General features: G+C 32.9%; 5 protein-coding genes and 2 long non-coding RNA genes across 9 annotated transcripts; 4 read left to right on the top strand and 3 right to left on the bottom strand.

Annotated features, from left to right (window-relative positions):
• Positions 1 to 5,059: 5,059 nt before the first annotated feature.
• Positions 5,060 to 7,917, top strand: LOC146952578 (uncharacterized). The gene is made up of 8 exons (XR_015025014.1): positions 5,060 to 5,173; positions 5,379 to 5,850; positions 5,948 to 5,988; positions 6,193 to 6,350; positions 6,467 to 6,594; positions 6,779 to 6,835; positions 7,144 to 7,236; positions 7,704 to 7,917. It is a non-coding gene; the product is annotated as an uncharacterized LOC146952578 (long non-coding RNA).
• Positions 7,918 to 10,408: 2,491 nt separating this feature from the next.
• Positions 10,409 to 14,342, top strand: LOC146952577 (uncharacterized). Of its 3 annotated transcripts, none has more exons than XR_015006828.1 (6): positions 10,409 to 11,153; positions 11,404 to 11,564; positions 12,011 to 12,093; positions 13,230 to 13,406; positions 13,523 to 13,657; positions 13,751 to 14,342. It is a non-coding gene; the product is annotated as an uncharacterized LOC146952577 (long non-coding RNA). The 3 variants fall into 3 exon arrangements; XR_015006826.1 differs by having other exon boundaries at positions 13,225 to 13,406; XR_015006823.1 differs by having other exon boundaries at positions 11,404 to 11,888; positions 13,225 to 13,406.
• A 1,204-nt stretch (positions 14,343 to 15,546) lies between these two features.
• On the bottom strand, positions 15,547 to 19,032 carry LOC146952576 (putative histone H2A variant 3). The gene is made up of 2 exons (XM_085703396.1): positions 18,843 to 19,032; positions 15,547 to 16,147 (listed from the first exon to the last, which is right to left on the bottom strand). The coding sequence occupies exons 1-2, from the start codon at positions 18,948 to 18,950 to the stop codon at positions 15,851 to 15,853; spliced, it is 405 nt and encodes a 134-aa protein (XP_085559522.1). The 5' UTR covers positions 18,951 to 19,032; the 3' UTR covers positions 15,547 to 15,850.
• A 2,895-nt stretch (positions 19,033 to 21,927) lies between these two features.
• On the bottom strand, positions 21,928 to 25,007 carry LOC146952575 (putative histone H2A variant 3). The gene is made up of 2 exons (XM_085703386.1): positions 24,814 to 25,007; positions 21,928 to 22,467 (listed from the first exon to the last, which is right to left on the bottom strand). Exons 1-2 carry the CDS (start codon positions 24,919 to 24,921, stop codon positions 22,171 to 22,173), a joined length of 405 nt encoding a protein of 134 aa, XP_085559512.1. The 5' UTR covers positions 24,922 to 25,007; the 3' UTR covers positions 21,928 to 22,170.
• A 6,740-nt stretch (positions 25,008 to 31,747) lies between these two features.
• LOC146952574 (putative boron transporter 7) lies at positions 31,748 to 37,411 on the top strand. Its single transcript, XM_085703374.1, has 13 exons — positions 31,748 to 32,249; positions 32,974 to 33,150; positions 33,400 to 33,592; positions 33,797 to 33,935; positions 34,037 to 34,202; positions 34,418 to 34,584; positions 34,662 to 34,835; positions 34,920 to 35,015; positions 35,334 to 35,450; positions 35,532 to 35,839; positions 36,011 to 36,281; positions 36,464 to 36,649; positions 36,836 to 37,411. The coding sequence occupies exons 2-13, from the start codon at positions 32,976 to 32,978 to the stop codon at positions 36,863 to 36,865; spliced, it is 2,022 nt and encodes a 673-aa protein (XP_085559500.1). The 5' UTR covers positions 31,748 to 32,249; positions 32,974 to 32,975; the 3' UTR covers positions 36,866 to 37,411.
• Positions 37,412 to 38,645: 1,234 nt separating this feature from the next.
• LOC146952573 (potassium channel AKT1-like) lies at positions 38,646 to 44,559 on the bottom strand. The gene is made up of 12 exons (XM_085703364.1): positions 44,106 to 44,559; positions 43,136 to 43,501; positions 42,631 to 42,688; positions 42,116 to 42,430; positions 41,753 to 41,998; positions 41,373 to 41,471; positions 41,240 to 41,272; positions 40,967 to 41,152; positions 40,676 to 40,873; positions 40,504 to 40,579; positions 39,319 to 39,909; positions 38,646 to 39,026 (listed from the first exon to the last, which is right to left on the bottom strand). Exons 1-12 carry the CDS (start codon positions 44,288 to 44,290, stop codon positions 38,788 to 38,790), a joined length of 2,592 nt encoding a protein of 863 aa, XP_085559490.1. The 5' UTR covers positions 44,291 to 44,559; the 3' UTR covers positions 38,646 to 38,787.
• Positions 44,560 to 46,790: 2,231 nt separating this feature from the next.
• Positions 46,791 to 50,681, top strand: LOC146952572 (cytochrome b-c1 complex subunit 7-2, mitochondrial-like). The gene is made up of 4 exons (XM_085703353.1): positions 46,791 to 46,973; positions 47,061 to 47,218; positions 48,294 to 48,341; positions 50,383 to 50,681. Exons 1-4 carry the CDS (start codon positions 46,880 to 46,882, stop codon positions 50,449 to 50,451), a joined length of 369 nt encoding a protein of 122 aa, XP_085559479.1. The 5' UTR covers positions 46,791 to 46,879; the 3' UTR covers positions 50,452 to 50,681.
• The last annotated feature ends 10,267 nt before the right edge of the window (positions 50,682 to 60,948 follow it).

Raw genomic sequence — 60,948 nt, 5'->3', positions numbered from 1 at the left:
CTAGCAAGCTCCAACTGCCTGTCATCACCACTAGCAATAGCAGACCAAACAACTTCAGCTGCAAGAAATCAACTTAACACAATTTAAGCAGCAATAGCAGAGTGAAAACAAAATAGCATTGAAAAAAACTATAAGTAACATGTAACAGAATAGCAGGAAGAAAAAAAAACGAATCATAACAACAATAATGTGATAACAGAAAGATGAGGAAGTTATAAATATAAGAAGCTGAATGGCATTCTAACAGATTGGCAAAATAAACACAGAAGAAGACAAATTATAATAGCAGTAGCACAATAATAAATAGATGAAGAACTAATAACAATATATTATATTAAGGTTCCTTTTATCAGGTAAAATGAAGAACTTGATTTGGACACAAAAACCATTGAAATTGTAATGCCGAAATAGATTGTTATTTTCAAATAAAGCTAAAGAACCATAAAAACCATTAAAACACGACAGAAGAATAACATGGTACAGAATGATGAGTATCAGTATATAGAAAGCACACAACTTTCATCAGAAAATACCAACATAGAAGAAAAGAAAGGCACAAAATAATCTCGAACAATCTGAATGAAACCCTAACCTTTCCAACTATCCAAGGCCCTGGAGGTAGATGAAACAATATCAAAGGCCATGATAAGAAAAACCACAAAACAACAACTCTGTGTTGTTGAATTCCTCTTTATAAAACATGAGGGAATAAGAAAATACAATGGGAGGTGAAGAGGTAAATCTCCTAGGAAAAGAAGAACGTGCAATTAAGATCACGTAACACAACATGGAAGCTGAATGGTTGTCGCTATTCACAGAGAGTTTACATTGGAAATCAGTAAGGCTATTAATTAGGTTCAGAGTTACACATGGCAGGTATTGATTGGGAGCAGTTAAGAAAGTATTGTCCCCCATTAATCTAGGAGGGTTGGCGTTTAAATAGGGTTTTAGTTGGGAGATTTGAATTTCAAAATCAGCATTAAATGAGGTTAGGTTGCAAAAATCCCACCAAAAGCATTAGGGTTTTGGAAAATAGGGTTTGCATTGTGAACCTTAGGAGTAGATATTAAGATAAGATAGTTAGGTTAGTGTCTAGGTCACCGACTCTCTTCAACAGTTACTACTCGTTAATTAATGTCTTAGGTGAGCCCATCCTTTCCTTTATCTTATTTACTAAAGCTTAACCCGTAAAGCTAACCCTAAACCTAATTTTTTCCCCCCCATTTTTTCCTCCACTTTTCTAAGCCATTGGATCTTGCGCATTTAGGCGCCATTCAATTTTAGCCATTGATCATATTATATTTATCTCTTCTATTTTCCGAAACAACTATTTCGTATTTATCTCTTCTATTTTCCGAAACAACTATTTCATATTTATCTCTAATTATAATTTTGGCCATATCCAAAATTTGTTATCAATTCACTTAAATCCGAAATTTGTTTTGCTATAGTTTTGGCCAGCCGAATCCTTATTTATAATTTTGGCCATATCCAAAATTTGTTATCTTATTTACTAAAGCTTAACCCGTAAAGCTAACCCTAATCCTAATTTTTTTTCCCCCATTTTTTCCTCCACTTTTCTAAGCCATTGGATCTTGCGCATTTAGGCGCCCTTCAATTTTAGCTATTGATCATATTATATTTATCTCTTCTATTTTCCGAAACAACTGTTTCGTATTTATCTCTTCTATTTTCCAAAACAACTATTTCATATTTATCTCTAATTATAATTTTGGTCATATCCGAGATTTGTTATCAATTCACTTAAATCCGAAATTTGTTTTACTATAGTTTTGGCCAGCCGAATCCTTATTTATAATTTTGGCCATATCCAAAATTTGTTATCTTATTAACTAAAGCTTAACCCGTAAAGCTAACCCTAAACCTAATTTTTTCCCCCCCATTTTTTCCTCCACTTTTCTAAGTCATTGGATCTTGCGCATTTAGGTGCCATTCAATTTTAGTCATTGATCATATTATATTTATCTCTTCTATTTTCCGAAACAACTATTTCGTATTTATCTCTTCTATTTTCCGAAACAACTATTTCATATTTATCTCTAATTATAATTTTGGCCATATCCAAAATTTGTTATCAATTCACTTAAATCCGAAATTTGTTTTGCTATAGTTTTGGCCAGCCGAATCCTTATTTATAATTTTGGCCATATCCAAAATTTGTTATCAATTCACTTAAATTCGAAATTTGTTTTGCTATAGTTTTGGCCAGCCGAATCCTTATTTATAATTTTGGCCATATCCAAAATTTGTTATCAATTCACTTAAATCCGAAATTTGTTTTGCTATAGTTTTGGCCAGCCGAATCCTTATTTATAATTTTGGCCATATCCGAAATTTGTAATCAATCTTAATTACTAAAGCTTAACCCCTCAAGCTATTGTTGCCCTAATATTTTCCCCCCATTTTTCCCTCCACTTTTCTGAGTCATTGGATCTTGCACATTTAGGCGCCATTCAATTTTAGCCATTGATCATCTTACTTAATGCCAGTTGAATTTTGTTATCAAGTTTGCTATAATTTTGGCCAGTCGAATCCTTATTTTTTATCCTAACAAATTTCATTCCTATCCTCCTTTTTTTTCAATCAAATATTTTCTACACTTTTAGGTTTGCAATTATTTAACATAACAAATTCCATCTAAAAAAATGCATCGCACCAATTTTATTCCTATTCTCTTGCCTTTTTTTTATGAAGAAAATATTTTCTACCCTAACTTACTAAAGTTTAACCCCTCAAGCTATTGTTGCCCTAATATTTTCCCCCCATTTTTCCCTCCACTTTTCTGAGCCATTGGATCTTGCACATTTAGGCGCCATTCGATTTTAGCCATTGATCATCTTACTTAATGCCAGCCGAATTTTTTTATCAAGTTTGCTATAATTTTGGCCAGCCGAATCCTTATTTTTTAACCTAACAAATTTCATTCCTATCCTCCTTTTTTTTTTTTTGAATCAAATATTTTCTACACTTTTAGGTTTGCATTTATTTAACATAACAAATTCCATCTAAAAAATGCATCGCACCAATTTCATGCCCACCAATTTCATGCCTTTTTTATCCTTATTTATTAATTTTATTAGGTCTGCAGCAACTTAACCTAATAATTTCCCTCTAAAATTCTGCATTAGATTAGCAGCAATTTAACTTAACAAATTCCATCTAAAATGCAGCGCACCAATTTAAACTAACAAATTCCTTCTAAAATGCAGCAATCCCTAATATTTCTCCTCGCTGATAAGCTTTTTATTCATATCCTGTTGTGTCATCGTTTGTATATATCTATTGGTTTTGTAGACTTTTTTTTTGACAAGTTGTTGTGCACTTATTAATGATATTTTTTTTTTACAATTATCGCTGATAAGCTTTTTATTCATATCCTGTTGTGTCATCGTTTGTATATATCTATTGTTTTTGTAGACTTTTTTTTTGACAAGTTGTTGTGCACTTATTAATGATTTTTTTTTTTACAATTATTAATGATATATTTGTACTATATTTATAAACAATAGAGGATTTTAGGCCGACTTTTGTTATTCAAACTATACCTTAAACAATTTTGTTTGTTACATTTGAAATTCATAAATATTTATGCCTATAATTTTAATCTATATAAACTTTTTTTTATATAAAATATCGTTCATAATCTATATGTGTTAGCGTAATAAAAAAAAATGAAAAGACGGCTATGTGAATTCCCGTCTTTCCACACGTTGACATAATGTAAATCAATATTTTTCTAAATTAAAAATAAATCAAATTATTACGTGGTATATCCCGTGAAAATAAAACTATCACATACCTCCCTAAAAACAAAAGAAACAAAAAACTATCACATTCCTTAAAAAAAATAAAAAAACTATCACATGTTTGAAAAATTCTATAAAAATCCTAACGAATCTTTTTCATTTTTATAAAGGAACGAATATCTTAATATATATATATATATATATATATATATATATATATATATCTTATTTACTAAAGCTTAACCCGTAAAGCTAACCCTAAACCTAATTTTTTTTCCCCCCATTTTTTCATCCACTTTTTTAAGCCATTGGATCTTGCGCATTTAGGTGCCATTCAATTTTAGCCATTGATCATATTATATTTATCTCTTCTATTTTCCGAAACAACTATTTCGTATTTATCTCTTCTATTTTCCGAAACAACTATTTCATATTTATCTCTAATTATAATTTTGGTCATATCCGAAATTTGTTATCAATTCACTTAAATCCGAAATTTGTTTTCCTATATTTTTGGCCATCCGAATCCTTATTTATTAATTAACCTAACAAATTTCCCTTTCAAAAAAAAATAAAAAATTAACCTAACAAATTTCATTCGTATCCTCCTTTTTTTTTTGAAACAAATATTTTCTACACTTTTACGATTGCAATTTAACATAACAAATTTCATCTAAAAAAATGCATCGCACAAATTTTATTCTTATCCTCTTGCCTTTTTTTTATGAAGCAAATATTTTGGTTATATATACGAAGCCCTAAACCTGTTTCTCTCAATCTTATATCTATCTATATATAAAAGTTAACCCATGCCAATTTTGAAGCCCTAACCCTAATGACTAAAATTCCTGTTTTACCCTAACCAAAACCTAAATTATGAAACAGCCGTAACAAAAGAAGAGAAAAAAAAAGCACGGGTTAACTTTTATCATCTTCTTCTTCCTCTTATCATCATCACCATCGCCAACCCTCTCCCCCATCCAAAACTGCCTCCTTCACCGCCTTCTCTTCATCCGAAACCTTCACCTGAAACAAATTAGCCCTATTTTGTTCTCTTATTCTGCACCACGCGATGCGTAAATCGAAGAAACTGAAACCTTCAAATGCCGTAGAATCTGTAGAGCGTGGAAATTGGGAAAAAAATATTCAGCACTTTGGTTCAGATGATGAAGAATCAGGAAAAGCTACTTCAATCATTCGCCGATCAACAGAACTTTCTACAAGATCGCTTAAAATTGCAGAATCAATGTTGGGCTTTTGATATTAAACGTTATAAGGATCAAATTTCTCAGGTAAATTGATTAATTTGATTTTTGAAGAGAAGAAACGGTTGCTTGAGGAAGCTAAGGCTGATTTGATGATGGGTTCTAAGCATAGAAAATCTTCTATTTTGAAATGGGTTTTGGGTATGTTCCTTTTTCTTTCATGTTTTTGATTAATTGGTTGGTTTTTAATTAGGTTGTTTTTTGATCGGTCTCTTTGATTTTGGGTACTAAAAAAGAAAGTTTGTGTTTTTATGTTTTTAAGATGAAATTGTTTTGTTGTTTTTGTTCTTGATGTTAGATTCTTAATTTGATGTTATGTTCCTTATTGGTTTGAATATTTGTATAGAAAGTTAGGAAAACATTTTGAAGCAGCGGAAAACCGGTCGGAATGTATTGTTCGTAGCCCAATTATCAGAACCCTAGCTACCTATCTCACACTCTCACATTCTCATTCACCGCCGCATCGTCGTCTTCAGATCTATCTCCGCTCTCACCTAACCACAGGTATCAATCTCAATTTGTGTTTCCTACGTATTTTGCGATTTTAGCCTCTACAATTGATTTTCTAGGGTTTTCTATTCCCTCTCTTCCGCTCACCCTAAATTTGGCCGACCCAGAAGTTGATTTTTGGAATTTGATATTGTCATTGTTGTTTGATAATCTCAGATTGGGGTTTTTATGTTTGTGTTGGTTGCGGTAGTGATATACTATTCATTTATATAAGTACCTCCCGTTGTGAATCAAAAATCAAGTTTACCCTTCCCACTATCTCCTCTCCGATGCGAAATCGAATGCCTCTTCAACGGTGTCACCTACTGGTTTAACATTTATACCTACTTTCTCCAATTGGTAATTGTGACACGTTTGTTTTGTTCTTTCTTTAACCATTTCTAATTTTTAATTCTAATTTTGCAGGTGTTGGGAGAAGCTCAGAAAAAATGGTTATATCCTTAATAGTATGTCATAAACCAACACCCCCTTCTCAGTTTTAGTTTTTATTTGATTTTGTTGAATTTTTTAAGAAACAATTATAGAGTTGTAATGATATCTGATTATTCACTGTGAAATTGATCTTAATTCAACTGTTAATTTTATTTGGTTTTGACATTGGAAAGTTATCTCATATAAATGTTGATTTCGTAGTTTGATTGTTTGTTTAGGTGTTGTTTGACCGAAGTGAAAGAGAGTATCTGCGAGGGGATGAGATTGCGCCTTATGCAATTTAATAAACCAACCTGCCATTGTTTTCACCCCCTTTGCCTCTACTTCAATCCTTGACAACAACTCCAACCTGATATGTATTCTCTTTGGGCAAACGGTAAGAATCAATTTTGTATTATTTATTGCTTTTGAGTTTTTGAAAAAAATTAATATATTAGGAAAATTTGATTGAAATTTTAATTGTTGCTTTGTTTCATTGTTCCTAATTTGCAGCTTTGATTGAAGGTAATAGATAGTGTTTAATAGATAGCGTTCTGCAAGGTTTGAAATGTCGCAAATGAATTCTTTCATCATGGCAAGAAACAATTGGAAGGTTGCATCTGATTTACTTAGCTTAAAAGGTTGGTTCATTATTGTTTTTACTTTACCATAATATTAACTTTCGCATCTTAATTGTCTTTGTAGTAGCATTGGGATATAGTATATAGTAAAAAAACGTAACTTGAATATTTCAAACAGAATTTTAAATAGTATAGTCGTACTGTGATGTGAATGATTCATTTCGTTGTTCCCGTATTTGTGCAGGTGTGAATTCAGTTTGTATACAATTCTAGAAATTGAAATAACGGTAAATGGACATAGGTAAATGCTAAACTCAAATTCAAGAGAATTTTATATAGTATAGACGAACTGTGCTGTGACGATTCATTTGGTTGGTCCCGTATTTGTGCAGTTGAAACGTAAACATCTTAAAAAATCATTGGGATATAGTATATCGTAAAAAATGTAACTTGAATATTTCAAACAGAATTTTAAATAGTATAGTTTATATTATGTTTTGTTTTGTTTCCATATTCATATCCTAACTCCATCTATTTTTCTGTTATTGGTGTTATTATTACTGCATGTACTCATTAAAAATAATTTTGTTGCTCATCTTATACTACCAGTTCAGGATAACTCTAATGGGACTGTGTGCAAGGTTTTGTTCGAAGTGATCTGATGAAATTGAGAACATTCCACATGGAATTTGACGTGGCACTGTAAGTCTATTTCCAGCATCCAAATTTATGTCTTGAGAAATTGGAAGACTATTCTTTCTTGATATGAAGACTAGACTTTTGAGGCATTTTCATTTGATATTTTGATATGAAATTGAGAACATTCTTTTTTGTTTAGATCATGAATCATTTGTGAGCAACTGTACTTCATTAATATGCAACTATTTTATTTTAAAACAGTTCATACATAACACACTGTTAGCGTGCATCACTATTCTTTTATTACTTGGTAGCATTCATCGCTATTAGCGTGTGAGTAAACACACTGTTAGCGTGCATCACTATTCTTTTATTACTTGGTAGCATTAATCGCTATTAGCGTGTGAGTAAATTGATGATTTTCAAGACTGTTAATTGTACAATAGAGTTTCTGGTGTTACATTACTGCAGCGATATCATAGATGTGTTTATTCTTTTCCTGGGTTCTAATCCTTCTCCACGTGATCCAGTTGCAGCATAGTGGCTGTTAAGAAGAGTGAGAAGAGAGGAGATGGAAGAGAGAGTGGTAAGTGAAATTACTTAAATGCGGGGTCAATGAAACATTACTCCTATTTAAATGAACAATGGTTGCAACAAGTTCCTTTAAAGTCATGCGTTTTCCTTAGCTATGTTAGCCTTTTTCTCTGTTTTGAGTTATTTTATTATAAGCTTTTGTTTCACAAGATAAGGATCGAGATGTCAAGTTTGGACAACTTTGTTATGTTTGCAAAAGATCAAGATGATGCTGACGCACTAATCCACTTAAAAGGTTAGTTTATATGTGCAAGGTTTTGTTCGAAGTGATTTGATGAAATTGAGAACATTCCACATGGAATTTGACGTGGCACTGTAAGTCTATTTCCTGCATCCAAATTTATGTCTTGAGAAATTGGAACACTATTCTGTCTTGAGAAATTGGAACACTAAAATGTCTTCTTTTAATTTTTGCAAAACTGTTAGCATCGAAATTGGAACACTTATTTGAACTGCTTTTTTTTTTTATTCCGTAACTCATTTTTTAATTATGACCATACACTCACTCATTATATATACAACCATTAATATGATCTCAATATTTTTAGTTTCTACATTGAAAACATTGTGTATAAATATGTGATTTTGTGCATCATATTTTGGGTTTTGTTCATCATCACTTTCAAGTAACAATTGGATAGTTTATCTTCAATTTTGTATTGTTGTTTTTCCACTCACTTTTACTCTTCATCTTTTGATTATCAAAGTCTAAAACAAGAGTGTTCTATTTGTGGATTGCAGTTTGCAATAGGACAAGCTTTAGGTGGCTACATGAGGAGACATAGAGCTTCAAATATGAAAGGAAATAACAATATTAAAAATTCTAATAATACTATGTGGTGGCAGTAGTCTTGATTCACTGCAAAAGATGAAAGCTAGAAACCAGTGAGTTTTGGTGTTGGATTTGGATTTGAATCCATTTTTCAATATTTCTTGGTATTAATTATATGACGATTTATTAGTCATATAATTAGTCTATTTTTCGAACTTTCTTTTATATATTTTTTTATTCCTTAATGTGTATGTGGATTTTTTATTTTTTTTTGTGAATTAGGATAAATGATGCTTCTATTTTTTATTTTGTTGCATCATTGATGGTGAGGAAGAAGCTTATTAAAAATGGTTGTTTATCGTCACTTTCTCCATGAAACTATTGGATGATTCCTCTTCAATTTGGTGTTATAGTTTTTCTTCTCTTTTTTACTCTTTATTTTTTGGCTATTAATTAATACAAATTGGTAATATAAATAAGGATATATTTATAAATAATACTGTTTTTTTATAAAGGTGAAGACAAGTGTCTACCATTTTTTCGTATAAAAATAATAATAAACATATTACTCCAAGTATAATGATAGAGATAAACATTGTGTATGTGTAATTAAGATAAAGATAGATAAAATTGAGATGAATAAAGAATAGTGCCTCTAAAAACAATATATAGAGAAGGTTAAAGGATATGATCCAAGTTACACATCTATCTCTCTATCTTCTATATATTTATATATCTTTGAATTTGTACATCTAAAAAAAATTTACACTATTAATTAACAACTTGACTTTCCAATTATCTTTGAAGAATTAAAGAATTAATTAATTATCAAATTGAATAGTTTCCTCCACTATTGAAAAAAAAAGGAACTTCCCATTCTGCATGTCACACAAAATGAAAGGAGAAAACAAAGACTTACTTGACAGTTAGTACTATATACCTCAAAGAAAAATATGTATGCTACAATTATTAAATAATTAAATCCACATGTCCACATAAAATAAATAAAAAAACGTATACACTAATCAAATTGTCAGAAAATTTAGGAAAAGTCAGTCCTAACATGATAAGAAGATTAAAATGATTATGATATCCAAAAAAAGTTTCATTCATTAGATTGGAAACTCTAAAAATGAACGTTTTAATTTTTTCAATAAAATCTTGCCCCAACTTATCTTATATATGCATGATTGCCCAACTCTACTACCATGATCATTTATGCTTTTCTGCTTTGTTAAGGTGATGTGGTTCTCCTTTTACTTTCCTTTCCTTATTTTTTGTGTTTGGGTATACATTTTCGGTCCATAAATTGGTTTTTTTTAAGGAAGGTCTGTAAATTGGTTGATATGTTTTCTCAAAAAGAAGTTCATATATCCCACACATATAGCATATAAGATTATACATAGAGAACACATTATTTTCTTAGACTAATACAGTTTTATTTTCATATTTTATCCATAACAACAGAGAGAGGTGTGATCACTAAGATGTACTTTCAAGGTTTGATACTTACTATTAAAATTTGCTTTTAGGATTTACATATATGCAATTTGTATGACCCGTGCGGCAGCACGGGTGCAAGGACTAGTTATATCTAATCCTAGCAAACATGCAAACCCTAATTGCATAACCTTAAACCTAAAAATTTGGCTCCAAAACAGTGCTGACCGTTGGATCTCTATCTTTGGGCACAACTATCATATCAACCTTTGATCTTATCTGAATGCTAGCTTGCACATCACAACAATCAGTTCAAATTTGAAATTTGAATCCCACATTGGAAAACCTTGACAATTATTATCACACTGCTCAATATATGAATTATTATACACATTTGATCGATAATTTGTACATGAACTTTCTCTTCCCACATTGGAAAACCTCTCTTTCTCTTCCCTGAAATCCATCACTCTGACCTAAGCCCTCTCTCTCCCTTTTCTCACTTCACCCATATCTCTTTTCTCTATTTCTCAAAAATCAGAAATTGGCCACAACAATCTCACCATCTCCTCTTCACACTCCACCCAAACAAACTCCCTTATCACCATCTTTCCTCTCATTCCTCTCAACAATGGCGACTCATTCACCGCCTCTGTATTGTCTGCTGCTATTTACTTCATGGATATCTTCCAATGTTACTTTCACGGCTGAACAAGGTTAACCAAGAGAGAGAAACGGCCAGGAAAAAGAAAAGAAAACAAAAGCTATCTGATATTAAAGAGAAAAGACGTCGTCGGCGATTTTGCCGGAGCCATCACCGTGAGCGACGGCGATAATGAAAGCCAGGAAAAAGAAAAGAAAACAAACGCGATCTGGTGTTAAAGAGAAAAAGAAAAGACTTGGTCGGCGATTTCGCCCGAACCATCACCGTGAGCGACGGGAAGTTTCTTCTGTTCTCTTTCTTCTTCTTCTGCAGTTTCTTTCTTTCTTCTATTATTAATGTTTATTATCATTCATTATTAGAGTTTATCATCATATGTTTCATTTACTTGGGGTTTCAATTTGCAGAAGCATATATTTACCATGGGTAAAGAAACATTAGCATGAGAAAAACAATCAGCACAACAAAAAGATAGGCACATGAGTAAAACTTTACATCTGGAAGAGCAAAGAGGCAAGAATTAAAAATCTCTTTTCTTTGCTTTGATTATCACCCACTCTGTTTTAATTTCAAACTCTATTATTTTGTTCAGAAGCCAATTTTTCTGTGAAAGATTGTCCCTGTTTATAGGGTAAATTTAACCAAAAAAAAAAAAAATTGAAATGAATGTCCACTCTTTCACACTAAAGATTGTGCAACTGTAATGTGAATCTTATGTTTCCAATTAGCCTTATCTTTAGAACCATTTTTCTTTGTAGTGCAGGGCTAGAAAACTCCATATTTCAAACTAGAGGAACTGTTTGTCAGTGTAGTGCTAGGCTAACAATTCAAAGTTTTCGAAGACAAAATGGCCACTTGCAAGAAGTTTGTGTGAATGGGTTTGAATTGAGGAGCATTTGTTACTATTCACTTCTGATTTTTTCGGTGCTTCTCTTCTCTTTTTCAACCTCTGCAAAGTATAGTGTCTACAAAGTGTCTAAAGAATTACAGTATCATTTTTGTTATTGGTGCAAGTATAGTGTCATAGTGGATCTCATGATATATGTGCAGAGTGTCTAAAGAAGTATGTGTTAGTACTAATAGGTCCTGTTTTCTATTCACATTGTAGTGATATCACTGAATAGTTTGTCAAATTATTCTGAAAATTTTCTGTTTGCTCTCATAGATAAGTACCTCGATACCAATCAATTTGACAAACTAAACACACCGAGCAATATCTATGAGAGCTTCAAATTTACTAGATGATGGGTATGTCTTTAGCATTCAGAATTATTATTGTTAACTTTTTAACAATCTATTACTCCTAATTAATTTTAATTTGTCCTTCTTTGAATTTAATTTAAAGCATTATCATCTTCTCTTTGTACCAGGTACATGAATTTTTTTGGTTATCTCCTTTTAATCGACATTGACAGGTGTATACATCGAGCAATTGAGTTTTGGAGTAGTGCAGGTTATTTTTTATATACACAACATATGTATCCTTACTTAGTTGAACTGCAATGTATATTTGATATATAGATGGAGGCTATCGTAACATGATTGTGTAACATGATTGTTCAATTTCTTATATGTGGCCTAATCTTTGGGTATCAGTAACATGTATATTTGATTAACAACCAATGTCTCTTTCTTTTTAGTGTTTCATCTTATTAAAAAAAAATTATGTTCAAAATGCTAATGGCCTGATCTTTCTTTATGGCAGTTACAAGGATGATTGCCTAACCTTTCTTCTTTACTTCACACTCCATCTTTCACATGTTAATTACCTAATTTTTATTAATTTCATCCAAATGAGTGCTTTGTTTCAAGGTTTATGTTTGTTTTGAAATTTTAAAGCAATACAAGCACCTCATGTATTTCAGGATTGTGAATTTTCTCAGAGAACAATAGATATGTACCTTTTTATAAACATTAGGTTTTTTTTTTTTAGTTTGTGATAAAGATCTTATATTTAACGGGAACCAAGATGTGCTCGAAAGTTTTCCAGATGGTTCTAATTAATTAGTTTCAAATCAAAATTTATATGGTTCTAAATACATTGAGCGCAAAAAGATCGGGTTGAATGTCTTCATGTCAAGTTTAGAGACTTAAAAACAAATGATAAATTTGTTATTATTTGATCTATAATGGCTCATACTGGGGTGTGCTCCTGCACTACTCAGGAATATTAGCTACTAATTAATGTGCAAAGCAAAACTAAAAGAAAGTTTAATTCACAGATTTTAGTTTGTTAATAGTTTTGCTTCATCCAAGTTTAGGGAAATTGAGTTATTGTCAGGGTTCACCTTTTCATTTTGGTTGTAATAGACTGCAGGTTGGGTTTGTGCTTACAGGGTTAATTATATGTTTCCTAAACTGGTGTTTTTTCTTGGATAGCTATGGATTTATGAACTATTAACTCTTATAATTCTTTGTTCTTTTATTTTATATATCAAGGTAATTCTGTAGTATAACCTGAAGAGGATTCTTGATGCTCTTATCAATGTCGTTCTCTTTTTGTTTGTTGGCTATAACAAAATAATAGATCTCTCTGTTATTATTCTTACCTTGATGCTAAACCTTGCAACTTTTGGTTCTTAAGGGCAGGCCGGTTCACAAATTTTTGGCAATGGGATGAGATGAATTATGAGGTTGTGGCTGCCATGGTACTTTATATACCTAGATTGTCATTGAGTCCTTCTGATACAAGGATTCCATTCAAGTTTCAACGTAGACAGTTCCCTATTTCTGTGTCGTTTGCAATGACCATAAACAAAAGCTAAGGTCAGTCCCTACAAAAAGTTGGTATATACCTACCTCAACCGGAGTTTCGTGCGGTCAATTGTACGCTGCACTATCAAGAGTAACCTCACAAATCTGTCTGAAAATTCTATTGACAGATGAAGACAACAATTGCATCAAAACTACATCAAACGTGGTATATAAAGAAGTTTTCCGCAATTTGTGAATTTTTCAATCCCGAAGTGATATAGGTGTTGTTGTTTGGCTGATAAGTTCATCTGGCATCGATACAAGTATGTACTGTTTTGCTATTCATCATAAATTAATTTATCCTTAATGGTGCTGAAACGTAAATGATCATTTAAGTTGTTGATTTGTTTTTGCAGCGTAATACAATATATACGTGTTCCATTTGGCAATATATACACCGTTTTAAATCATTGATATTGTATACTCGCTGCTAAATCCTTCTGTAAATATCAAGGACATGATATATATTTGGTATGTTCAATTAAATTAAATTGTGCACATTTCAGTTCCTGCCATGTTAAAATTATTTTATATTAATGACATCATACACTGGTGCCTCTATATTTTGCTGCCTTTTTTTATTCTTGGCAGGTTAATTGGAAGAAAACATTGCATCTTGACAAACCATTATCATTATTGTATGGTCTTAATTGTGTGATCCTAATTGTGTGATGCATTATTGTATGGTCCAGTTTAGACTGCTGATGACTAACATTACTGTGACCATCTTCAATTGAGACTATTCATGACTGATATTGTTACGGAAATCACCACCAAGTTGTATTTTGGTTGTGTTTGATGACATTGTTGATGCATTAGTTTATGCTCCATTATTGATTGCGTATGTGTACTATTGCCAAGTGCATTGTTAACGTCTTCCAATCCATTCGACTTTTATAAGAGATTATAAATAACCTAATCATAGTGCTTTATCGTTAAATTTATGTATATTATATAAATCATTGAATTAAGACGATCTAGTAATCCTTGAATGTTTAAGAACACCAAAGTAAGTAACAATTATCATTAGTTTTTGTCTGAATCTAATCAATAATTGAATGGTTAAAATAAATTAGGCCAACAAAGTTTGGGTTAATAATCATCGTGACCCAAATCAATTTATGAACATTTTGTAAACACATAAAAAACATGAACAATATTAACCGAATAAAATAGCATAGTAATCGATAGAAATTCATAGAATCATTTAAAGTTACATAATCAAACAATTACATTTTTTAAAGATATACAATTAAATATGAATAAGAAAGCATTAGAAAAGGATCACCGGTTGATGATGATTCTTTGGCTCCCGAATGGCTTCGGTCGCACCAATTCTTTTGAAATTGAGTTTCTGCCTTTGTCTGCTCGTCAAAAGATGTTTTCTACTGACCTAGGGGTTCAAAATTTATAAGCGTACATTTCCTAAGTTGTAGGAAACATTGGCTCGCAATACGAGCCTATTCCTCGCGATGCAAAGCTAACAGAACCGATCCTTTTGGCATGACGTTCTATTCTTGCGATGCAGGACTCCTACTCCTAGCACGCAATGCAAGATATACAGTAGCTATTCCTTGGTTTCTTCACCCCTTGCTCCATTTCTTCTAACTAAAACATCCATATAGACTATGCCCCAAGAACCATCCGTGATAAACTTGAAAAAACATAGCACATTCACAAAGTTGTGTCGTTCAGATGGATTTTCATAACCTCAAGACTTTCACTCATTTTTTGTCCTTTTCTCACGTTTTGAACGATTTCTTTACAAAACTCGACTAGAACAAACACAAACTACCTACTTTCACTCTAAAATGACGCTAAAAATGACTAAAAACCTTGATTGTACTATCAAGTAATATTTAGTCCCTGCATTGTTTTTGCTGAGCAAATAAATCACTTATTTTCCCCTCTTTAGCAAATTCAAAGTCTCCTGTATTTAGTGCAGGTATGGCATAATTTTTACATCATGACCTATGTAGCACCAACATAGATCACATAAAAACGCATGTCCGAAGTCCAACACTTGTCAATGTCCAACCTCGACATGATTCCTACCTACACATGTGATTTCATTCAATTATTTCCTTTCCTCAAGTCAATTATTTTATTCTTCGTTTACTCTTTACTTGTAGTCAAATATCACACAGTAAGAAACCGGCAGCAAAAGACTTTCCATTACTCCATTGCCAAGCAGTTCAAAACAGACATAGTTTAACAAGATAAAAAACCAACATAAATCCTAGACATGCAGGTACCATACCACAAAAGTGAAGATGTTAGTTAATACAATCCATATCAAAAGAGAAGAAAAATTCAGATAATCTAAAGAAGGATGGCTCAATCAATCAAACCAACGCAAGGAGCGAATTATCCACAAATAAAGTTGTTATCACCGAAATTACATTAAAATCCTTTTTTTTTTTTTCCCTGCGTTAATTAGAGAGAATTATGAACATTCATTCTTTTGAGGACTTGTTGATAAGAGACTTGTGGATATGAGGAATAACACCACCACCAGCTATTGTTCCTTTGATGAGAGTGTCAAGTTCTTCGTCTCCACGGATAGCAAGCTGTAGATGTCTCGGTGTAATACGCTTCACCTTCAGATCCTTGCTTGCATTGCCAGCCAACTCCAACACCTCTGCAGTTAAATACTCTAGGATAGCGGCAGAATAAACTGCAGCCGTAGCCCCAACTCTTCCATGTGCCATTGTCCTTGACTTCAGAAGACGATGGATACGTCCGACAGGGAACTGTATGTAGAAAGATGTTCATGATGGAAAACCAGATGATGATGTGGGATAAATTTAAACAATACCAACAAATGCAACATGATTTACAGCCAGACAACATTTTAGCATGCTTAAAATCTAAGAAACTAATTCCAAGAATCAAAGAAATACAATAATTAACCACTTGCAAAAAATTCTAGTGGCAAAAAGACAAAATCATCACACGGCATCCAAAGATACGTCACTCACATGGCTGTAGCCGTAACACATGTGGATGAAGCAAAAACAGAAAACCTATGACTTACCAGAAGCTGCGGCCTTTAATGTCAGGCTGCACTTTTTGGAATTCACCACATTAGTAATCCAAAAACGAGAAGGTATATGGATTACATAAAACACAGAGGTAATGCATAGCCGCACAGAATAAGTAATGCAGAACAAAAATGCTGTGTTCAATTAGACATGGTTGACTACATTCTTTAAAAACAGATTTTCACATATACATAGGTTAGCACATTGCTCACCTTATCAGTGGCAGAGCTTGGATGGTTTTTCAGAGGGGGCCAAACAGTTATAAAATAATACTATAATTTAAATACACAGAATTTCTTAGTGATTCACGGTAAGAGTTGCATGTTTTAACTGTCAAGACCAAGGTTCGACTCACATCAACATATTTTTTGTTTATGCGAAAAAATACAAACAAAATGTAAAAGTAAGACTCGAGCTTCTATCCTCATAGGAACCAAAAAAGCAGATTACCACTGGACCACAAAAGATTATGTGATAACTACAGAACGTATAATATATATACAAATATATTCATGCTAATATATATGGAAAATGCTTATGTGCATGACAAAGTTTCATGTGAATCCCACAAATGATGCTGCACACACCATTCAATACTTGTTCTACATTGAATTGCCAATATAGCCTCCTATAACTAACATAACATTGAACGACCTCTCTTAGAACCTCACCCGTAACCTGTTTTAAAAATTTGTCATGAAGGTTGACGACTTATAATGGAGTTTTTCAGCAAGCTGTCGAACACTCTCTCACAAGACATGCAAGTATTCGATAACTAACTGAAACATAACAAAAGTAGAAAACAAAGCTAGAGAACAAGACCCACACTAATCCACCCCATTCACATATGATTCTATAACGCCTACTTAAAACAAACAAAAAAACAATCAATCCATTGGTTTGAGAGTGAAGCATCCAATTACTAATCTTGACTGCAATGTAAAAGATGGATTCGATTTCTTCCCCCACCCAACCACTTCGATATTGATTAATTAATGGACAACATGATTTCAATCCAATGATCATTGGTTATGACAGTGTGTGCTATCAAGGGATGGTAGTTAAAGCTTGTACAGTGTAAGCGGCGAGTTGTTGATAACGGTGGCAGCTATAGCTACATTATTTTTTTTAGCTGCCTATTAGCTAACTATGCGGTGTGGAAAATGAAAAGATAATTTGGTGTAAGGGGTATTCACAGACTAAAAAAATTATTCATCAAATATTATTATAAAATATTATTATAAAAGATAGTCCATTCGGTTTAGCGCATTCGTGGGGGTAATTTGTCGCGCCATTTAGCATTACTGAATATATACACCTATTAAGAAGGGAAATAATAGTTCCGGGAGGGCTATGGCCACCCTATATCCCTTCTAATATCCACCAAGGCCACTTGCGCATTTTCTTTTTTCGGGAAAAAAGGAAAACAATAAACATGATGAAGAGAACAGAATTAAGAATATGAAAATTAAGATCTTTGTTTGAAAAGCTTAGACAAGGCCCATGACCACAGAGAACATATGCAAAATAAGGGATTTGTCTCCTCAAAAGTGAGCAATTCATTTTACAACTTAAGGATGAACAAATCAACCATTGATATTACAAATCATAAATTAGTTGATTACTTTTAAACTGAGAATTCAATGCAAAAGAAGAAATCAAATCATGGCCTAGTCTCTGTTAGAAGTCCAAAGAAATAAAATGAACATCCATAAATAATGTAGCACCAACACTTTAGATTAAAGACGTCTTCGGTGTAAAACATGTGATGTTACGTCAGTATACACAACACCAACCCTGACACAACACCGACACATGTGACCATATTCAACTATTCAATTCTCTCAAACTATTACTTATCAGTATCGATATTTCAGTGTCCGCGTATCATTCGCCATGAAACAAAACAAGGTAATTACACTATAAACAAAAAGAATAGTAAAAAACGGTGGATTAAACCCCTTCCAAAGACACCATCAATGTGACACAATAAATCAGTTAAGCAAATTGTAAATGGGTCAGTGAAAAACTAATAACATGGGAATGAAAATCACTATACAGAAAACAACAGCGATGCAATATCAAAATAAAGTACACCCAAATTTCAATCTTGGTAAAAAAAAACAACCTTTCTACCCCATACTTCATCTTAGATAAAAACCCAAATCTCAAACTACAATTTTTCTCTACAAAAAGTAAAACCCATTATCCTTTTAACAAAAAAATACATAAAAATGTAAAAATTAAATAAAAATCAACACTTTAGCGATGTAACATAAGGTAAACGTGATGAACTATGTAGATCCAAAACAAAAGAGTGAAAAAGGTTAAATTTGAGGCATTTTGATAACAAAGAAACAAGAAAACGATGAAGAGAAAGGGTAAGAGGGAGAAGAAGAAGAACCTGAAGACCAGCTCTTGAGGAACGAGATGTGGGTTTCTTCTTGTCCTTGTCTTTGAGGTTTGCTGGTGTTTTACCGGTTGTCAAACCCTTCGCTCCTTTCCCCGACATGTTTTCGCACTTCAAACACTTCTAGAGAGAGAGAGAGAGAGAGAGAGAGAGAGATATTTGGCTTTTGAGGTTGTTCGGTTCTTCTTCTATGTTCCCCCTCACGACCCTTTATATATTATTCTCAAAAATCTAAAATATTTAATTAAATTACACTTTATGTCCACTAAATATCTAAAATACTAAATTTAGTTTTATCTCCTCGTTTTCTAAGGAAAAATGGTTGTATTCGAAAAATTAAAAGATCTGATCAATGATTATGAGTTGTCTGATGAGGATTATAGAGAGAATGGTGGTTTACGGTGCTCCGGTGTGACGGAGGTTGGGTGTTTACAGTAGAGGAGAAAGATCTTTGCACGCTTAAATCAGTATTTGAGAGAAAGTGGTTATATGCAAAAGTGATGAAAAGTGACTTGTAACTTGAGGATGACGATGAGTCACCCTTATAATTGGAGAGGCGGGTGTTGGTTTTTGAGATTTCTTTCTGATACGAGTGAGAACTCACGCCCTGAATTGGAGGTGAAGACATGCATTGGTTTTTCTTACGGCGGGATTGTGATAAAGAATCTTGTTGAAGTTACTAACTTTGAGTGTGACGAACTCTATCAGTCCATCAACAGAGCCTTAGAGATGCAATTTAGGAATCCTCCCTTCCATAGAGAGATCATATGGTGGTTGAAGAAGAGTTCCATATGTCATGCTCATGGTTCTTATTTTCATTTTATGGACTGAGACGAAGAGATGTCGAAGAGGCGGATCTGGAACGCCTTCCCAACGCTGTAAAGTACGGTTGGGTGAGCGATGATGGTTTAGGTGTCCCTTCTTATTTTGAGGATTTTGAACGGTTGGATGAGATCTCATGGATCAATAATTTCATAGGCCGCTGGCAAGTTAAGACGCCAGGAGAACGGATGAAGGTATGCAACAAATTGAAAGGTTGTTGTTTCATCAGTTGTGACATTCGGTTCTGAGAGCTCCATATCATGTTCCCATTCGATGCCTTCGTAGCAGGTGTTCTAAATCATTTGCAGCTTGCCCTTCACAACTACGTCTCTTGGTTTAGAGTTTAGACATTGGTCAAGGTTTTCCAATATTTGTGTGAGTATCAAGTGAGTTTTCCCACCCTTCATCTTTTCTTTGCCGTGAACCAGGTACAACACAAAAAGTATGCATGAAATCCACAAGGTTGAGTGTTTTTCCAACAAAGGACTAAACTTTTTGAAAATTATTTTGATTCCTTAAAATCCTAGAATGATAGGTATGTGGTGATCCTCCCTCTTAGTCGGAATGCCCATGAGTGTATATGCACTGTTCCCTTGGGAAACGAGAAACAATGTTATGATTCTGAAGGTGTGGAGGTGAGAGACTCTGAGTCTACTGACTATGATGAGTGCATAGCCAAGTTTTTGAGGGCAAAGTCTTCCGCGACTGCTGCGGGATGTGTTGGCGCCTCCGCTTACGATGAGGGTGTTGCCGAATAAATTGAACACAAATCCTTGTCTTATCACTTCTGAACGGAGGAGCATTTCGCTTCTCCTAACAGCTCATATATTTTCAAGGAAGACATTATTGACAAGGAGGAGTGCGAGGTCAAGTTCTCTCTTGAGCAATTCGTCGACATTTTTGAGTTGGAGCTTGTTCCCGACCCTAAGTTCCCTAATGACCCAACAAAAATGAAGAAGGAGGCGAGGTTTGTTAACACAAAATTGGTCTTCGCGGCTCCAGATGCCACTGGTCGTAAAAGAATCTTTAGTGATGAGTGGTTTTAGATTTGCGCCCTTCTATGTGGTTTACTTTATTTGTGGTTCAAAACTTTTTCTTCTTTTTGGAGATTCCACGATGATCATCGACGCCCTCCTATAGAAAGAAAAAAAATAGGAGTTCGGATCTCCCTCTTCTGTTGTGGAGATGCCACTGTCTTCGGGGGGTAGCTGTTGGAATTGTCCAAGCTGAAGGCGTGGGTACTTCTGACGTCGTTCAAATATTCGAGGTGGCGGCTCAGGATCCCCTTTCCCGTTCATGGCAGACTTCTTTTGACACTTCATCCCACGGAAACTGAAAGGGTTCTTCTCATGTTGTCAGGGGAAAGAAGCATGATCACGAGAAGTGTTGTAAAAAGCAAAGGGGTAACATTAATGTAGAGAAGATCAATATGGGTGGGAGAAATATCCCCCATAATCCAAGGATTCCCTCTGTTGTCGGGTATGTTGATGTGACTGGTTTAAAGCATCCCTTCAAGCTTCCCAACCTTTTCGTGGGTAATCTTCCTAGTTCTTTTCTTTAGAGAGGTGTGTCACATATTTGAATTTTGATTGCACTCGTCTGAAGACGAAGAACCAAAAGTTTGCTAACAGGGTCGCTCGACTCGAAGGAGAGATAAAGTCGTGAGACAAAAAGTGTAAGACCTTCTACAACAAAATTGACCCTCTACCACATAGGTCATTTAAATCATAATTTGTAGTGACATAAGAAAATGTCATAAATGATTACATTGTATTTATCAGCTTTCCTTCTAATTTCATTAATTTCTTTAAACTCATTCATATTTATAAATTTGAAGAACGTACTTCTTCAAAGACGTTCTTCGAATTCCTTTATCCTTTTTTTCATTTTTTCTTTCCAACATTGTTTATGACTATGGGTTTTGAAACTTGTGTATTTTAATATTAAATAGTTAACTTTTTAATAAATAATTGTTGTTTTTTAATAAAAAAGTTACTACTTTTGGTTGTTTTAATACATTACTGCATGTAAGCCAAGTATCTAATCTAGTCTATATAACTTTTTAGTTCTCAAGTATCACAACTGTGTAATTTTAGTCCCGGCGTTGTTTTTTTTTCCTCTTTTGTGGTGTAATTTTTAGATCATGACCAATGCAGCATTGACCAACTTCGGCATGATACCTACATACACATGTAATTGCATTCACTTATTTCCTTTCCTCAAATCAGTTCAAACAGTTCAAAACAAACAAAGACAGTTTAACAAGATAAAAGCCAACATTAATCCTAGACATATGCAGTACCATACAACAAAAGTGAGAATGTTAGTTAATACAATCCATATCAAAAGAGAAAAAAGTTTCAGATAATCTAAAGAAGGATGGCTCAAATCAATCAAACCAACGCAAGGAGCAAATTATCCACAAATAAAGTTGTTATCACCGAAATTACATTAAAATCCATCTTTTTTTCCTGCGTTAATTAGAACGAATTATGAACATTCATTCCTTCGAGGACTTGTTGATAAGAGACTTGTGGATATGAGGAATAACACCACCACCAGCTATTGTTCCTTTGATGAGAGTGTCAAGTTCTTCGTCTCCACGGATAGCAAGCTGTAGATGTCTCGGTGTAATACGCTTCACCTTCAGATCCTTGCTTGCATTGCCAGCCAACTCCAACACCTCTGCAGTTAAATATTCCAGGATAGCGGCAGAATAAACTGCAGCTGTAGCCCCAACTCTTCCATGTGCCATTGTCCTTGACTTCAGAAGACGATGGATACGTCCGACAGGGAACTGTATGTAGAAAGATGTTCATGATGGAAAACCGGATGATGATGTGGGATAAATTTAAACAATACCAACAAATGCAACATAATTTACAGCCAGACAACAAATTTTAGCATGCTTAAAATGTGGAAGAAAAAAAATAGTTTCAAGAATCAAAGAGATACAATAATTAACCGCTTGCAAAAGGAAATAATCAACACACAGCATCCAAAGATACTAGTCACTCACAGCAATATCATTGTTATAGATGAACCTGCTGTAGCCATGACACATGTGGCTGAAGCAAAAACAAAAAACCTTTGACTTACCAGGCAGCCTTTTATGTCAGGCTGCTACTTTGCGGAATTCATCACATTAGTAATCCAAAAGCGAGAAGGAAAATGTATATTACATAAAACACAGATATATGCATAGCAGCACAGAATAAGCAATGAGAACAAAAATGCTATCTTCAATTAGACATAGTTAACTAGATTGTTTGAAAATAGATTTTCACATATGCACAAGTTAACACGCCGCTCACCTTATCAGCGACAGAGCTTGAATGGTTTTTTGTAGGGGGCCAAACAGTTATAAAATAATACTATAATTTTTCCTCATAAGACTTCTTATCAAGTGCCCTTAGGGCACTTGTTAAGAAGACAAAAATAGAAATAATTGATGAGTTTCATGAAGCAAAAGTCAATTTTTAAAGTTTCAATGTAATGAATGCACAATTTCCAAGATAATTTTTCCACACAAGACTTGTTAGCATTTTCCTAAAATACTATAACTTAAAAACACAGAATTTCTTAGTGATTCATTGGTAAGAGTCCCATGTTTTATTTGTCAAGACCAAGGTTCGAATCACATCTCCAAAATATTTTTTATGTTTATGCGAAAGAATACAAACAAAAGGTTAAAAGTAAGACTCGAGCTTCTATCCTCATAGGAGCCAAAAAAGCGGATTACCACTGCACCACCAAAGATTAAGTGATAACTACAGAACGTATAATATATATACAAGAGGAATGCTAGGAAAACTCACTTTTCAACACTCTCTAGCACTCACTCTTTTGGATGAAATCAATGTATGTCCCACCACTTTGTGTGGGTTCAATTTTCAAAGTGTAGACGCACAATGATTTAAACCAATAAGAGAGTGAGTATTAGAGAATGTGTTCAAAGGAGAGTGTTGCTAGCCTTACTCACATATACAAACATATTCATGCTAATACATATACACCTATTAAGAAGGGAAATAATAATTTTAGGAGGGCCATGGCCACCCTCTATCCCTTCTACCATCCGCCACAGCCATTCATGCATCATCTCTTTTCGAAAAAAGAAAAGGAAGACAATAAACTAAAGGAGACTTCAAATCAAGGCCTAGTCTCTATTAAAAGTCCAAAGAAATAAAATAAACAGCCATAAACAATGTAGCACCAACACTAAAGATTAAAGGCGTCTCCGGAGTGAAACATGTGTTGGTAAGTCAGTATACACAATACCAAGCCCGACACCACACCGACACATGTGAACATATTCAACTATTCAATTTTCTCAAACTATTAATTATCTGTGTGTAGGGGCGGATCAATTTGACAATAAGCGATACAACTCAATGACTAATTTATTTGTCCGTGCCATAATTCTGAAACTAATTTGACCGTAGATCAGATAAAAGTTAGGAGAAGGACCAAGTTGTTCAATAAAATTCAAAATCAAAGTTTTTATTTTCCATTTGCAAATTTCATGGGTGTAAATGTTGGACTCCTACAGTTTCATGAGGCGAATTTACTCAAAAGTTTGCCCCCCTAACTCAAGGTCCTAGATACGCCACTGATTTTGTGTTTGTGCGCGCATCATAAGCCATAAAACAAAACAAGGTAATTATACTATAAACAAAAAGATACACCATGTACACCATCAACATGACACAAGAAATCAGTTAAGCAAATTGAAAATGGGCAGTGAAAAACTAATAACATGAGAATGAAAATCACTATATAGACAACGGTAAAACAACAGTAACACTAACAACGCAATATCAAAATCAAATATACCCAAATTTGAATCTTGATAAAAAAAATCAATATTTTTACTCCATTCTTCATCTTAGATAAAAACTCAAATCTAAAAATACAATTTTTTTCTACAAAAAGTAAAACCCATTATCCTTTTAACAAAAAAATACATAAAAATGTAAAAATTAAATAAAAATCAATACTTTAGCGATGTAACATAAGGTAAACGTGATGAACTATGTAGATCCTAAACAAAACAGTGAAAAAGGTTAAATTTGAGGCATTTTGATAACAAAGAAACAAGAAAACGATGAAACGAAAGGGGTACGAGAGAGAGAAGAAGAACCTGAAGACCAGCTCTTGAGGAACGAGATGTGGGTTTCTTCTTGTCCTTGTCTTTGAGGTTTGCTGGTGTTTTACCGGTTGTCAAACCCTTCGCTCCTTTCCCCGACATGTTTTCGCACTTCAAACGCTTCTTCTTTGAGAGAGAGAGAGAGAGAGAGAGAGAGAGAGAGATAGCTTTTGAGGTTGTTTTGTTTCTTCTTCTATGTTCCCCCAACGACCCTTTATATTCTCAAAAATCAAAAATATTTAAATTACACTTTATGTCCATTAATTAAATATCTATAGATTTTTATATATGTTTAGTCCCTACAAATAGATCTCATTTAAAATTTGGTCCCTGAATCTGCTAATTTTTTTTTTGACCAAATTTGTTAATTTTTTTTGTCGCTGTAAAATTTAATCATTTAAAAATTGGTCCCTCAACTAATCATTGCCACGTCACTGATTAGCTGACATGTCTCTTTTGATTGGTTAAATGAGTTGCTGACTCGTCAAAGATGGTGTGAAAGGACAAAAATACCCTCAAGGCTAAATAGAAAAGGACCAAAATACCCTCATCATCCTTTTTCTTCCATTGAATGATGCATATGGTGCACTGTTCATCTTCAATTTTTCAGAAGTGCACAAGTGACCGTGAACCCAGATCTTGGCCACACTGATCAAGGCCACAAGTGCAAAAAATCCGTCAGAACTATTCTTCTTCAAGTCATCATGAACCCAGATCGACCAACGACTCTTCCGCCGCCGCTCTCATTCACCACCACCGGCGTGACAACAATCAAAACGGCGTCGTTGTCATCGACAGAGAGAGGCACGACCAAATGCAGATTGTTGTCGTCATCAGAAGCAGCGGATGAAAAATCACTCAAAACTGAAAATCCAAAAACCCAGATCTCGATCTCGTCAGAAAATGAGCTTCCCCAGGGAGAGAGACAAGCAACGAAAAAACAGAAACACGAGAGAGTTGAAATCGAACCTACAAGTTCAGTGTAACCCATTGCCTCATCCACCGCCGTTATGTTCGCCACTGTTGCTTCCACCCAACTTCATCCGTCTGTTTTTCAATTCCAGATTTGTTGCTTTCTACCAACCTCATCTTTCTGTCTTTGAATGAACGAGAAACTATGTTGTTGTTGTTGTGTTTGTGATGGATTTGTTGAATGGGTTGAATTTTTGCTGGAGAAATGAAAATGGTATAAATAAAATAGACTTAGTTTAAGAAGAAAAAAAATTATGTATCAATCTCAAAAGGGGATAATTTGATTCTCCAGAAGAAAAAAAATGCCAAGCTTGAAGAAGGGTAGTACATGAAGGGAGGGGTATATCTGTCATTTCGAATTGGTCTGAGAAGAGGATGGGTATTTTTGTCCATTCGCATGTCTTTTTGCTGACTCGTCCATCTGTTTGGCCAATCAACAGTGCCATGTAATCAAATTAGTGACGTGGCAGTGATTAATTGGGGGAGAGGGACTAAATTTTAGATGATTAAATTTTGCAGTGACAAAAAAAAATTAGCAAATTTAGGGACCAGATTTTAAATGACCCCTATTTGCAGGGACTAAACATATATAAAATGTTGAAGCAAAAATCTTTTTGATGAATGTTTTAATGATAACAAACCTCGTGGAATAAATGATAAGTTTTATGAATGGTGATCTACTGATGTTTGCACTTGAGTTTTTGTTAAAAGAACAGGAACCACATAAGTGGATAAGCTAGAAGCCACCCACGTTGATAAGTGCATCATATCTACTCAACAATGAAAGAATGAGTATATCATCAGTTGAAACAACAAGATCATATCTCCATGAAGATTCATAGCTCAAGAATCATGATGGAAGAACTTGAATTATGATGGAAGAACTTACATCACAAGCTACACAAGAATGTGCTTGAAGTTATGTGACAAAACACATTGAGTTTTGTGCTATATGATTTGAAGATCCTCCATGGGTAAACAAGATAAAAGGAAATATGCATACAAGTTAGGAAGATTCTCAGAACCTCCTCAAAGTATCACACTTCCAAAGCTTCTAAGGATAAGAAGTTCAAAGTTCAAAATATTCATATGAATAGAGTTCAGAATGTTCATATGAATGGAGTTCATAATGATCATGAACATAAACCAGAATATTTCCAGAAATCATAAAGGATTATTTCATGGATAAACAAGAATATTTAAAGTCATCGGTTACAAGAGATATTGAACTAGATGCAAAGAAATATTCCGTTGGACTTCAAAGAAAGAATCATATTGTTTGTCAAAACAAATGATCTCTCCTTTATATGCTTCAAGAAGTCTTTGAAGGGAATAAAGAAACAACCTTCATAAGGTTCAAAGTGTTGAAGAACATTAGTATGTTTATGAACATCAGAAAGTTCAGCACAAAGTACAACCGTCATAAAAGGAAGGAACCCAGAAGAAACATTCTGAAGTTCATATGTATGAACCCAGAAGGTGTTCAGAAGGTTGTTTAGAAGGTTGCTCAGAAGGTTCATTAGAGCAAACCCATAAATCAATATCCACACCAAGAACATGCAAGAACAGATGGGACATGAACATATCTTATGCATACAATGATTTTGACTTTGGATCAAGAAATCATTAAAGGCATCTATGGTGATTAAAGGATTAATGGACTTTGATTAATTTGTTGGTATTTAACTTGTACTCTTGAGTGGTTAACTAAGACAGGAACAAGTTTCAATTCATACCAAAGATACAAAGAATCAAAGGACATAAAAACTTAAGAACTCAGTCAGAGTTCAGAAAGTTAAAAAGAGTTCAGAAGGTTGGACAGAGTTCAGAAGATTGTTCATGATGAACATTAAGAACCAAGCCCAGAAATTCATGAACCAAATGAAAAACATGCAAGGTTCACGTGACTTAAATAAAAGCCCAATAAAGTACATTGACTAAGATCAATCAAGGAATAAATGCATTTATTTGATTAAAGTCAAAAAGGGCATCTTCAATGTTCATTCAAGACTATGAACATTTGAAGTACAAAACATTAGGAATATTCCATTAAGAATATCATCCTAGATGTTTTTCATACTGCACTTCATAGATGTTTCACTATTAGGATTTGATTACATCAAATAAGAGTCTTACAAATCATCCTAAGTGAAACAAAAGGAACATTCTGAAGTCCCATGAGTTCAGAAAGTTCGATCCTGCTCCATGCTTTTTCTGACATGAACAGTACATTGGTTGAAAAGTAAAAAGCAAATCCAAAAGCAAGATCAAGTCTGATTCAACAGGATTTCGACACATAAGGGAGTTGGTACTGTACAAAGCAAACCAAATCCCCTAAAGCATGGGCTTGAAGTGACAGTTCCACTTTATCAATTCTGCACTAGTTCCAAGACAGATTTCAAAGAAGATCTGACCCAGGAACATTCTGAAGTACGTCCAAGAACAATCTTCATAGTACAACCCAGAAATTCATGTGATATTCATATGATGAAACCCAGAAACACATCTGGCCTTCATCCACATGAACCCAGGAACAATATCATGATGAACACAACAACATTCTGAAGTATTCTCAAGAACACAGTAACATTCTGAAGTATATCAGTTTTGCCCAGAATTCAAGTGTAAGTTGGTGGGTCCCAGGACACGTGGCACAAGACCAGTGGACACTCTCCAACGGCTACAAAGGTTCAAGAAACTCTATAAATAGAGATCAAGACCTCAGCATAACATGCACCATTGCAAAGCAACAAGAAAAACAACATGAACATTGTTGTGAAGCTTTAGCAAAAAATTGATCATCACAAAGATTCCAAGAAGTCTTTTTAAGTGTAAATCAATTCTCTTTCTCTTATCTTTTCAAAGATAAGTTCTTCTTCTTCTTCTTTTGTTTGTTTCACAAACATTCAAACTCCAAACATCTTGTAAAGTCTCATCTAGCTTTAGGGGTACTAAAGTGTTAGTTTGAGCTGAAGGTGTAAAAGTCTAAGTGGGTAACTTAGCAAGAAGAAAAGAAAGTCTCATCTAGCTTTAGGGGTACTAAAGTGTTAGTTTGAGCTGAAGGTGTAAAAGTCTAAGTGGGTAACTTAGCAAGAAGAAAAGAAAGTCTCATCTAGCTTTAGGGGTACTAAAGTGTTAGTTTGAGCAGAAGGTGTAAAAGTCTAAGTGGGTAACTTAGCAAGAAGATGCAAGCCTGCTGAGGCTTAGAGAATACAGGGTTGTAACTGTTCATGTGAACAAAGATTGTAAGGTGCAGGATTTGAGAGGTTATCTCAAGCATCATAGTGGAAACTCTCACAAGATTGTGAGGAGTGGACTAACCCATATTGGGGGAACCACTATAAATCTCTGTGTGTTGATTCTCTCTTCCCTATACTCTTTATTTACAGTATACACAACACACACAAACACATTTATTTATTTAAACTGTTTTTGCACTAACACTTCAGAACGTTCTGAAGTCAGTCTCCTAACTTAACCATTCCAAGTTCACAACTTGAGAATTAATTTTAAGTTACAGGTTTAATTTTTAAAAGGGTCACAATTCAAACCCCCCCTTCCTTGTGACTATTATATCCACTTCATAAAAGTCATATCTAAAATAATAAATTTGGTTTTATCTCTTCATTTGGTTTTAAGACATATATTTGCAGGGTTGTATTTGAAAAATAAAAAGTTTGATTAATGATTGTTTGTTTGTTCTAGAATTATAGTAATTTGAATTTTAGTTTATTAAGTATTTTGAGATTCTTGGAGTGTCTTTTAATTTTATTTTTTCATCACTCTTTGAAGAAGAGTGATAATTATACCGATTGACAATCATAATTTTGGTAGTTGGTTTTGATAGTTGTGGGATTTATTTGAGGTAATGTCTCAATTTGTTGATGGTTTCTTTGCTCGCAGATACCATGGGAACTCGCTTCCCTTGAGATTAAGAGCCCGTTTGTTAGAGTTTTTTCAAGAAAAAAAATCATTTTTTTAAAAAATGATCACTTTTAAGGGTTTTGCATCCGTTTGTTACAGTTTTTTTTCAAAAAAAAAAATCAGAACATAAAAACAGCTTCAAATGAGATAAAAAATCAGAATCTAAAAACAGTTTCAAATGAGAAACAGGGCACCATCTCAGAAATAGATTTTTTTAATAGGAGAGAGAAAATATGGTTTAAAAGATTGAACTAATTTTGCATCAAAAAATCCCTTTTATATAATTGTAGGGAAATGTTAACTTGTGCCCTCAAGGCACAAGTTAAGAAAATAAAGATAGAAATATTTTGTTGGAAATTGTGCATTCAATATTTTAGAAATTTGAAATCTTATCTTTTCAAGACAAAATTTATTATTTAATTTCATTTTTAGATTCTTAACATGTGCCCTGAGGGCACAAATTAACACTAACCATAATTGTATCCAAAAAAACTAAATTATTTGTTTAAAAAAAGTGATTTTTATTACGGTAAAAAACGCAAAATAAATTCTAATTTTTTTTAAAATCTCTAAAATATAATCTCTAAATTATTTTATGTCAAAATCACTTTTATTTTAATCCATATCAAGCGGACCCTAATTCTCTTTCTATTGGTCATGCTTATTTGAACTCATTAAAAGAAGAATTGAGCACTTTATTTTGGAAAGAAAGAAGGATCTCGAGGTCATCGTGAGTTTAGCTCAGTTGATAAAAACAATACATAATATATGTAAGGTCCGGAGTTCAAACATCATCCACCACAAAAGAAAAAAAAGATCTCGAGCTTGAAGAGAAACTACACCAAAAATTAAACGAGGAGTTGAGACACTCATATATCAAACATAATAGCATTGCCTAATTTGCAACACAAAATCGTTATAAATAAAAATCGTAGTATTGCCATTACACTCCATATTAGCAAGATAATCAGCACACATATAGAATGAAAAGACGTAAAGGGTAGCTCAACTGCACAAAAAAAAAAGTTTTCATGTCATTCTTTTCTCAATTTTTTTTTACGTCATTCACAGAATACATCCATATAAAATTACTCTTTGCGGTTTTTTTTCTTACCACAATCCGAAATGGACAAAGTTGTTTTCACTTAATCATGAGAGTGTTATTTAGCTACTAACATCCTAAAGGTTGATATGTAGACCGTATCGCCATTTTTGCTCCCAGTGCTTTAGCCAACATCACATCTCTCAAACTCAGCATATTCCACACACCAACTATTAGACTCTCACATTCATGTTTCATGATCATATGTTGCCAAAAAAATTTCCTTAATCACACTATCAAAGTCCTAATTTTACTCTTTTGAAAGAGTTCCATTGATATTTGCTTTGAAGCTCCTTGTTGAAGGAGATTCCATAACTCATCTTGTTTGAAAAATGGGGTCATGCTTGGAGCCTTAGAGATGGTGGGTGTCTAGGGTTGGTATTCCGTGAACTTGGAATGTTGGGTTAAATTTCTTCTGTTATTAAGCCCAAATAGATTATGTAGTTGACAAATTAAATTAATTGTTGAGGAACTTTTCACACTTACAAAATCTCAACAATTAAAATGTTAACATTCCAACTTTTCACACTTAGAGAATTAAAATGTTAACTTATGCCCTTGGGGCATAAGTTAAAAAGCTAAATGTAGAAAAAAAATTCTTGAAAATTGTGCATTCAATGCATTAAAAGTCTAAAAAGTTGTCTTTTAATTATAAAAGCTATTTTGAATTTCTATTTTAAGCTCCTTAACTTGTGCCCTTAGGGCACAAGTTAACATGACCCTATGTTAAATAAAGTTGTTAGCATTGTATGTTTTTTTAGTTAATTCAATTGTGAAATTGGTTAATGACGCAACTTAATTTTTGTATTAAAAAGTTTACCCTATATCAAGAAAAGTGACCAAAAAATAAAAAATAAACATCTTGTTCGCCGTATAAATATGGTGATAAATGTAGATGTCCTTTCCCATATTGGTGTCAAGTGTGTTCCAGTCAAGTGTGTTCCAATAACATTTTTGTTGTAAAAGGGTTATTTTTGACACAAAAATCTAGATGAGAACAAACCAAAATCTAACTGTAGAGGTAGACATCATGGAATCATGGTATCCGACATCATAGGATCATACATGTATTCTCAACTCATTTTTTCTTTCAACATTTTCTAATTTTTGCATGCATGCATGCTACCCTCTCTCTCTCTCTCCCTCTCTGGTGGTGTCTTACCTCTTTCTCATTTTATTTTCTCTCTCTCTCTCTCTCTCCCCTTCAACCCTATGATGCATTAGAGAGAGAAACACCTCAATCAAGGAAAATTCATCATCAGAAAAGAAAGAAAGAAAAAGTCACACCCTTGATTCAATTTCTGGAATCTGGATTCTCGAGTGGCTACCCTTTTCTTCCACATTTATCATTCTTTTCTCAAACCACCTGATCCTCTTCAACCATTTTGTTGTCCCTCTACCTCTGCAGGGTCCTCCGGGGCCCGAAATTCATGTACGTTTTCAATTCATCTTTATTCTCATTGTTACAAATTAAAATGCAACATTGTTACAAATTAAAATGCAACATTGCTGTAAATTAAAATGCAAATATGTTATTAATTATATATTATACATGGACATTTTGTTCCTTTTCAATGTTTTTTTTTTTGAGTAGATTCAATGTGTTTTGTTGTTCACGTAAATATGACTTTTGCACTGACGAAAAAAAAAATATGACTTTTGCATGAAGATTCTTCATTATGTTCCTCAATAAGAAAATGTATAGAAATTTATATGGTCAATATTATTGATATCAAGATTCGACATTAATGGGGTTTTGTAATTTTGATCCTTTTCCTACTATTTTATACTAAAATAGGGTTTCTTTCTCTATACATCCAAGGCCTAGTTTAATTAGTGTAATATATCAAATGTGATTGAGTCTAGTGAAATGGAATAGTCTTGAGCAATGTAGTGAAACATAATACCGGTTCAAATGGAAGAGATGTCCACATTTAGTGTCTGAGAAATCCTCGAACATCATATAGAAGGATGCTTGTGGATTATTTAAAACAAAATAAAAAATTTGTCTTATTTCCATTATATGTTTTCATAATATATGGTGATCATAGACTTGAATTGAATGAATAGCTCTATAGTTCATATATCTCAAGAAATCATTCTCTATTCAAAGGTTATCAACTTTCTAAAATATGTGAGTTGATATGTCTATTTAGCTATGGGACCATTTAGAGGAATAACCGAAGATTTCAAAGGAAGACTTGAATTTTATAAACAAGATTGGATTTGTGCAATCTGTACTGGTGTTAGAATATTGGCCCCAACTTTCTACATATTCTTTGCTTCTGCACTTCCTGTTATTGCTTTTGGAGAGCAACTTAATAGAGAAACAGGTAAATGACCAAAACCTTTCAAATATAGTTTCAAAATTCAAATATTTATGTTATTTGGTCTATGGATTTTTTGCACTGTAATTAGTCATAGTCGTCTTATCATTAAAAACGTTTGACTTTAATCGCAAATACTTCATATGATTGGTTGTGATTTGTCGACGTTGTAAAAATTTAGCACTGACATTGTTATGGTGTATCAAAATTAAACTCTTTGATCTATAAGGGAGCATTTGGTGATGTGTTTTACAGGTGGAAGCTTGAGCACAGTTGAAACATTGACATCCACAGCTATATGTGGAATTATCCACTCAATATTTGGTGGTCAACCTTTGTTGATTGTAGGAGTTGCTGAACCAACTGTTATCATGTACACCATTCTATACAGTTTTTGCACAAAAAGACCAGAATTAGGTGCCAAGCTGTTTTTGGCTTGGGCTGCTTGGTAAGTATATTTGGCAGTTAACCTTCTAACTATACTGAGGTTCTGTTTGGATAAACAACTTAATTAAGTGTTTATCATATAAGTTATTTCTATGGCAAAAGATAAAATAAAGTCAAATGTTTTCATATAAGCTATAAGTTGTTTTCATAAGCTCTCCCAAAGTGTAATGCGAATGTTTAACTTTTATGGTCATATTTGTTCCAGGGTTTGTGTTTGGACATCATTGTTGCTGATGCTGCTTGCAATTTTCAATGCATGTTCGATTATCACTAGGTTTACTAGGGTTGCAGAGGAATTATTTGGCATGTTAATTACCGTTCTTTTCATGCAACAGGCTATAGAGGTATAAATATGGATATAGTTATAGCTAACTCTTCCTAGCAAAATGGAAAGTAAATTTTGCTTTGCCGAGTATTTTAACTTCACAATTGTTTTGATCAATAGGGAATCCTAAGTGAGTTCAAGATACCGAAGGCTGAAAATCCCTTGTTAGAGGAATATAAATTTCATTGGCGCTATACAAATGGATTACTTGCAATCATTTTCTCTTTTGGGTTACTTTTCACTGCCATGGTAAGTAGAAGTGCAAGAAAATGGCGATATTTAACAGGTAAATGACTCCGAAGTCTAAATATTTACTACTATATCAATGTTACAAATTTTGAAATGCATCTGAAATCGCACCTACAATGTCAATGTTTTTCTAGTTTCCGCATTATTTGTCCACAAATTTCTTCAATCAATGTATTGTCTTATATAAGACCATACAATCAATGTTTTCATGTTAGACTTAACTTCTCCTGTCTCCCTTTGGCATTCAATCAGGGTGCATACGAGGTGTCATCGCAGATTATGGTGTTCCAATGATGGTAGTATGTTGGACTGCACTATCTTATACCATACCGAGCAAAGTTCCATCTGGTGTTCCTAGAAGGTTGCTTTGTCCACTTCCTTGGGAACCTGAATCTCTCTACCACTGGACTGTAGTTAAGGTACTGTTATAAGAAATGACTAATTTGATGTTATGCAAGTCCTAAAATCCATCTAAAGTCATTGACTGCAACTGCAGGATATGGGAAAGGTACCCTTGCCATACATCTTTGGGGCATTTATTCCAGCAGTTATGATAGCAGGTTTATACTTTTTTGATCATAGCGTAGCTTCCAAGATGGCTCAACAGAAGGAATTCAACCTTCAAAAACCATCTGCTTACCACTATGATGTTTTTCTTCTTGGAATAATGGTATGATATTGTGTCGTGAGACTTGTTTTATGTAAATTCAATGTCATAAAGTTTCCTAACATGTATATCCTTTTGATTCTTTAGACTCTTATTTGCGGCATTCTTGGTCTCCCTCCAGTAAATGGAGTCCTTCCTCAGTCCCCTATGCATACTAAGAGTTTAGCGACTCTTAGAAGGCAGGTAAGCACCATATTTTGCGGCCCTATTTGGATAAAAAGCTTAATTAAGCGCATATAACGTAAGTGATTATGTATAACCTATTTCTATAACATAAGTCCATTTTTTTATATAAACTAGAAGTTGTTTTCGTAAGCTATACTAAAGAGCTTATGGAATAGTCTAAAAACAACTTATGAACATGTCATAAGTTGTTTCCACTTTCCTTAAGTTCTCTCAAATTGTCTCACAAGTGATTACCTCGGTAGATAAACTCAAGTACACCTTAATTCTAAAGTATCAATTCAAATAGATTCTTACATTACATCATGAAATTTACAGTTGATCCGAAGGAAGGTGGTGAAGAGTGCGAAGGAATGCATTAGGCAACAAGGAAGCAACTCTGAATTATATGGAAAAATGCGAGCCGTGTTTATAGAAATGGATGCCGCGCCTACCGTAAGTATTGTTGGCTTGACAAAATTTGTGTCTATGTGCATACATGTCCAATGGTGAACATTTTTTATTATTTGGTCTTAGGTTAAAGAGTTGGAGACTTTGAAGGAGGCTGTAATGAAAACTAATGAAAAAAATGGTACAAACGAAAAATTTGATCCTATTAAACATATAGATGCCTATTTGCCTGTTAGAGTTAATGAGCAAAGAATGAGCAACTTGTTGCAGTCTCTCCTTATCGCCTTATCACTTTTAGCCGTTCCTGTCATCAAAAGGATACCTACCTCCGTTCTTTGGGGATATTTTGCTTATATGGCAATTGATAGTCTCCCAGGGAATCAATTTTGGGAAAGGATATTGCTTCTTTTCATCACGCCCAGAAGGCACTACAAGTAAGTATCTTTACTCAGTAATCTTTGTTTTGAAATTGATAGATAACTTGATGTTTGTGGCTTAATGACTTTCAAAGTTTTTTCCTTCCATATTTGTAGAATTAATAATCTAGCTATAGAGTACACAATTTTATTAGTCAATTTTGTTCTAATATCTGTCTTTTCGCGCAGAATTTTGGAAGGCTCTCATGCCTCATTTGTAGAGTCAGTACCACACAAGACAATAGCTACATTTACAGTTTTACAGTTTCTATATTTTGCAATCTGTTATGGATTGACACGGATACCTATTGGTGGAATATTGTTTCCATTACCTTTCTTCCTTCTCATAGCTATAAGAGAGAGATTGCTTCCAAGGTTATTCGATGCAAACTATCTTCAAGAATTAGATGCTTCTGAATATGAGGAAATTATTGGTGCTCCACATAATATACCACTAATGGTAAAATTTTATCATCCATTTATCAATTTCAGTATGTTTTTTATTCCTATAAATCTGATAAAATTCTACTCATTTTTAGTCCTTAGGTTTAACAAAAAAAAAGTGTGTTTTTAGTCCCTCGTCGGAGCCTAAAAGCATGTATATATATAACCTTCACTTATTTCTTGAAAATGTTTGATCAGGACAAAGATGCACGTACTAGTACTGATAATGATAGCTCAGAAGAAGATTATTATGATGCAGAGTTATTGGATGAGATGACAACTAATAGGGGAGAATTGAAATGTAGAACAGTAAACCAAAATGATAGTAGAAGCTCGAATCGTAGTAGCTTAACTTATGGCTTCAATGAAGACAGACATATTCAGGTAAAACACAAATAAAAAAAACTCTTTCAAGGTTTCGATATGAGTAACTCACCAATTATAACTAATTCTAAAATTGCACATATGATTGATCGTGATATGTTAATAATGTAGAACGTTTTACACACACTTTGATAGTGTATTGAAACTAAACTCTTTATTTTATGTTTATGGCTTGGACTTGTATAGGTTTACCCTGAAGAATCTACCGGGATATGAGGAGGTAGTCTCTCTCCATTGGCTTTATGTTAGAATGTAAAAAAAAGGTTTGATATGTGAGAAGGATCCCCTCGAATGTTATGCTCAAGATTCTTGTAACATCAGTTAAGGTTGAATCAATCGATGTTGTGTGGACGAAGAAAAAGAAGATGAAGAATTGATTCGATCGGGGGAAAATAAGAAATCATTTGAACTTTGAAATATCATGCTTCAGTATTACTAGGAAAAATGCATTAAAACTTGAGTTCAATGAGTCGTTTTCCTTCATTAGGTGGCTTACAAAATTTAAGAAAAAGAGTGGAGAAGAGATTAATATGATATGTGAGATAGAAAAGGGAGAGTAGCAAAGGAATGAGAAAATCCAAAATTACTAAACTTGCTTTCTGGCTAAAATATAGATAAAACTTTAGAGCATTCTCTCGTATTTTGTAATTTTTCCAAGATTTGTTCTTTTAGAGGATTTGTAAGGACATTATTTTATTTAGATCAAGTAGTAAACTAGCCAAAGTACTATGCATCATGATTTTTTCATTATTTTGTTCATAACATTTTGCATGGTGCAATACTTAATTTATAAAATAACTTCTCGATTTAATTTATAGAGAATTAAATGCAGAAAAAAAAGTATAAATGTAAACGTTTGTTTCAATTTATTCAATTGTTTACCTAAAAATTTGGGAAACAAATGTATATTTGATATTAATTAAGAACAAGATAGATTCCTCTTTGTCGTGCGCGCATGTGTGTATAACCACTTCGAATAGAAGTGATAAAATTTTGAGCGAAAACTTGAACTTGAATCATAATTAAGCTTCGAACTAAAGCGACTTTGCTACTTCCTTGCAAATATTCCCTTGTTAAACCAGAGGATTATGACCAAAAAAGAACCCTAAAAGGAACAATATCTCCATTGCAACTAGGGTCTAGCTTAATTAGGAAATATAACCATTGCAATGTTGAAAAATTATTGATTTGTTGCCATATTAAAGCAAAGAATAGCAAAGAAAGCAATAGCTTCTAGACAGATCAACAATTGCTGCAACCTCAATTTCTCTTCAAAAAACTAACCAAATCTAAAGAGAATAAATATAGTATAAAAGGGAAAACGATGAATCAATGAAACAATTGGAGAAAAAATATAACACAACCATTTGATCTTTGTAACACCTATGCCCTTCCAAAAAAATTCAGAGATTCATACTTGTATACATATATTATAGATTTAGTGTTGAACTGTGGCAAGTCAACCGTATAAAAATGAGAATTTTGTTTTTATCAAGTAGTCTAGAGGTCAAAATTTCACCTCTTAAGGTGAATAAGTAGGGAATCTCAAGTTTGAACCCTAGCCACTACATATTGCAATGTTCCTACCAACCGAGTTGTGCTTACGGGACAGAGATAATTTATTGTTCTCATAAAAAAGAAAGCATGTGTATGGACGAAATTAAATATTTATTTTTGATGTTATGATCTCAAATTCAAATAAACTCCATAGAGAGAAATTCTAATATTGTTGTTCTTTAGACTCAAATATTTTTTTTGGTGGTGGCCAGGGTTCGAACCCCGAACCTTGCATATTTTATGCATTGTCCATACCAACTGAGTTAAGCTCACGAGGACCTTTAGACTCAAATATAATGATTGCATGTAGTATACAAAAGATAGGGTAACATGCTTTTTAATCCTTGTATGCCAAAATTCTCTCAAAAAAAAAAATCCTTGTATGCCAAAATTCAAAGTAAAGTGAAGAAAATTTCAAGTCATTGAGGGAACAAAAGTATGATTGAATAAAATAATGAAATATATCTCTTCTATTCTAACCTACATTTTTGTGTATAATACTATAATTTTTGTTTCCTTTCTTACATTCTAAATTTATAAAAGTGTATAGTAACCAATTCAAGTTTCAATGCTTAGTATCATCAAGCAATAATAAGATGATCACCCTCTCTGATCAAGTTTATTTCTTCAACTTCAGCTCCATCTTCAGTCAAGATTTTAGTGGGAGAAAAGTCAAACTTTTTAGCGCCAACATCTAGCAACTCTTGAAGGGACTTTGGTAGAAAGACAAGCCTTTTAGGATGTTCACTTTTCTCTTGACAACTAAGCATTACTCTAATTGGTGTAGTACTGCTTTGAGATGAAGGGGAACCCACTTTATCTGAAGAAAAAAAGAAGCAAAACTCATTCAATTTTCTAGAATCAAATGCAAGCATTGCAATAAAGAATGGGAAAGAAGAACATGAATTGTTAGTGTAAACTATTTTTCCACTTACGTCTAATGAGAATTCAACATTTTGTGGTTATTTTTATATTGCGGTTGCAAAATGAGCTTACGTGGCAAAATCTTGAGTTCTCATTAGATGTCGATGTAAAACTAGTTTACACCTACAATGCAGATAAAATCATGTATTTTAAATCAGAACTTGGAAGATAAAGGCACATATATTTACCTCGATTAGCAGCTGCAATCATTCCAAAAAAGGAATTTCTAAAAGGGCTAACCTTTCTTCTCTGAGGATTACCCAACCATGTTAACTCTTGATTAGGTGGAAACATACCACCTCGAGGGCTAGCTAGCATACAAGGTTCACTTTGAGGGATTTCAATAAATGGTCTTCCATTATTTTTTGGTGTTGATGGAATATCATAAGGAATTGTGTTATCTTGTTCAATTTCTTCAAACATATTTTGTATTTCTTCATGGCCTTGTTGATTTGCATAAGCTCTTGAACTCCAACCAAAGCCATCTGGCTTATCAATATTTGCTCCTTGTTCTACAAGAAACTTAACTATTTCAACATTTCCATCACATACAGCAGTATGAAGTGCAGTGGTTCCATCATTTGTGGACTTTGTCACAATATCACCACCATATTTTACAATATCTTTTAGCAATTGAATGTTATTTTTCTCCACAGCAAAGCATGCTAAACTAGCTACATTAGCAGAAGATATATCTGCACCATTGTCCATAAGTAGTTTTATCATTGATTCATGCCCTCCCTTAATTGCTTCCCATAGTGGTATATCTCCTTCAAAATCTGTATAAATAAAACCAATTTAACACTAAGAAATCATTTTAATAACCAATTCTTAATTGTTAGTTTTAGGACAAGAAACATGTTTAGGGCCAGTCAAAATCGATTTTGATGAAAGCATGTGAAAGGGAGCTTCGATCAAAATCGAGTTAGACTCTCCACAAGCCTAAACAAACCGGTTTAACTATAGTTTAAATTTTTCTCAATTGCAATTTAAATCACACTTTACATAATTTGAGAAACACTTTCCATGAAAGCAAGTTTTTCTCACTTCCAATAGAATATTCATGAAAATAAGAAAAACTTTTTGGTGAATGTAAAAAAAGCGTCTATTATTCGTTTGATTGAAATATTAAGTGTTCATTGTGTACCGACGCAAAATACTTCATAAAAAAATGAAGGAAAGTATTATGATTTTATAATTTAAATGAGAAAAAGGCTACTCTTAAAATTCTTCAAGTTACTTTCCAATGCTAAATGCCATGCACACTTCATTTTGTGCATTCATGTTTGAAAGGTAGTGACAAACATCATTTGTAATGCTATATGTTTTTACTTTTTAACAGTTACTTGATTTACAAGAAACTCTAACTGTACCTTGTATGTTGGGATCAGCTCCGAATTCAAGAAGCAAAACCGCACAATGGTTATTACCTTTAGAAGCTGCAATATGCTATATAACATAAGAAAGTAGAATTATAATCAGTGTTTAGTAAAGCATGTAGAAAAAATTTATGTGTTGACATTGTAAGAGAAATAAAATTCTAACCAGTGCTGTCCTTCCAGTTTTATTATCTATTTCATTTGGATCTGAACCTTTCTTCAGCAATTGATGCAACAACATGTCATCAGGTTTGTTAGCAGCATATATTAAACTTATAGGCAAATCCATTTTGCCTTTTGACAACATTGATTCTATTTCAGCTTGAACCCTATCAATCATCGGATACTTTAAATTTTGCACATGCTGCAATAAGGTAGAAAACATCAACATATGCTTTCTTGAAGAATCACTTCTAGAAAGAAAAAAATTAAAAATCTCAAATATCTTCTTATATACCTGAAGAAAATTGTTCATGATTATTGTTCCGTCTTCAACATTGTTATGAACAAGGGTTAGAAATGTTGATCGACTCAAACGCAAGATCTGGCTTAATCGCTTGGTCCGAACTGTATAAGGTTGTGGCCTATAACATAACACTCCTATTTCTCCAAAAACATCTCCTGTCGTTGCTTCGTTAAAAGACTGATATAATTTGCAAACATATTTTGTTAGTCGTATGGAAATAAGATTTTTCATGATATCATATAAAGGAATGCAGATGAAACTTGCCTTTTCTTTTCCGTTCTCATTAATGATAAGATCCTGTCAATTCGAAGAGATTAGAGTTATAGTTTGCCATGTTTATACAATATAATAGAGTAAATGGAAATAAGGTGAGAGAGAGAGAGAGAGAGTATTTTACTGCAGCTCCAACAACCATTATATAAAAGTCTGTTGGTGATTCATTCTGCAAGACTATATCTTCCTTTGGAGGAAAAAACTCGGCCTTCAACTCCGTCACCTTCAAATTTTGAGATTTCAACATAGGCAAGTAAAATAATCTATTCAGTCAAAATAGAATTAAAAAAATGGAAGTGCTATGAGAGCTATCACATAGTTTTATGTCATCAAAGTTCACGAGTTGGAAATAAGCGAACTCGAACTGCTGATGTAGGCACCCAAATCAAAGGCAAACTTTAAAATTAGTTATTTCCAAATGTTCCGGGTTATGTTAAACATAAACTTAACAGTGTTCTTCTTCAACACAAGAGGGTTATATTACAGCAGACATAATAATATTACCAGTTGAAATCGTAAGTCGTTTGACACTCCATGAAACAAGTATACATCTTGGATGCGTTCAAAGAATCGGTAGTGTGCAACGCTCGACTTAATGGCTTTTGGAAGGGAATCCATTATCTCTTGTTGCTCCAATCCTTCTAAATTTGTTTTGTACTTCATATGAAAATGAGCAAATATCTGCTCTTGTAACCGTTTAGGTAACCGATTCCTACGAGAAAAATTTGATGCAGCTTGGACAGTATCCCTCTAATGCACCACAATAAAGAACACATTCAAAATTGAAATTAATAAGTATATCTAGATGTAGAATAGTCAAGTGCATAATGCTTCAAAACAAAAGGATAAGGAATATTGTATACTCACATAACTCTTAGTTCTATTTGTCCAATGCACAACCAAATTGGTCATGTTTCCTATAAGATATGCATGAAATCCAAAATTGAATAGCATATAAAAAATGTCAAAAATCATTTCATCTGTGTTTATAGGATGCAAATCTCCATAACCAACTGTTGAAAGTGTACATATGGACCAATATATTGATGCTACATATCCATCCCATATAGTTAGGTTGTCTGCATCATAGACAAGTGATAGCCATGAAGCTTTCATATCGTTGCGTACTGTAGCCAGAAAATAGAAAAAACAGGCAGCACAATGCACCTCAAATAGTGATACCTACAAAAGACATCACATTTTAACTTATAAGTTTAGTGTTTTTATACCATACTCCTGTTCTCAACTATAAGCGAAAAAGTTTATGTATTTGATCCAAATAAAAACTTTTTCGTTTATATTTGAGAACATAGGTAGTATATTATAAGCCATAACTTTGCAAAATAAAAAACAAAATCACTGTATAATTAGAAAGTACTTACACATAACAGTTTTAAACAGCGCACCAAAAAGTAGTTATAATTCCTATCCTTTTCTAACCTGACACACAGAACAAAGAAAGGAAATAAGTAACACCAAGTTGGTTAATTTTTTGGGGGCAAAATTAATTTCAAGGAGTAGAATTACTTTTGACAAGTTTGGATGTTCTATAGTATAATTGATTAACTTGAAGCTAGATTTTGATGTTTTTGCATCTCCAATTTATTTTTAGTCTCGAATTTACTATTCAACATGCTTTTACATGAATGCATTCAACTATAAATCACTTAACATTAAACTTGTCCCGAGCCAGAATCAATTATGCAAAATCAATTTTTATCATTGCAAAAACAAACAAGCTAAATCGATCAAAACATCGGGCTAACTCAAGTTTAAACAAAAAGGCCACTATTAAGAATAATTTCCCAGTTACATGTGGTAGTAAATTTATGTAGAAAGTTATAATGTAACTTGAAAAGAAGGAAAGTTTTGAGCTTTGGTCATTACCTTGAAAACATGGCACTAGCTCTACGAAGACGCCAAAGGCGAAGAATATTGAAGTAGCCATACATCTCGAGTGAAGCTGGCAACAAATACAAAGCACCTTCATAAGGAATGATAGAGAGCACATCAAGGATAAACCAAGATTTCAAATATCTCCGAGCAATTTTCCATCGATCGTCGACGAGTAGAAAAGTAGTCTTGTCAACGTAGGCAACAAAGAAGGTGAGAACAATGTCAATGAAAAAAAATCCATTCACAATGCTGTCTGCATAAGCTAGTGCACCCCTTGATTTCTCAAGAAACCCAAATTCAAAAGGACACACCCATGCAGTGTAGACAACCCATATCATCAAAAATTTGCACCATTGTCTGCAATATCAATTATTACATATCATTATCATTGTACATTCCATATATCATCATTCACATTGACCTAGATTTTAAATTACAATTACAGTTGCATTGCAATCATGTCACAACTTTGGAATTATAGAAAATAGCGGTCAAATACAACCGATGCAGTTGTAATTATAGCCCCAGTGCATGTTCAAATTTATTTATAGCGAATCTACGCCACCATGATTTTGGCAAAATCAAGGTGTCACCGTGATTTCACCAAACTCACCGTCAATCCAAACATGCATATAATGTGGTTTGCGAATATTTCAAAAAATGATGGCCGGTGAGTTCAAAAAAATTATGGCACTGTGATTTTGTTAAAACTCCAAAGTATACATTTTATCAAAATCACGGCCGTGACTTTATCAAACTCACCGCTGATACAAACAAAAACATTGACCATGATATACATATTGATATTAATCCTTAAACGCCATCTCTAGTACATTCATTCATGACATAAATTCATGTTTCTTAAAGCAATTAATTTTCAAAAAAAAAAAAAGAAGAAGAAGAAAATATGATATTTTGAAATAGAAAAATGAGTTGTTATTGACAATTGAATAAATCTTACCGATAATGACGGTTGCTTGGGGAGATGATGTAACGCCGGAGCTCTTGTCTCTTGCTGCCATACATGGTGGCGGCACCGAGAGGTGGAATGAATCCGGTAAGACTGTATTGGCTGCTAGAATCATCTTTGGTTTGTTTTTGTTTATCATTTTTACGACCAAAAGACTTTATTCCAAACATCTCCATGATCTTCCTCGTAAAGGGGATCAAGGAGAGACACAATATGCATTCATGTGTTCTTTTCTTCTCATAATTTTGTTCATGTTTTTATTTGGTAGCATTCTTGTTCTTTGTATTGGTTTGTTAGCAAGAAGAATAATGTTCACAACGGATTTTCTGGGTTTCTGGAATGAAAACAAAAAAGTATTTATATGTCAATTAAGGCAGAATCTAAAACCATATGGTGTTTGAGGAAATTGAATTTGAAGGATCTTGTGTTTGTTTTTTGTGTTACTATTTTTAGAGATGGTACATGATTGTTATTGTTGAGCTAAATTGAGCAGTACTAGTCAAATGCGTGTGAATATTATTTACTTGCTTCTTTGTTGGCGGTCTTGCCATCTGGCATTTACCACTCTCTCACAACAACTCCCAATATGAATTTTTGGCTTCTAAAAAGTACTCCTTTGTGACAAATTAATCCCCTCGATTATTTCACACGTATTAAAAATAATGTATAAGTGAAAGAGAGAGAAAAATGATTTTAAGTGTCATTGTCAAGTATTAGTGTATTCATCATTATCATGTGATGAAAGTAATATTAATTACCGTTATAATTGAAAAACTAATTAATATTGCATCGAAAAAGTGAAATGAGTCAATTAGTATTTTGGGACAATTTTTAATTTGTGCAAATGACTCAGTTATTTTGAGACGGAGGGAGTCATCTCTGTTTATTTAAATAAGTTTAGACACGTGAGAACGATGATATTACGATTCTCTTCTATACCTTAAGCAAGGTTCTGAGTTTAAATCCAAATATAGCCATTTATCAACGTCAAAACTTTTATGGAGAGTTGGTCGATTGTTTGAGTCCACAGTTTGAGAAATTAGTCTCTACAAAAACAAAGTATAGAGTGCTCCATTGCTGCTATTTTTGCCGTATAAAATTCAAATTATATAATAATACCAAGCATGTACAAGGTTATACACAAAAATTATAGTAATTAATCTCTACATTTCAATTAAGAAATTAAGATGATCTTAACTCGTCTTACTGCAACACTTGTTAACAGTGTAAAATGCTTCATACACATGGTCTCTCATAATATGTTTACGAAGGTTAAAATGAATGGAAAATTTTACATGAACATCCTTTATTCATACACTCCATTGTACACCCCATGTATTAGGGACATTTTGGTGAGTTCATCTCACAACCACACTTTCTCTTCTACTTGTATGGGGTCCAGGTTGCCACATGTCAGAATTTTGTATGGGTGTAAAGGATGTATTGCCACGTAGGGGTGTACATGTATCACCACTCAAAATGAATTGTGTTACAAATACTGTGCATGAGTTTTGCATGCTCTCCGGTCAACAAGCTAGCCAGATGAAAACTAGTTTTCTTTTTCGAAAAATGTTGAGAGCAACCCATAGCTGTTGGATATGGCTACCCAATCCTTATGCAATTGATATCTTTAAAAGTGTTTTAAAATAAATGTCGCTTTTGTCAAAAAAAAAAATGTCGCAATCAACCACTTTACACATGCCAAGACATAACTTTGACTGTTGATATCTTTAATTATCTATAATAAAAATTATAAAAATTTAATATTTTAAAAATATTTATCGAAACAAATCGAACAACATCTTAGATGCTAACATTTGTATTTATATATAAATTAAAAAAAGAGTCAAAGTAAATTATATGAATAATACACATTGTAAAAATATGATATGCATTTTGAAACGGATGGAGTACGTAGTAACCAAACCTAAGAAATTATGATGACCAACATATTTTCACCAACATATTTCTACGGAGGGAGTCCTAGGTCTTGGTCCGAGGAGCCTTATGAAAATATGTTGGTGAGTTTAGTATTCATTTTTGGGTTGATGCTCTAACCAACATTGGTTGTAACTTTAGTATTAATTTGATTTGATGATTTGAGTCTTGTCCGATTCTATTTAGACATTTGTTAGTGCTTGATGAAATGAGGGTTTTTTTCTCATGTTTAGAAATGTGAGCGGATCATTTCCCAGTGAATGGGGTTATTCTTAGTAGAAGAGTTAAAAAACCATAAAAATGAACCAAAACGTTAAAAAAGGACATTTCCGTTATTGTTATTATTATTATTATTATTATTATTTCATAATTTTTAGAAGGTCTAAAAAAAAAATTGCAAAGATCAAAATCTTTTTTCCGCTACATTTGCAAAGATTAAATGCATAATTTTGTAGAAAGAAAATCGGAGAAATAATCATTTTGGTCATTTAATATGTAAAGAGTAACCATAATAGTATTTAACATATCAAATTTACATCATAATAAGTAAATATTTACCGCGATTGATACGTAAATAAGTAAATATTGACTAAAATACTGATATGACAGGACAAATATGACAATATTAATCTAACATTTTAACACCAAAACATAAGAAAATCAATCTGAAATAGTTAAACAAAACGACGTCGTAGAGCAAGCGAGTATAATTGGTCGTGTTAAACCGAGAGAATTTTTAGGGCTGAAAACGCAAAACAAAAAAGCACTTAATTCATTTTCATCGATTATTCTCAAAAGCAAAGTGAGAGAACACAAAAAACTCAACAATGGCGTCTTTGCTACAAGCGATTGTAGATCCAAAGAAAAACTGGTTCGCTGCTCAACACATGAAAGCTGTTTCCAAACGTCTTCGCAAATACGGTTGATCTTTTAATCCTAAATCTTCATTTCGTTTTTTCAATTTCTCAAACCCTAATTTGTGAAATTGTATTTGATTTGTGAAATTAGGTTTACGATATGATGATCTGTATGATCCGTATTACGATTTGGATATTAAGGAGGCTTTGAATCGGCTTCCAAAGGAGGTTGTTGATGCTCGTCATGCTCGTCTTAAGCGTGCTATTGATCTTTCCATGAAGCATGAGTATCTTCCTGAGGATCTTCAGGTTGGTTTGGTTTTTCGTTAATTTAATACAAAATTGAATGTTTTTGGTTGCTGTTGTAAAATTTTAGCGAGAAACTAGATGAAGCTTGATAAATTGGTTGAAAACTGTTGTGGGTGTGTTTGTATTGATAGAAATGGATGAAATGAAGTGAAATAGAATCAATTTGTGAGTTATGTTTCATTGTTTAGATTGAGATTGAGAACAATAACATATGAAGCATGTGCTCGACACAGACATGGACAGGTTTACGAGGGTAAAAAAAATGAATTAATTGAATTAATCACGTGTGTCAGTGTCGTGTCGGTGTGGACACCGGACACACATTCCATTGAAAGTGTCAGTGCTACATAGGGAATAACAGAAATTTATTGAAAGTCCTTGTGGATGTGTTTATCTATTGACGGAAATGGATGAATTTTAGTTAAATAGAATCAAAAAACGAGATGGGTTTCACTGTTTTAATTGTTCAAAATAATTGAAATTTACCTTGTGAAATGCATTTTATTTCATTTCACATTTGAGGTTTTAAATTGCATAGAATAGCAGTGAAATGCAGCAAATGCTGTCTCAATTGTGGTTGTATAGACATCAAAAGATTTTGATGTCTATACAACCACAAGACAGAGTTAGATCCTCCGGGAGTTTTTCTTATTTTAATTTAAACTAGGGTTATATCATTAACAAATCATCATTTTGCTTTCTCCAATTTGGAGGTGTAAAAAGGAATATTGTTTATTTTTTGTTGCATTTCATTCCACTTTTATTGTAAAACTATCCAAAGAATAAATGAGAATTTGTATTCTATTTCATTGTACTGTCACTGGATGTGCAAAGTGCAGACATAATCTCTACAGGACAATTCAAATTTTGCAAAATGTCCACTTGTGCAGTGTACTGTTGTGATTTTCTGTGAACATACTTTGGTTTGATATTTGCGTATTGTTTATTTGAACATATCAAAGAAGATCTAAATATCTTGTTTGGTATGTGGTTGTGTGAAGAGCATGTCTCTGATTGTTCTGAACATAAATGTCAAATTTTGAGCACACATATCCTTTGTATCTGTTTTTGACAGGCAATGCAAACACCATTCAGGAGCTACCTTCAGGATATGCTGACCTTTGTAAGTGCCTTGTTTTATATGTTTGACAGTTTCTAAGTTATTTGTTAATATTAGTAACTAATTGTGTGATTGTGGGTGTGCGTGTTTTGATATAACATTATATGGAGTCTGATTCCATACTTCTTGATTGCCTTTTTTATTAAACATTTGTTAGCACTAAACTTGACAGTGTGAATTGATATTACTTCCTTTGCTTGTCTTGATTGTCTTCTACCCAAATATACTTCAATCTTATCCTTAAATACATTGCTTAGATTGTTAGAAATCTTGGTGCGAGTGAAACTCAACCATTTCAACAAATATAGTAGCATAATTGAGGATATTCTTTGTTTTCAATTTATTTAAGAAACATGAAAAATCTTATGTTTCAATTCATTTTTGTAGTTCCTTTTGTTAGTTCATATTTGCTAGAGTAGATGGATTATTAATAATTATTTTTAAGCTTAGAATAGCCTGTGTCTGTATTTCTGTTTTCATTCTTTATTTTCATCATTCTCACCTTTTTTATTTATAAAAATGTTTTCCTTATTTTCAAAGATTTGTATAGGAAAAGGTAAATACCAGCAGAGTTTGTTTTCATTGGGACATATACAAAACCTTGAAAATAGTAATCAAATGAAGAAGAAAAAAAAGGCAATATTTTTGTAATTCATTGGGCCCTGCACATGTAGATGGGTCTTAACAGGGTATATGACTAATGGCTTCCACATATGTGCCCCACACAAGTAAACGGTATTAAACATGGTTAATGACCCAAAAACCCTTCAAATTTTACCCCTAGTCTAGAAGTTTCACTTTAGAACCAAGCCCTGCTAAAAGACATAGCAATCATGGGTCATGGCAGTTGATTGTGAGGAAGGATTCCAGAGGTTGAACAACCCTTGAGCTGAGTACTGTGGAGACCCGATGTTGGGGCATGATACCAGCTGATATGGACTCTAACGCATTGATAAGTTGGATTGGTTACTGGGTTGTTCTCTTACATAGTTTCTGATGCATATGGGTAACAGATTATTGATAATTTAGTAGAACTTTTGCACATGGAAGTTGGATGCAGTTTAGATTTAGGGATTTCCACTTTCTGTTCTTCTATTTCCATCCCCTGCCATCTATGTGTGTATCCTTGATCTAGGTGTTTTTTCTATGTTCGTATTCTGAGAGTCCCATAGAGAACCACTCCCAGTTGAAGACCTTAAGCTATTGCTTCTGAATTAAACACACTGTCCAGTGTTGTTAAATGGTGGTCATGGTAGCCACTATGGTAGAATTATGTGTCAGAGTTTTAAACAACCACCATAAGAAATTTGTGAAGGGATTCCCGTCATGGCCCGTGCCATTGGTTATACGGCAGGTTTTTGGCCTTCTGCCAACGACAGCACTGGACACTGACAGCATCATGGTTCTTTATTTAACATGCTAACTAATAGGGTACTTCTTGTCATTTATATATACATCCTCTCATTTTCTATTCAACTAAATGAAAGGAGAAAATTTGAATTTCATTTCGTTGTTCTCTGCATCCAAACAATTATAAAATCATTTCAATTTGCATTTTCTTTCCTTGTTGTTTTTGTTCCATTTTCATCACCATCCAAACTAAGTGTAATAGCAATATGCAAAATCTAGCTTTAATTTAAGAATGTTATAAGATGAAGCTGTTGCTGACCCATCTTACTTGTTAGATTTTATTTTGATGAGTGGTGCTGGCAACACTCTAACCCCCTCTTTTTAGCACTCACTCTTTCATTGAATGGAATTCATATGGGGCTCATTTGTAGAATGGTGAGACCCAGATAAATTTTACCTGCTAAGAGAGTGAATGTTGAAAAGTGAGTGTTAGCACTCTTATTTTGATTGCTTGCATGTGTTACTTTCAAAAATTCTAAGCACATAAGAATGTCTCTCACTTGTGATTTGATGAGTGTTGTACTGAGTTACGAGAATTACATGTACATGTAGCAAAAAGTGTTATTTTTGGAAAATCAACATCCCTATAACTGCTATATGTGATGCTAAATGCTTTTCAACCCACAATTTTCAGGTGAAGAGGGAACGAGCAGAGCGTGAAGCATTGGGAGGTTTGCCCCTGTATCAACGAACCCTTCCATAAGTGCATTGAGTAGTATCGCTTGAAGCTATTTTGATTGGAATTGGATGTTAAAATGTACTACTATTGTGGTAGAATGTTTTGGTTGATGATGAAATCTTGGACAGCTTTGATGAATCCTTATATGGACCACATTTTTTTGGTGCTGTAAACTTCCCTCTTGGGCATTTTCTAATAAATGGCAACAACAAACCTGCTTGCCTTTATAATTTATGGCTTGCATGTTCATTTTACCCATTGTCTTTATTGGAATCATTTCTTGTTTGGTAGATATAGCTGTTGTATATTTTATATGAACAGTTCTTGCATTCAGACTTACCAAAATAAAAGATGGAGTGATTGTTCAAGGATCAAAATGATAACTGTGCTGTTTGTGATGTTCTATTAGCGTGCGAAATGTGGAATATTATTTTACAGGATAATAGTACAAACAGTACCGTAATTACTAAACCCAAGTCATGTTTTGGGGTGTTTGGAATTATTATTCTATGAATCCTGTAAAATAAAATTTGTGGTTGGTCCCTGAAAATGTCGTGATTGCAATTTGGTGTCCATGCCAAGATGGAAGAAAGATAGAGCTCAGAAACCCTGTTTGAGATACATCCCTACGCATATATATCCCCTGCGAATATAAAATCAGTGCAGTATCCTAAACTCAACAAGTATATATCTTCTCAACTGAAGTGAAGATCTTAAAGAAGGGAAGTATAAGTGGATTAAAAGAAGAAAAAAACAAGACAGTGATTAATAAGGGCAACATATTCTCGTCGGAATCCAAATCTATAGAAGCTACCACAGGGTTACGAGCAGCAGGGCATGCCACCATTGCTGCCCTACGGTTAACAGAGATGTTCGAGGATTAACGGGTGAAAAAGAGAGGTTTTAGATTCTGTATATCACAAAACTTAGATTCAGAATAGAATTACTTTGAAATTCACTAACTCTTCAATTTAAATTGTAGGTTTGAATTTGTAGCTGAGACACAATCAGCAATTAATCAAATCTTAACTTTATCCATCTAAAATGTATATAGTACGCTTTTTTATCCTGCTTATTTTACCATGTCAACCTGCATACTCACGGTGGAATGTTCAGTAATTTGTAGTTTTTTCTCCCTAAAACAAAATCATTTCCAACAGGGTTGAGTTTAGCTGTAAGGCTAAAATCACATGATGTGATGAAACAAGATGTGAATTCTCATCTTGTTAAAAAAAAATAGATTTGAATTCTCACTCAGACATGCATTCATATTTGGTGTAGACTAGTTTTAAATGATTATTTTGCACAAAAAATCATTATTTTGCGGAGCCAGTCAAAATTAATTTTAAAAGACTCTAGTTCAAGGGTTTTGAATATGTACAAATTTGCAATGCATTATGCACTTCAATGGACTTCATTCTCCCTATGACTTTTAAAAAAGAAAGTTGCGAAGTAATTTCACAAGAACTGTATATGTGTTCTTATTTTATATGAAAAATTAACATATAAAAACTACTTTTGTATAATTTTCAATTTTGGAAATATGGAGAATTGAAATTGAGAAAATTCGCAAAAATAAAATAAAGAAATCAAAACCATACAAACACTAAATTGGAGACAGATGTAATTAAGCCTATTTCTCCACGGTAGTCTCTAAAAATTTGAGAGTAATAAGTTGAAGTGTACTACTGTAACCAAAAAAAAAAAAAAATTGAAACGTACTTGCCTCATTTTCTGCTTAGGAGAACACATGATATTAAAACCATCCACTTCCTAACCATAATAGACATTCCACGTGAATCCATGAGAAGGATGTCCTACATTAGCAAAAGCCATCCACCGGTCTATTAAGTCGCTCTTATATGTCCACAACAGTTAATAGCTATTCCTAAAGTTTTGAGTATGACATATATAGGACAAAAATAGGGAGATCAATCTATCGTGCCAAATTGAATACTCATTCAACTCCTAAAAAATATAGAAAGAGTCTTTAAACAAATTCACTAATACGTACTTTTAAAATGTGCATTGATATCCAATCAAATTTTACTATATATCAAGGATTAATTATATATGAGTAGAAGGTAAACAGACAATAAACTGCGTTGCTAAGTCTTTTTAGATGGCAAAATAACTATTCGTAAACACAACATTCATGAACACCTTTTGGGATGTGTATTTAGAAAAGAAATTTAAAAGAACAAGAATCACATGAATTTGAGATGGTGAGACACAGTGGCGGAGCTAGACAAAAAAGTTTGGGGTGGCCGCCATCTCGCCATCAAAATAAACTAAAATATAATATATAAATTATATTGTATAACAAATTTAAATCGTAATAAACCAAAAACCAATCATTCAAAATTTAAACTACATAATATATAAAGTCGATCATTACATACCTAAAGAAACAAAATTATCAAAGTGATGTAAAAATCATCAAAATTATTATAATGAAACAAATCTACAATTGACAATGGTACTGCTAATGGATTGTCAATTCATTTGCAAAGTGTCTAGGGTAGCTCCTATCTGCCAATTGCCCACTTACACTATTACACACACATATTCTAAATCATCATCAACTAGACAGGCAGCTTATTCTAAATCAGCAAGTGTAATTGAGCAGACAATAGGTTCCATCCGAACTGTAAGTACATTAGCAAAAAATAACATTGAGACTTTGCTTTATTTTGTTATTACATAATATAGAAATGAGTCTCATTTTCCAAATGCAGGTTGCATCATTCACTAGGGAGAAACAAGCTATAACTAAATATAATCAGTCCTTAATCAAGGTTTATATACCATATAATCACATTATACACATTGGCTATAACTAAATATAATCAGTACTTACACTATTACACACTATACACATTGACATTCATTCATGATCTTGTTCGTTGTCATTACTTACACATTACTTACACTATTACAGAATCATGACAAGAGATAATGCATAGTAATCACATTAGGTTCTATATACCATATAATCTTTGAAAATCCAATTATGCACTTTTAAATGTATTGTTTTACTCAATAAGTTACCAGATTTAATTCCAACAATGAATATTCTAAAGCTAGCTATAATATTCAATGATTTAAGTTCCTCAATATTCTAAACTCTAAAGCTAGCTCTAATTCCAACCATGAATAGATTAGTTCCTCAATAATCTAATGCTAGCTCTAATTCCAATTATGCATTTAAGCAGTATTATTAACAAAAGTCAAAAATCAAAAATCCCCTTTTGTTTTGATTAGGGTTATGGGAAAATTGAAATTGAAAACCAAATTAAATATCAAATTCATTAGCAAACAAAAAGAAATCAAAGAATCAGAGATACACTCACCTTTGTTTAACAGTTTTAGGTTTTGTAGAAAGATTGAGACAAATGGAGGATCATAGTAGAGATCGATGCTGAGAGAGGAGATGGAGGCTTTGAGTTCGAAGGAGAGTTCGTCGGTCGCGGCTGATTGTCGGTGGATGAAGGTGAGTGATTGCTGCCGTGACTAGGTGAGGATGAGGAGAAAAGATGCGATTCCTTTTCTTTCCCGTTCTGAGAAAAAATACGAATGAGAGTGGGAGAGTGGAAGAGGGAGTGAATGGCATGGTTGTAATATTAAAATTATGCCAAGGGTATTATGGTAATTTCACAGAAATAATGGGTAGGCCATGGCCATACCCTGTCCTCACGTGGCTCCGCCACTGGTGAGACTGAGACAAACTTTTATCTATTTTCCTTCCTATTTTACTCATGGAAATCGTTAGTGGTTGAAGAGAGATAGTCATTGTATAGTTGTCATTAACTAACATGCATTCATTTTTTTCTTCATCCAATATGAGCCATCAATATGTTGAGTTCATTATTAAGTAAATGGCTCCCCATTAAAGATGTTTCGAGAATTGTTTATGAAATCTTAAAAAGGAAATGTTGCTCTGAAAATACAAATTAAATATTTGTCACTTATAAATACACATTTTTTGTCAAAAATACATATGTTAATTCCTTAAACAATGCCCTTAAACATTTGTTAATATTTTTCATAAATATAAAGAGTTGGTTTAAAATAATTCACCATAATAACTCTAATCATTTTTGTAAATTGGAGATTTTTTCTGAGTTATGTACTGGACACTTTGATAGTTGTGTGACTTAGAGAGAATTTACAATTTTTTCATATAAAATTATGCGAGAAGGTTTGTAATTTTCTATTTGTAAAAGTGCAAGTTGGGTAATAAAATAATATGTTGTGAGATTGTAGATGTAATTATGAAGTTTAGAATCACACGAAATTTATAAGTTGTCATTTTGCTTCTCGTGTGGGTATGCTTCTTCTTGTTTGAAGTTTTCCTCTTGTTGATTTTCTTACAGCTAAATCATAGTTGAAGTCCCAATCAAGAGAATGAGTGAAATATTGTAGTGCACTATGGCAGTCATTTGTAGAGAAGAGAAGTAAGTTCACTTATTTGTTTATTTTTAGATACATGTCATTCTCGTATCAAAGTTGAATCTTCTTTTGTTTGATAGGAGAATAGTCTTCTTTCTTATGGTCGTGTACAATCCAAGACTATTTGGTTCAATTTTTTCATTTTTTTTTTTCAATTTTTTCATTTTTTAAATTAAAAATAATAATTTTTTATTTTTTGTTAAAAAATAATAATTTTTTTAATAATTAAAAAAAATTACACACGTGGCGTCCTCGTCAACTTTGACTTTGTCAAAATTGACCTGGGAGGCCAAAACTGCAAAGGGGACATACTTAGGGGACAATTTTGTATTTTATTTTAGGCTTAAATATGCATTTAGTCCCTGCACTTTCATCAGATTTTGGCATTGGTCCTTGCACTTTTTTTGTTTGAAATTGGTCCCTGCACTTTGTAAAAATATTGGTATTGGTCCCTCTGTTAATTTTCTGTTAAAAAAAAAACACAAAACTATTGGTATTGGCCCCTGCACTTTGTAAAAATATTGGTATTGGTGCCACGTGGCGTGAAATGATTGGGCCACGTGGCACTCCGTTAGTTTTGTGTTTTTTTTTAACTGAAAGTTAACAGAGGGACCAATACCAATATTTTTACAAAGTGCAGGGACCAATGCCAAACAAAAAAAAGTGCAGGGACCAATGCCAAAATCTGATGAAAGTGCAGGGACCAATAACACATTTAAACCTTTATTTTATTAGGAGGCTAAAATCACAACTTCTTGAAACATAAGGGTCAAATATGCAATTAAGCCATCATTTTATTTCTTTTTTAACTTTTGGTGGAGTATGCTTCCGTTTGTTGGTTTCCCAACAAAATCAATAGAAATTATTGCCTAGGCTAGTTTTTTTTTATAAGAAAAATTTGTTTTAAGAGAGAATAAGGGGTATTCAAAATCCATTATAACAAGTTTATATCTATATAAAATACATTAAAAACAAGTGAGTGGGTTAATCCACCAATTTGAGAAAACAAAATTTTTATTTCTACCTTTCCCACAAATAAACCAAAATCATGACAATCTCTTGATCCGGTCTACAACCTCCATTGAAAAAGAATATTAGTGTGCTCCAACCAAATACACCACAACATTGTTAACTGAATTAAATCAGTTTTTATTTTTTTCTAATAGTTATTTTGGTCCCTTAATGTATCGAAATTCTAAAATGATATCTGATTATGCACTTTGTTGGTTAAGATAGTCATTGACGTTAAAATAGTCGTTCAATGCTTACATTAACTCTTTACATGTATGGATTAATATGACAATAAGTAATTTCTTATAAAAGTACTTATAGAAACTTATATGATAATAAGCAAGTATATTGAGATACTAGAATGACAATATTAAAGAAGCATTTTAATGTAATAGACTATTTGATTAACAAAGTATATAATCAGATACTATTTCAAAATTCCAATACATTGAAAGACTATTATATTACTCATTACACATTCAAAGAATAATATAACTATTATTTTTTTCATTCTTCCCTCCGCATGATGAGTTAAGCATAAAAAATTATCAACCAATTCAGCCCCTCAATCTCTTGCATTCCAATCCAACCATTTGAAAACACAATCCCAAATTATCCTTGTCTTTGCACAACTAGTTTTTTAAGAACCAGTTATGAATAATCTTAATAATAGTTTTTTTTAAAGACTTAATAATATAGTTGTGTATTGAAGTATAAACTCTATAGTCCTATTTACATAGATATAGTGTACTATTAAATATGAACAAAACAAAGGGATAAGATAACGATAGTGAGAAGACACTTGAAAAAAAGGATAACGATAGTGAGATAAACAATATTTTTTTTCTTTTTCTTTTTAAGGGTATTTTTTTTGTTTGTTGTTGTTTCTGATGAGATAGTGAGATAACAATTTGATATAGTCATCCATAAAATTTGAATATTTATAACATTTCTTCTTAAATATTTTATGCGTCTCGTTAATTAAACTTTGCTAAGAAAAATATAGTGGGATAAAAACTTAGCTGTTGTGAATTCCACCTCAAAATCACATTTATAAACTTAGATGTGTGGAGTAAATGAAATAGTAATCAATATCAAAGTAACAATAAACAACAACAATAACAATAACAGATCTAGATCTAATATAAGAATCAAGTGAAAATCCAAAACGACAAACAAAAATAAAGAAAGAGAAACAAACACACTAAGAAATGTTTACCTAGTTCGGACCAACAATGACATACTCTATGGGAAAGATTGATCTCTTCAATCCACTATCAATGAGTTCTTTACAAAGAGATATAAAAGAGTTGCAAGAAATTAGCTTCAACAAGTTCATCAAGAAAAAACTTAATTTCTACCTTTTTCCCAGTCTCTTTTCAAAAGCAAAAGACTCAATGATTTCACTCACCCAAGGTATTTACAAATATTTCCTAACTCAAGAGAACTCTCACCAATGACACTCAACCCTAAAATTACCTCCTTTGACTTCTCATGTTTCTCTCTCTTGAAGCTCTGCACAAAACATGAAGAATGAAGCCTTATATAATGCACAAATCCTATCAAATTTGTGCCCCGATTTACATACATCATGTCATGATTTCACGTTAGTACACAGTACAGTATTAACATCATCTAGAAATCATGTCACGATTTTATCCCTCCGGATTACGATTTTTGTTGAGCCAAAACCTTAACCGAATCGTGCCACGATTTCTCCATATCGAGACACGATTTTTGCCGAACTTCAATCATCAATTTTGAGTCAATTCTCAACATTAGCGAATAAAAAAAGTACAATATTATTTTCTAGGGGAAAAAGTAAAGTATTATCTATAAAAAAAAAAAAAGAGTACAATATTGAAAGTAGCATAGTTTTCCTTTATATATAAGGGACTGCTAATTTACACTCACCTAAAAACATTATTAAGCGTAAATTAACAAGTATACACTTGAAAATATAATGTTTGAGATTAGAGGAAACGAAGAACTTCTATGACTATTAATATGTTTTAAGATTGATATAAGTGTCTCGTTATCCAATTAGAGATATTTTCTATTTTCATTTCCTAACATTTGTATTACTCTTACTTGTCAACAATGAAAAATTAGAATCTTGTAATGAACAATTGACTTCATTTCTAGAAACGATGAAAATACTAAAAAAATATATTGTGTTATTTTTTAAAATACATCTTATTATACTTTAATTGACATTTTATCTTCTTTTTATCACAATGGCTTACCTTAAAATCTTATTAATAAGTTCAAATAAACACATATTCTAAAAAGTGAAAACAAAAATGTTTGGACAAAGTAAACATGACCTAAATTTTGCCAAGAAATTTAGTGCAATTCACAATAATTAGTACATCATTTCACTTAACATGCTAACTTCAAAAACATAAATCACTATAGTACTCGTATTTTGTCCTTAACCAAGATTCCATTTCTAGTCTTTTATCTCCTAAAGCTTCTTCAATCCTTAAGTTCATGAACCCCCAAGTTTGTAAGCAATTATTAAGAGTCATATAGATCGACCTAGCATATTGTAGATACTGTAGAAGTTTTGGAAACTATTGGATTTTGGGGCCAAGCGATCATGTATTGGTTCCTTCCAAATCTTATCTTGGAATTCACAGGAGACAGTTTTCTTAAATGCATGGTACGTGGAAATTTGTATGGCTTTCGATTTTATGCAGCCAGATGATGTTTTGTTGGATGCAATGTCTTTATCAAATGTAAATCTCAGCCATATGCTCATCATAGCCACTTGATCCATTTTCTTTCTACTAATGTCGGTATATTTTTATTGAGTAATGATATTTTGACATCTATTTGATGACAACTTTGTTGACAACCTTGTTTTTCTCACTTCTTATTGGTCAAAAACAATGGAGAGAGAAAAAGGAAGAGAGGATAACAATATCATGTGAGTATGAGAGAGAAAGTTGTCTAAAAGTTGTCAAAAAGTGGTTGTCAAAATATCATTTCTCATTTTTATTTTGGACCACTCCCTTTTTATAATTTGTACTTTGCGGTTCTTTTGGTGGGACATTCACCTATTTTTTAATTATAATTTACCCTAAACCATTTAACTGCTAAATTATTAAAACTTAGAACAATACTTTTTTTAGGGGATTAGAGCGATACCTCTATAAATACACTAATTTTCAAGAATATAAATAACCAGAATGATCAAAATATAATAATTGTCGGTTTGTGTCTTGCTATCTCTTTAAGTTGATAATTCTTTAAAGGCTATAAGTTCATATAAATCAATAATTTCGAACGAAACATGATTGGAAACAGTTGAGACAAGATAATTTATGAACGCTGTGGAAGCTTCACACTCTGTATATAATAATTCATATGTGGACATATTATTTATAAATATATAATCAATTAAAAATTATGTGATCAATTAAAAATTCAAATAATACGCTTAATACTTATTTATAACTAGTGTAGTTTTCTGATTATGTAACTAAGAACCAATTAAATTTGGTTAAACGGCCAAAGTAAAAAAAAAAAATTTGATTAAACTAGTATTATAAATTCAATTCCTAACACTATACAAAATACATTTTTAAAATTTTTAAATTTTAAGAAAGGTCATGCAACGCCACGTGACAAAGGTTGCACAGTCAACAACCGCTACATCGACGCCCAGCGGCGAAGCTAACAATAATTCTATGAGGTGGCCCCATATAATTTTTTTTTTAAAACTAAACTAACCCAGTAGGCAACAAAAATTCACGATAACTATTACTTATCTCTTTTGGGTGTTAATCTTTTGGTTCCTATACGACATTATCAAATAATTTGAAGTTCGACCGGAAGCTAAATAAAGATAGAAAAAATTATTTCTCTTAAAATTATACTTGGGGTAGCTAAATATATATTATCAGGGGTAGCTAAATATAAAAATATACCTTTATCAAATAATTTGAAGTTCGACCGAAAGCTAAATAAAGATAGTAAAAATTATTTCACTTAAAATTAAATTTGGGGTAGCTAAATATATATTATTAGGGGTAGCTAAATATAAAAATATACCTACTCCCTCAGATTTTTTTTTTTTTTGGGGTAGCAAGGGCTACCCCTCCCTTATACTACCATCCGCCCCTGTCGATCGACGCCAAACGTCAAATCATTTCTAAAATGGACACATGGACCTTTTTAAAAGACAATTTTTTACAAATATAAATTTAAAAATGATAACTTACGGGGATCAAAATCCAAATAAGTTATATTTGCAAGGATTTTGATATATTTAAGCCTTGATTATTTAAATACATGATTAAAACTTGTTATAATGTGTTAAAACCATACTCCCACCTTTATTGCAACTGAAACCCTAGCCTCCCACCTTTATCGCTCTCTCTCGCCATTGTTTCTTGTATGTTTTTCACATCTCTATGTTTTATCCTATTAGTTTTTTCATATTGAGAACTATCTATTTTGTATGAATTGTTGTTCAAGCACGAGTTCAATGTGTAGAATTGTATGTTTTTATGTTAAATGTATTCGCGTATAATTACTGATTTATGCATGTACATTTTTTTTTTTTTGAAGTTGATGTTTACGTGTTCACATGTTTAAATGGAAATGAAGAGTGATGCTTCTGTCATTTATGATGACTTGGTATAATACTTCTACATTTATGTGTTTCTTTAGTTATTCTTATGTTATGCAACATACTATTCGAGTTCCTATGTCCTTTTGTCAAGAATATCATGATAAGCCATCTACTGTCCTAAAGTAGGAGGACGATATTGAAAATCAATTTTCTATTTGTTTAACGAGTGGAAAATATTAGAAATGAAAATATGTTACTAACAGATATTAGGTGGCTTAGGGAAGTACGTTATTTACACAATGGAATATTAGTTTTATGACTTAAATATGTAAAACGTCCAAGTAAATATGAGTCACTTGAGTTATGATCCTTGTAATTACTAATCCTTTCAAACAAACTTTGCGATTACTAATCAATTTTAATTTAGTCCCCTGATCCCATTATTTTGTTGTTGTGACGCGTTTTTGCTTACATGT

Source organism: Medicago sativa, chromosome 1 (assembly GCF_051527215.1).
Source record: "Medicago sativa cultivar Bolivia chromosome 1, Bolivia_mono, whole genome shotgun sequence".
In the NCBI taxonomy this organism is placed as follows: Eukaryota; Viridiplantae; Streptophyta; class Magnoliopsida; order Fabales; family Fabaceae; genus Medicago; species Medicago sativa.
Note: the sequence above shows the minus strand (reverse complement) of the source record. Positions and strands in the feature narration are given on the sequence as shown.

Coding starts and splice junctions, on each gene's coding strand:
- LOC146952576 (XM_085703396.1), bottom strand. CDS start 18,950: ATGTCGGGGAAAGGAGCGAAGGGTTTGACAACCGGTAAAACACCAGCA. Junction 16,148..18,842: donor CCTCAAGAGCTGGTCTTCAG/GTTCTTCTTCTT, acceptor TTCTACATACAG/TTCCCTGTCGGACGTATCCA.
- LOC146952575 (XM_085703386.1), bottom strand. CDS start 24,921: ATGTCGGGGAAAGGAGCGAAGGGTTTGACAACCGGTAAAACACCAGCA. Junction 22,468..24,813: donor CCTCAAGAGCTGGTCTTCAG/GTTCTTCTTCTC, acceptor TTCTACATACAG/TTCCCTGTCGGACGTATCCA.
- LOC146952574 (XM_085703374.1), top strand. CDS start 32,976: ATGGGACCATTTAGAGGAATAACCGAAGATTTCAAAGGAAGACTTGAA. Junction 35,016..35,333: donor TAGCGACTCTTAGAAGGCAG/GTAAGCACCATA, acceptor TGAAATTTACAG/TTGATCCGAAGGAAGGTGGT. Junction 35,451..35,531: donor AAATGGATGCCGCGCCTACC/GTAAGTATTGTT, acceptor ATTTGGTCTTAG/GTTAAAGAGTTGGAGACTTT.
- LOC146952573 (XM_085703364.1), bottom strand. CDS start 44,290: ATGGAGATGTTTGGAATAAAGTCTTTTGGTCGTAAAAATGATAAACAA. Junction 41,472..41,752: donor ACGACTTACGATTTCAACTG/GTAATATTATTA, acceptor CAAAATTTGAAG/GTGACGGAGTTGAAGGCCGA. Junction 41,273..41,372: donor TAATGGTTGTTGGAGCTGCA/GTAAAATACTCT, acceptor TCGAATTGACAG/GATCTTATCATTAATGAGAA.
- LOC146952572 (XM_085703353.1), top strand. CDS start 46,880: ATGGCGTCTTTGCTACAAGCGATTGTAGATCCAAAGAAAAACTGGTTC. Junction 46,974..47,060: donor CAAACGTCTTCGCAAATACG/GTTGATCTTTTA, acceptor TTGTGAAATTAG/GTTTACGATATGATGATCTG. Junction 48,342..50,382: donor TTCAGGATATGCTGACCTTT/GTAAGTGCCTTG, acceptor CACAATTTTCAG/GTGAAGAGGGAACGAGCAGA.